The sequence below is a fragment of the Pleurodeles waltl genome, chromosome 1_1, assembly GCF_031143425.1.
Source record: "Pleurodeles waltl isolate 20211129_DDA chromosome 1_1, aPleWal1.hap1.20221129, whole genome shotgun sequence".
In the NCBI taxonomy this organism is placed as follows: Eukaryota; Metazoa; Chordata; class Amphibia; order Caudata; family Salamandridae; genus Pleurodeles; species Pleurodeles waltl.
In genome coordinates, this window is record NC_090436.1 from 274846165 (window position 1) to 274918253 (window position 72089).

The window sequence follows — 72089 nt, forward strand, 5'->3', positions numbered from 1 at the left end:
TAACAAGACCTTCTTCACCTGCATTTAATTTTTTTACAGTATCCCAGCAATCAGCTCAATCATTGCTCAAAGCTTGACCTCCACAAACCTGCTTCCATCTTCAGAGTTGATTCTAATACCCAAAAATTACAACACTGCTGTTGCTCCTGATGTCTTCTCTTCAGCCAACTAAATCCCCAAATCCTCCATGAGCGCTTTGAAACTAGCCAGCATCTGATTACAGTCCACGGAGCCAGGTGTCCCTACAAAGAAAAAGAAATCTACGTAATGCATCACCGTCCTTGTCCCTGCCACCCACGTAAACACCCATTGCAGATATTAGCTAAATTTCTCATACAAGGCTCATGATATTGAACACCTTGTAGACAAGGCCTCATCCATCTACCACTGTCCTCAAAGCTGTATGCTCAATAGTCAACAGTTCTTTGAGTGAACAGGCAGCAAATGGAATGCTGAATTTATATAATTCTTTGCCATCTGTGCTCCTTTTCCAACCTCACACATCAGGTCAAATGCCACATCCGGTGACAAGTACGTTTTCTGGAATGCAATCATTCACCGACTGGACTTCCACCTAAGATGAATGCTATATAAATCATGACTGTTACTCTATACGGAAATAAGCAGCAGGCTACAACTCACCGCGCCTGGCCCCTGTTTCCTATTAAATATCCAAATTCAGACTTCTTATGTGTGCACTCATTACCAACACCTGCTGCCAAAGTGCAATACTCAACAAGTTAAGTATCATATTTTGACACTGGTGAACATGAGCAAAAACAAAAAAGCAAAAATGAGTGTAAACTGAGAAAAGATGACAACAAAATAAAATAAGTTAGCTTTAAAAAAATACTTTGCAATTTTGTTTGTCCTGCTAGGCACGTTTTTGCCAGCCACAAGCCTTCTGTCTGCGGAGCACTGAAAGTTAGAACAAAATAACACCTCCATCACGTCAGGAGTAGCGGATGGGCACTAATTAAGTTTAAATCACTTAGGCCCATATTTATACTTTTTTAGCGCCGCGTTTGCGCCACTTTTTGATGCAAAATCGGTGCAAACTTACAAAATACAATTGTATTTTGTAAGTTTGCGCCGATTTTGCGTCAAAAAACGACGCAAATGCGGTGCTAAAAAAGTATAAATATGGGCCTTAGTGCTTAAACCTTGCTCCAGACAGAGGAATGGAAATGATGCCAGACATGCCTTAACGAATTATGAGGCTGTAAAGAAGAGTACCACGCAAACCAACAAATGGTGTGCAACAGCCAGGTTCCAAGCCCTTTACTGAACACAACAGTGTCTTGCATGAGAGACGCATGCGCAAGCGCATGCACTAGCCGGCTCAACCATAACAAAAAAGGAACTACAAACAAATTGAATAGGAACAGTCCACCACAAATAACAATATGAGTCCCATTATTTCATGTAGATTTATTTGTGTCTTCTTTTGATTCTCTTTACTTAAATTAGCACACATTACCAGCAGAATCAGCCAGCGCATTTTGTCCTTAAACAAGGACTTCGTCAGGGCCCAATGCAGCAATCCAGTATTTCAATTCAACTGAACTCGGTGGGCTGAATCAATGACCATAGATACTGTTTTCACATACATGGGGGTCATTATGAGTTCAGTGGAGGGTTTTTACTGTCTGCCGAGCTTCCGACAGGGAGGTTGCCACCACACAGGCTGCCCTCCATGCCGGCCCCATTAGGAATCTCCTGCTAGGTCGGTGGGTGGAAACCTCAGTTTCCATCCTCCAGCTTAGTGGGAAACAGGCTCCAGCATTGTCACAGACTCGTAATCGAACCGGCAGCAATGCTGTGCCCCACAGGGTGCTCCAGCACTGTTGCAATGTTCACTATCTGCAAAGCCATGTGTTACAGCCATGAAAAGACTGGCGGAGAACAAGGTCATAGTCCCCAGGACAGAGCTGCTTGCACCTCCAGACCGCTGGGATCAAAGATCCTAGCAGTGCTGGCGGTTCTCTGGTGGTCAGACCACCACAATGGCGGCGGTCCAGACTGCCACTGAGAGTATGGTGGTCTATAGACTGCCACACTCGTAATGAGCCCCATAGTCCTTATCCGTTATTAACCCCACATTCAGGCGGTAGTTCAAGTGATGACATATAAATCATACCCTACATTATTCATAACTGTCCTTGCACTTTTTGGGGACTACCCTATGGATGAAACAATTATGCCTAAATTTGAAAAAATTTGTGCTGCATTATATGCAGGGCCACTTTTCTTTTCCCCATCAGTGCCCGCTTAACGCCACCATGTGTGTGCCATAGTAAACATATGGCTCAGCATGACGCAGGTTAGGGACAATAGTGTCAACATTTTTGACACTTTTGTAGTACCTTGCAAGATTAGCCTCAAAAATGTTTGAGCTAATCCTGCAAGGCAAATAGGGCCCATTTAAAATAATGTTGTGCCCCTTCTTAAGACCGGCTCTGTTCAGGCATTGAGAATAGCTGTTAAAAATGGCACAGTGAAATCACATAGATTCCACTGTGCCACTTTTGTGGTCCCCCTAACGGGGGAATGACCGCCTTGCATACATTATGCCTGGAGCACGCATAATGTGGTGCAAGGGGTTACAAAGTGGCGAAATGCATGCATTGTGCCACTTTGTAAATCTGGCGTGGCAAATGTGGCCTCGTTGAGAGATATTGGCTTCATTAAAAATGATGTTAATGTGGTGCAAGAAGGCACTAGGCCCTCTTAAATTTGAGAAGTTAATAAGAAAGGGACTGGGAGAGTTAATGGTCCAGTGTATAGCCTCCCTTTACTAATACTGTAAGACAAAAAATATTGATACACTGTTCCAAAGAAGGAAAAAAGAGAGTAGACAAAGGAAAGTCCTAATTTTAGGAGCAAGAGTCCTCACACACCCAAATGGGTGTCATGCTTTATCATCCGATATGCTCCTCGTCATACCGGCGCTGCAATGTCTGACGAGCACCCCCCGAAGAGGGGCTCTTTGCCAGAGATCTTTTCTCAATGACACCAAGACCCCAAGGGTGGGTTTGGAAGAAAGAAGTAAGGAGAGAAACACAAAAGAAACTAAAATTGGCTCAAGACCCAGACCTCAGGGTAACAATTTTATAAATCCATGGTGGGTAATGGCCAAGATTAAAAAATAATGAGAGTGAGAATGAGGTAATGATCAATCACTCTCTACCAAATTTATAGGAAAATGGGAGGCAAGGAACTACCAGACCATCCCTTGATATTACCAGACCACCCCTTGAGACATACCGGACTAATGTAAGTGACTGGAGATATTAAAACTGACAGTGTCAGATTATTAGAGTCTATTCGTTGTATAAAAGGAGAAGTATTTATCCACTTGGTCCTGAAGAAGCGTCACTGGATCCTGTTGGACCACAGAGACGCGAAACATGTTGACCCTTTTCAAGGGATGGTCTGGTAGTTCCTTGCTTCCCATTTTCCTATAAATTTGGTAGAGAGTGATTGATCATTACCTCATTCTCACTGTCCTTATTATTTTTTAATCTTGGCCATTACCCACTGTGGATTAATAAAATTGTTACCTTGAGGTCTGGGTCTTGAGCCAATTTTAGTTTCATTTGTGTTTCTCTCCTTACTTCTTTCTTCCAAACCCAACCTTGGGGTCTTGGCATCATCAAGAAAAGATCTCCATCAAAGAGCCCCCCTTTGTGGGGTGCCAGTCAGACATTGCAGCGTCGGTCTGACTGGGAGCATATCCGATGATAAAGCATGACACCCAGTTGGGGTATTATATTTTTTGCCTCTTAAATTTGAGCCTTAGCTTTTCCATTGTCCAGTAGGGAAAGTGTCCTGCCATTCTTCCCTCACCAAGTCTTTGTCCAAATTACCTTGAAACACTGCTTCGTGTTCTTTAACAGACACATGTGCTGCCCAGCACTTCTCCCTTGGTCCCATATAACCTAATCCAAACCCATCTCTGAATCTCATCCACAGCAATATTGCCTCCTCTTATCTGTCATATGCCGGAAACAAATGGAACATCCTGTCCAGATTAACCAGAGTATGAGCTTTTCCCCATGGGTCCCTGAGTCCCCCTGTCTCCCCTTGTGGCTGCTGCTGCCTTTGTCCTCCTGCAATTTTGTGTACCCCCTGCATTGGTCTACATTCTGTAAGAGGGTGTTTATCCCCACACTCATGCTTACATTTCCAGTTTTCCACCTGTAGACACCCCTGGTAAATGCCCAACATGCACTGCCCCATGTCCCCTGGCCTCTAACTGCCCCTCCCACACCACTTTGGATAGTACAACCTTGAAATGACTGGTACAGAACTGGTAAGGTCAAACACTAACCTGTTCGTGCCATGGAGACACAGTGCTGACCCAAGTTGATTGTTCCCAACTTCACCTAGACGTTGCTTGCCTCCAACTTACTTGTACAAGATCGGCATTGGAATGTTCTGGGGAAAAGGGGATGGGAGAGAGAGAAACACAGACGTCACCTGGCAGGATCAGGATGGCCAGCAGTGGTTTACGAAGAGCAGATATCTCCTATGATGAATTAAACATTTGTCAAATACTAAAACTACTCTTTGCCAATTCCCACAAACTAGGTGCACCTGTCAGGGTCCCCTTTCCCGCTTTTGATGGGTCTCCCCTCTCACTAGGGATCTTCAAGAAACAGTATGGAACCTGCAACCAGATACAATGTTTATCCTTTGTACTATCTACATGTATTCCCACCTTGTTCCCAAGACAATGTGGCCCCAATGAAAGACCTACCTAAAGTGTTCCAGAAATTCAGTGTACCTCTTGCTCGTTGGGTCTTGATGAGACTTTCTAAAACACAGTCACACTAACAATCATAGACATATAAAAGGCGATAAAGAATGAAAATCAATTCTTAAGTATTTAGATTTCTCAAATGTTCAAGGATTAATCTGCGCATTAGTGTTAGTATTGGAAAGAACACCGTTCAGTGTTTTACTGCATTGAGAGCATAGGGTTAATATTCTAAAGTTCACTTTCTTATGTAAGTGGTATCATCACTGTTACATCACAGTGACAATTGAACATGGAAAAAAACAGATATTAGATTCACATTTTGGAACTAGTCTGTGCCAAGCACTGAGTGTTCTTTATCATAGGCAATGATTAGTATCACAAAAATGCTACATAAAACTCAACTATAATAAACATGTTCATAGTACATTGTTAAAATAACAATTGTCCAACACACACACAAATCTGTACTGTCATTGCAAGCTAACAACAATGAGTGTTACTATTTGGCAGGTGGCAAGTATTCAAGTAACCAAGGACACTGATAACATGCCCTTCTAGTGCGCACTGCCCACCTGAGCATCCGGCAATCAACTATCAAAGGTAACCGGTAAGATGCCTTTCAATCCTGTGCAGCGCGTTTCCTCCTTTTATAATGCTTTTCTTCTTGGTCATTTCTTTTCTAGGATCAGCATCCGTGATAGTGGGCTGTGGAAGCGACGATCCTGGAACAAGATCAGACAAGCAGAGAATCCCACTCAGCAACTGAAGACGTCAGACAGCAAACAATCACCTCAAGACTGTTGTGGCTTTAAATACCTGCTGCACCTGGCCACACCCAGTCTGAGTCACCCTGCCACACCGAGTCTAAATCATGAGGCTGCTGTACCTGGCCACACCCAGTCTGAGTCATGAGGAAGCCACAAGCTCATGCAACAAGTTGACACATGCCCCAGATTCCTACACAAGTTCTAAAACAACATATGGCTCAAGTTAACTTTTCTCAAAGGCAACAACAGTCATTGGACCATGCAAGGGCAGGTGATTTGCTTTAGAGGCACATTCAGGTTTGCAGGCCCAACAGGTAAAGCGCTAGCTGCAAAACAGTTGGACTTGGCCCAATCAGTGCCATTGTTTGCAACCACAAGTCATTGCCTAATTCTACCTACTTTACTTCTGCATCTTCTGCCAGTCTGACCCTGAATTCCTCATCATATCTAATCCCCATGTACTCTTCAAATGTGATGTGTGCACCGTTCAGGATACTTTTCGTAGTATATGCTTATATATATATATATATATATATATATATATATTTATATATATATATATATAGATATGAAAAGCCACTGTTCAGTTTTTTATGATCATTAGTATCCTTGACTGCATGGCATTCTTTTCCTTTAGAACCTTATTTTGCTCTTACCTCTCTATGCAGCAGTTTGAGTACTTCCATTTATTGCCCTTTCCTTATTTACTCCTTCATGCTGGCCATTAAGCGTGCTCTTGTAATGCCTATGTAGGGCAATTTTTCCACCTTTTCTCTCTTTCATCCCCCGTGCCCCATATCCTTCTGCATCCTCTTTTACCTTCTCTCTGCTCTTTCCCTTGGTGTCCAAAACCTTGTTCTATCCACACTAACCCCCATCCCCAGACTTTCTGCTCTCCTTCACAGTTTTCTTTTTTGTGCTGCCTTAAGCCCTTTTCCCAGCTGCGTGGCCCTCTTCCATATTTTAACAACTGTCACTCCATCTCATTCTCTGATACATTTTCCATCCCCACTACCATGTCCACCACATAAGTTCCTTTTTGAAGAGGTACACCAAAGGTTCCTGTGGGAGTTCCCCATCAATTCTCACTCCCATTGATGCTATCACTGGGCCCATCTGTACTACTGTCTTACCTGATTTTAAGGTCTGAGCCTGCACTGAACCCTATCGCCTCACCACCAGTTTCTTATCCTCTGACCGTGTCATGTTCAAAGTTGTCTCCTGGGGTATTCCCTGTAAAGCACCAAACCCCTCTCACCCTTTCACATTCTAAACCCAGCCTCTTCTCTGCTCCCATGTGTTCCTACTACAATTCCAGTTCCTGAATATCCTGCTCTCTCAGAGCCCTGGACATCACATTCTCTCAAAATGTTGTTGTTGCTCCTTACTGTTGCCACTGAGGAAGCCACACCAGACCTTTCCCTGTGCTCTTTTGAAGTGTCTAAGGAGGCCCCACCAGACCTTCCCCATTCATCCCTTGTCATGTCCACCAATATCTTCGGCTGGATGTACCGGGCCTTGCTCTCTCTTACCCTCAGAGTGATGGCACTACACAAGACTCTCCTGAGTCAGGCGCAGCATCTACACTGTGCACTGTGCCTTTCAATTTAAGGCAAAATGTAACCTCTGCTCCTGTTCTTGTCCATCATCAGGCTTCCACATTCACCTACCTTTTGCTGTCCCTACCTCTGTTGCCCCACCTCTCCACACCATTCCCCTACACTATGAAGTATTTCTCCACTCCTCTTCCCCTTGCTTATCCTCTTTCCCCCTACATGCTGCTTGTGCACCAAATTATTTGCCTGTTATTATGCTCCATACACCTTCAGTAGAGACCTGGTTCTTATACCTACCTGTTCCATGTCCTGCTTGCCATCCTGTGCCCTTTTAACCCTACCTGCTCCTTCCTCATCACTGCCATCTTCCCCACTCCTCTCCAACATTGCCACAACAATGGCCAAAGCCCTGACCCTTTTCAACTCCCCAATAAATTCACATTCTGTCTGGGCTCACTACTGCTCCCACACTACCACCCTCTCAATGTCCCTTCTGCAGGTGCTGAATGCCAGTGTGGGGAGTCATCTCGACTCACCAGTGTCTCCTAGTTAATGGTTGCTGCTACCATAGTTAGCTACTGTAGCAATGCTGTGTTTGTCCCCTTGCCCTTCCATCAAATGCTATTTTGTCTGACCCAGTCTGGGGCATGTTGCTCAGCTGCCATCACCTTTCCTGCCTGCATAAATGCATCAGAGGGTAACAGCTCTCAGGTTCCCTCCTTCCTCCTGCCCCCCTCACTCAAGACTTCCAACCACGGATCAGTCCCTTTGAACTGCTCCACTATGCCCAAAGAGACTGGGTGCAGACCTCCCCATTTCGGCTTCCCCAAGCTCCTATTACTAATGCACAACTTTCAGATTCTATCAATTAAAGCCTATACTGGGCCTATACTTTAAACTAGCCAGGATTGCACACATTTGCATTTTCTATCAGGAAAGAGGCATCCTGGAGAAAAGCATCTTTTCTTCTTTAGCTGCCTATCCCTTCTCTCACTTCACGGTAGAAGAATCCCTTTTGCTACGGAAAACTGCTTTTTAAATATAAAGTATGGAAACTGTTTTGTTCAGATTAATAAAGCTTGGGAACGTTGTTCTCCCTTTCCCCTGCCCACTTAGATCTCTGATAAAGTGCATTTTTCATTGACATCTAGTGATGACATCATACCCTTCCACTGTCTACATTGGTTTTACTTTGCTTTTTCTCTTTAGTGCTTACAACTACACATCACATACCATTACATCAATAGTTTTTTTGTGATTGCTTTGATATAATCATTAATGTGTCTCCTACAGACTCCACTCATTTTAGCTGTTTTTTCAGCCAACCCCATTTCCCAAATGAGTTAGATGTGTAGATTTCCAGGCCATAGAAATTTGCCATTTAACCATTGGCAATGCTAGATTCTTGGGGCATCTAGGTTTACTCTCCTAGCTCCACTGGAAAGTTGAGGAACACAATTCCCAGGCATCTGTATATCAGTTTTACTGATGGTAGATCTTGGAGCTCTTTCCAGAAATTGCTCAATGTGTGGCAGTTCTATAACATGAGCATTAAGTGTGGGTCTTTATTAGAGCATCTCAGGAATGTGCCCAATATATCTGAATTCATTTAGTGTAACCTGTGTGGTGTTACTTGAATCCTGTGGAGTATGTTTTATGGAATTAACTTAAACTTCCCATTTCTATTGAATTGTGAGGGATTTTGATCGATGCGCTCTCTCTACTCTTTGTAACTTGCTTTCTTATGTCCTTTACAAACTCACCCATAGCCAATCCAAGTTTGCTATATTTGTTCACGCATGAAGTGGTTTAGCATGGGTGTATTAGCACTAGTTGCAGAGTTATGTGTGTTAATAGTTCTTTGTTACCTCATTTTGAAGTCATTTTTTATAGTTCAGGAAATAGCACCATAGGTCAAGAGCTGTCCCACTGGAAGACATCCATTTTACCGCAATTCATTTAACACTTGGGATTTTTCTTTGGCAAATAGATCTTTAAGGTTATCAGTCTCTGCCTGAACATTATGGTGGTTACTAACACAATCCTTATAAATTCAGGGTACAATCACATAGGGATTTTATGCGGCATAGAACACTATTGTCTTTGTGTGGGACAGGCATTTTTTCAAACAGTGTTTAGTCAAAGTCAAAAGACTGGATTTTTTCTGTTAGGCTTTTGCTTAACACTGCTGATACAAGGTGTACAATTTGATCTTTACTACTTAGAAATGAAGGATCTTCTACTTTGGAGTTGCTGCACCAGTGGGCCACCCACTGCAGTTATAAGGGAGCACAAAAGATCAGAGTATTTCAGAAATTGAGTACTCCTTCTTGCACAGGTGGGTGTATTTGCCAGTGTTATTTCATTTTTACCACATTCCTTATGCTAGCTCTAGCTGAAGTGAGTTCAAAATTAAAAAAAAATGTGTTGAGGTTTTACTACTGGCATATTTGCAAAAAGTATAAGTGTCTGGACAGGGTTATCATTGCAATGCATATTATTTATAGGGCCAGTTTATTCCAGAATGTGTGTAGGTTTTGATTTACCTTTTTATTTTCCCTAAGACACTTCCCACCATATCTTCATCCTCATGAAATATTGGAATCTCTACGTATCTAAAGGTTGTGTCATCCCACTGCAAGGGTAAAACTGGCAAATTATCTGATAATGCCCCATTGTGAAAAAGGAATAAGCAAGATTGTTTTCTGTTGAGTTTAAGTCCTGGGAGCAATACAAAGTGACAAAAGTGTCTATTACAGATACAAGTCACCTTTAGGGTATAAAGGATGCACGAGCACATCATCGGCATAGTGTGAAGTTATGTTTCTATGTCCACATAATTAGATTTCTCTGGCCTTCTGGTTTTAATGGTGGTGGCTAGAGACTTACTGGCAAGTGAGTAAAGCAGACACGGACATATATGCTGGGCTCATTTCATCTCCTACAGCCTATGTCATTTTGCTGTTTCAGACATGCACCAATGGTGCTATATAAAGCAGATGTATCCATGTAATGACCATCCAACTAACAGTATGAAGGCTTCCTCCAGCTCTGCGGAATGCACTCACGGATCATTTTATCTAAGTGAGTAGTTGTTTAAAAGTTGGTAAAACCATCAAATATTTTGTGAGGTGTTTCTGCCCAGCACAAAGTTCGACTATTCTGGTTGAATCTGGACAATAATGGAGATTCTCATAGCGAGGATCGAGGCTAAAAGGTATTGCTAATCTAATGTATCATCTACGTTTACCCAGGACAATACACAGTCTGAGCCTATTTTCAGTGGATCCTTGGTTGGTTTTGGCAGCATGATTATTACAGCTTCCTTCTCTGTCTGGTACAGCTCCAGTAGATGCAGTGCCAGTGGCTGTTCCTTCGCAATGGCGAAGGAGCGTCGCCCCCTGGTTAAGCCAGTAGCTAAAAGATAAAACAATATTTCATTATTTTGTTTATCTTTCAGCTGCTGGCTCAGCCAGCAGCATGTGAAGGGAGAGGTGGGCTGGGCCACAGGAGGTGGGAGGAGGAGAGAGTGTACCTAAGTGCGCGTGTGTTTCACCAGCTGTCTCAGGACGGCCTCACATACACGTGCACTTAGGTTTCTGCAGCCTGGCTGTGTTGAACTTCCAGGCTAGAGAAACTGCGCTGACCCCAGGGTTGTGTCTGAATGGCAGTCCAAGCCACTCAGATCAATCCTGATGCTGCTTTCATGCTAGGTTTAGAATGAAAGCAGCACCAGGATTGCTGGGGCGCTTGTGCTGGTGTCCTGGCACACCACATTGAGGGAAGAGGAGCAAAACGGCAGCTACGGCAAAAGTATTTTTTTTTTTAAAAAAATTATTCCCCCCTCGTCCAATCACTGCCCTCAGTTTTTCATCTTGCTAAGTTACGTATACTTGTTTTCAATTTCTTCCACACTTATAGATGCATTTAATTGTGTCCGTTATTTTCTTAAAATGGACTATTTGGTGCTGTTCTGTGGTGGTGGTTGTGTTCCCAATAAATAATATTTCATAAAACCCCATGAGTGCTGCATTGGCTGCCAGATTAGTGTATATTAACACGCCATTCCTACTTCAAATTGATTTATTTTCTAGTTATTTATGCTTTCCAATTCAATTTTCCAAGCATTTTCTTCCCTATTATTGCTTCATTGCTTGTGTCAATTGTGTGTGACCTTCTATTGAGGTAATTGCTCTTTTTCTATTATTTTTCGTTTTTGATAAAGGTACTGATTGGCATCACACGTGGAAAAGTGAAAACAATTTCATTGGGTACTGTTAACTGTTAAAGCCATGCATTCACGATATTATGCATAGTATAGCACCTACAGTTAACTAGACCACAATAGTAGGCAGCGGAGCAGTGACTATTTACATCACGAGGGTTGCTCAACCATAGGAGTAAAAGTTGCTAACTCTAGCTGTCTACAGATGCCATGCGAAAACCTTGGAAAAAGGGGAAACCCCTCAATAAAAATCTGTCTTTGCGCGAGCGCATGCAAAAAGCGTGGAAATTATGTCTTACTTTGACTCTCTTTTGCACAGCTGATAGAGGATGGGGGTTGACGCAAACAAATGTATGGCGTTAAAATGTCGGTGTAGATGTTCACTGCCATTATATATTCATAAGTCACATTATGTAAATAGGTTTCGAAAGCTATCATTTTGCGGTTGTTTGCCAGTCTGACAAGAAAATGCGCCCTTCATACGAAGAGCACACTGCAGCTGTCCTTTGCTCTTACAATTGCATATGCCCAATGTAATTACTTATGTTCCTATTTTTAATGAAAAAGGTGTAATTCGTTTTGTGTGCTTCCTTAATGCTAATTAGGTGCAATATTAAATATTCAAATATATCATCATGACATGGTAATTTGTTTTCATGAATAGTGCCCTTTGTGGTTTCTTACTATAGATAATTTGCTAACAGTGTAAGTGTCATATCATTATGAATTAATTTGCTATTCATTCATTGCGGTGGCGCTAATCAAAATGAAAACATGTGGCATTAATTTAGTAATGCGCTTTAATGAGACTTTCCTAATAATTCTACATTAGTGAAATCCCTTTTTAAAACAATGGAACTTACCTCCCAGACTGCTCAGCTAGAATGAACAAAACTCAAACTGATGCGGAGTTGTTATATGTGCCATTTACTACCAGTACACCTTTAAAGAATAACCAACAGTTAAGACATCTTGTCATTCATTTTTAGCTTGATTGACCTAACATTCAAAATTACTTTACCTTGCAGGTTGATTCTTCTTTACAAACATATAAGTAATTTTATATTTACAATATTTACATATGTCTCTACATTATTTACGGAGTGTTTTGAAAGTAGACATATCACCAAAGCTATATGCCAGGACAGACAAGATATATTTATATATATTTGGATACATGCCTTTTCTAAACCATGGACATCTTTAGGAGGAGGAGGTTATACGTCCCCGGACCATGTAGTAATGTATATAGATTTGCCATGTGATCAAGGCAGTTTTATGCCTGAAGGGCATCAGGGATTGCTTGTTGAAATAAACACTTCTAACAGTATTGCCTTGAGGGAGCGCCATTTGCGTAAAACTTGTGGAAGTAATTTAGCTATGTGGCTGGAGTGCTCTTCATGCCTGGCAGTACACTTCCACTGGGTGTAAGGAGCTAGGGGTGCATCAGAAATTAGATATATAGACTGAGTACTTCCTTAGTTTCAGTGGAGAGAAGCTCCTTCAAATAGAGCACGCTACACCACCACTTACACTCTGAATCAGCTCACCTTAAATATCTGATTTTCCAGGAGTTCTTAAGCATAGGATTAGCATAGTTCAATTCACCCAGTGACTTATACTGGGTGCTCCCTTGTGTCTGGACAAAGTTATTCCTACCTGCTTAGTTCTAATTTGAGTGAAACACATGCATCAAGGGTTGCTTTTATTCATTCCAGATTGGCTTGGATGATATTTCACCAATCAAAAGCTTTAATACTATGCCTGGAATGGTAAAATACTTTTGTTATTTTTCAGCATGGCCTAATCCTATGTATACAGACTTTGCTGTAAAAAATGGCAAAGGCTTTGTCACTTTCTAGCTTGGCCTGTATCCACCGTGCTAATCATATGCTGTAAAACTCTGCTAAAAACTGACATTTGGGGTGAGCAGATTCAGAGTCTTTGAGTTGTTGTACAATGATCTATATATAGGAACTACTCTACACCTAAACTTGGGAACTACACAGAGTTCCACAATTCTTTTTTTGCACAATTTATGAGGCACTCTAAGCTTCAGAGGGTATTGTCTTGACAACCTCTTCCAAATACTGACACTGACAGCACATTTATTCTACAGATGACACCATCAATAAACTCACTGACTCAATTACTGGTGACATAAAATACAACACTAAAAATTATTTTTTAATGGCTCAGTGAGTATTAGGTCACAATTCACAGTCGCATATTGTTTTAGTGTCTATTGTTTATGACAATTAATTCCTCCCCATGACTTCCTTATTTCAGGTGTGTTTACTTATGGATCATAAACTAACACAAAAAAATCATATGCATTTTGAATAGTTTAACTATAATATAATTCAGTGATAGCACTAGAAAAGGTGAAAAGTTTTTTCAAAATAAATGTAAAATCAATCTTAGTTCTAAACCAATCATATTTTTATTTATTTATGCTACATTTCTCCTTGCCTAGTGCATTTTCTGTATATTATCAAATGTAATTTAAATGTCAATTTTCAGGTGTAATGCATATGTGTTTCTTCACATATTAAGTTAAAATAAACACACTTGTATTAACACTTGAAAACACAAATATCAATTGTATTTTTTGGCATAAGTGTCAATAATCAAGATGAACGTTTGCTCCAAAAATGTATTGTCCATTACATTTTAATTTCTTTCTAATGTTTGGCTGTTACAAAAATGTCATTTTAAAAACGATGTTGTATTTACTGTTCTAAATGTAAGTAAGCAAATGTATCTCACATTTTTATCACTGACATTTTAAAAAATCAATAAATTTGACATGAATAATAATGGTATGAGAAGCTTTGGAAAATTAAAAGAGATACTTACAAATGCACCAGCTTGTGGCTTTGTTGCCCATATCTTGCCTCCTAAACATAGTCCAAGGTTAACCTCCTCAGGACGGGAATCTATTGGGCACAGAACAGGCAACTCAAGGCTCTTCTTCGGAGGGGTGGGTTTAGGTTTGGTAGGGGTCAGGAACTGGTCAAAGAAGAATTTGGAAGGAGGATTGGGGGTTGATAGAGGATTGGCTTGTGGAGGTAGCGGGAGTTGTGTCTGTATGTTTGGCAGCTACATGTGTGTCTGGTGTTTTGTTGGGTATGTTTCAACGTGTGTGTTTTGGATGGAGTGTGATATTATGTTGAGTGTGTGTTTGCTTTTGGATGGTGTTGTTTTGTGTGTAGGTGTGCTTTTGTATGAGTGTGTTCATTTTGGTGGATGTGTTGTTGTGGTGGTTGGTGTCATGCTTGTAGTTGTGGGTGTGGGTGTGGTGGCGGTTGTGATGCTTGTGGTGTTAGTTGCAGTGGTTGTGGTGGTGATTGTGGTGCTTCTGGATGTGATGGTGATTCTGGGTGACCCTGCTTAGCACTTCCAAGATTAGGTTCATTCAGGACTCTGTGGGTCATGGAACTCCGCGGAATTCCATGGAGGTCTTAATCAACTCAGCGGAATTCCTGTGGAACTCCATGAACTCTACCCAATCTAGTCTTGGGGCACAGGGAGGAGGAACTGCCAGTTCTTCTACTGATTGAACATCCAGATCTTGAGGTCCTTCCTGGACTGCTGGAATGATGGTGAGGCTCCGAGGTGCATATGGAGGTCATTCCAGGTCTTAGCTGCCAGGTGGGAGAAGGAGCAGCCGCCCCTCCTCACCCTCCATGCCACTGTGTCCTTCTGTGTCTGATGTCTTACCACCAAAACACACTGGGCAGCTGCTTCCCTACCTTCTTGGGCAATGTCTCCTTCGCCTACCCTTGAAGAGGCTGTAAAAAGACGTATACAGGAGTTTTATTGTGTCTGTGTAAATATAACTGATCATGACTTTTTTCAAAAAACATGTTCTAAATTGTTATATGACACTTTCTTCAAGGCTTTTAAACTTTGTTTTATGTTTATTTCTATCTCATGCTTGTAGGGAACATCTTCAGAAACCATTTAGTCACAATTTTGTAATTTTCTATTATTGGTCCTAATTCACTTTGGCAATTTTTCTTATCTACTTTCAATTGTCTCCAGGAACTGTTTTACACTTCTGAATGTTTCTGATTTGTTGTTTTGAACTTTTGTTTTTTGGGCATTTCACAATGGTAAAACATACTGTAATTAACAAGTATTTTTTAAACGTTAAAATTATTTTTTTAATTCAGTACTTAAGTTGCTGATGTGTCAGCCCCTACGCACTTACTTATGCTGTAGAAATCCAAAATGTTTTGGTTTAGTTTGAAATTACTTCTGCAGCCTAAGTAAATAAACAGGGCTTGATACATTTGTAATCCATTTTAGTGCAAAAAATGCACTCAAAAGTATCTTAATTTAATTTTCTTTTGTTTTACCGTTGTGATGATGAATAAACCTGGCTTTATGGTTAGTCAAATACTGGTACAACATTGCAGTACATTTTAAAACTCATTGATTCATAAGATATTTTAAAACTCAAAATCAAATTGCAGCATACAAATTTATGATTTTTAACTTTGATGCATTTCAAATATTTTGAAATGAGTCACTTGTTATGCCTGATTTTGAGTTTTGCAAATTGGATATCCCAACATGTACTTTACAGAATTTCCATCCATCAAATTCCAAGTGCATTATAAAATATTTCCCTTGGAATGGGTTGGACAAATTATCTGTTTTGTTTGTGACAGAACATTCCATCTGCAAAAGTGCATTTAAGGAATCTATTGTTTTCAATATTGATTTTTCATGTTGACAGAACAAACAACATAAAATTATTGTGTTTCTGGTATGTTTCACCCTGTCAATAATGTATTCACATTCGTGTCTGTTTTTATTTAAAAAATAGGTCTATAGAATCCTTTTTTCAATAAACAGACTGACTTACATACACATTTGTGAATAGGTAAGACATCATTCAATAATGTCATTGTTTATTAAAACATATTTTTTTATTCTTACTTAATCAAACTTTTATGCATTTAATCATATGTTTTTAGCCATTTGGGTCAAATGTTTAATATTGATTGTTTATAATACTAACTCACAAATGTGAGTTCAGGAATATCCTCTGCATTATAAGTGCATTTTATGTTCTGCCAATTTTAATAGGGTGAATGTAATCACCTTCACAATTGTGATGGAGTGTCACACCTGAAACAAGTCAAAAGTTTTGCCTGTTTGGTACAACTGTCAATTATTAAATCTAACAAAATGATGTTTAATTTATTTTACACAGGTATGTATCTGCTCAAAACAGTCCTTTGTAAGTGATCAAATGATCAAAAACATAATTGTATAATTTTTAACAAATTGGTTAAAAAATAAATGATACAACTTGTGCAAAAATGTACACCCAGGATTAAATCTGGATTAAATCTGGATGAAGAATTATCAGAACATTTAGGTTGAATTTCATTGCATTAAGAAATTTCAGGTGCTAAATAATAGGTATTCTCAGATAGTTTACGTATTAGGTTTTAGTAGATATTAGATGTGACATTTAAATTTGAATTTTAATTTTTGTAATTTTTGTTTTATGTTTACATTCATTAGGGTGAAGATGAAGATAGAATGGAGATACTGGAATACAGGAGAGCTATTATAGCTGAACTTTTTTGGCCATGTGGAGTTTTAAGAGATAGGATTCAAGAAAGTGATTTTGAAGTAGGAAATTGCTTTCTTTCACCATATCGCGAAAGGGAATCATAATTTTGAAATAGAGTAATTAACGTGATTAGGGACGATTAAGTTAGAAATGAGAATAATGTATCAGTACGTTTGTTTATTTTTATTTTATTTTCATATTTAATTTTTTTTATTGTTATTTTTAATTTTTAGTACTTTAAAAAGATTTGCATTATATATGATTTGATTTAATTTATTTTGTGAGAGAATTTATAGTGAAGTTAAGTATTTTTATACTTTACACTTTATAAATTGCTGTGTTAGTTGAATCTGTAGAGAATTAGAAACGTTCCAATATGGCCGACATGCCTTTTGAAATTGTAGGAGTATGTGTTTGTCCGTCATTTATGTTTGTTATTACATTCAAAATTTCTTTACAAATGTCACTGAATTGTAAATGAATTGTATGTATCTGAACCAGTGAGCATGGTGTGGAGTCTCCGAAATGCGTCAGGTAATTTGCTGCTATATGCTGCGGAAATAAATACGCTGTCTGATATTGAGCCGCAGTATGTTGCCTTTGTGATGCCTGTACTGTTCGTTAACAGTTGTGTTGGATTTTTCAGGGTTCTCTACCCTACTGCAGGCTCGCTGCAGGAAAGCGGCTGGAATGCGCCTGGAACCTAGAGAACATTGTATAGACATAGATCGTGGTCGCTACTGAGTAGTTATTGCTAGGGCCATGTTTCCATAGAAAAAGCATTTGATTTTTTGATGTGCTTATTTCTTTGACACTGTTAGATGAATCTTCGCGTAACTAAAAAAAAAAAAAGGTGTGCCAGTAATTATTTTTGTGCATTGAATGTTTCAGGGTGATCCATCAAGTGGGGGGTCGTGGAAAAGGGGAGTCAAAAAAGTTGTGTTTCCCCTGTTAATTCCCATAGGACCTTTGGACACGACTACAGCCCGATCCATTGGATGGAATTACATAAATTTTGGCAGAAAGCTAGCTTTAAGAATGCATATTATAATTTCACTTATTTGGTGTAAATCCTTCCAGTAGTTTTGGAGATATTTAAGGGAAATAACTTTATATATCTCTGGCTGTAACGACTTTGCGAAGATTAAGAGCGCGTGCATGGCAAATGACAGCTCTAATTGGCTGCCAATACTTCAAACCAGGAAGTGTTAGCAGCCATCTTTGGGACTCGGCTTCAGCAGAGTCCCAGAAAATAATGGCAAAAAACCCAAAAGGGGCCAGGTTAAGGACACCATGACCCCTTAGCTCTGGTGCTGGGGTCCCAAAGGGACCTCCCTGAGTTAAAAAGCATTTTTTTTTTTAAATGTCCCTGAGATTCGCAGTGGATCTGTGGATCTGGTGAAAATTAAAAAAACAAAAAACAAGCACTTGTTTTCCATCGAGCCCCCTGGTGGCCCAGGTCCCAGGGACATTGATTTATATATGGGGGATGCCTGCCCCTCCAACAGCCTGGGGACCACCACATCCTTGGGGCTTTGGTCAAAATTAATGGGGGGACATTTGCCCCCCTGCAGCCCCAGAGTCCACCACCTCCCTGGAGCACTAAAGAAATCTGATGCGGGGCCACCTGCCCCCCCACAGCCTCAGGGACCGCCACCTCCCTAGGACACAATACAAATATGTAGCAGGGGGTCATGTGGCCCACTCTGCAGCCTTGGGGACCGTCACTCTCCATGGCACTAGACAAATGTGGTGCTGGGATCCGCTTGGCCCCCTGCAGCCCTGGGGACCACCACCTCCTTGGGACACTAAACAAATATGGTGCAGGGGGCTGCGCAGCACCCCAGCATCCCCGGGGACCAACACCTCCATGAGGCTATAAAAAAAAAGTGAAGCGGGGCTGTTTTGGACTCCCGGGTTCCAGAGACCACCACCTCCCCGGGGCTGCTTCACATTGGAGGACGGCCATGCAGCCCCCTTGTGGAGCCATACATGGCCCTGGGTACCGGCAGCTCCCAGGGCCGGCTCCTGCTGTGTCCTGGGGCGACAGCTACCACCAAGCAAAAACTAAAAAAACTCCAGTTTCTGACCGCTACCACTGTCAGAAAACAGTGTTTTCACCTGTTTTCACTGCACACAAATACGCATGCAGGGAAGACAGATGAAAACATTGCTCTGGCGAGCAGGGAGCTACTATTAAAAGCAGCTACCTGCTTGTGGGATCAATGCTGGCTCCTGCAGAATTCAGGAGGCGGATAGGTCTCGGGGGGGCTTGAGGCTCCCCCGTTCCTGTCACCCTCTCTCTCTTTTCCATATCGTAATGGGATAGAAGAGAGAGAGAAAGATTGGCATTGCAATGTTCTCTCCAAACAATGACTTGAAAGTGTAACACCAGCAAACATTTTCAGCAACATTGAGTCAGTTCTAGTCTACTGCTAAATCTCTTGGACTATTATCCAGTGGGATGAAGGTTCAAATCCTGGTAGCTCATGGCAGTGTGTCATTTATTTACACATGTTTCAAATGTTAAACATGCCTAGTAGTGGAACATTTACATGTTTTCCCCATCCACATCTGTGCCTTGACTGCCATCATTGTATCTGAAGACTGTGCAAACAGGAGTCTCCTTTGGCCTAATGGTTACTCTCTCAAACTGTCACATTGAAGGTTGTAGATTTGAGTCTAGGTGTGTCTGTGGTCATTTTCCTACTTAAATGTATTTTCAACTTCAAATATTTAATGTACATATAAAAAGGTCATCTCACTCTTCTTATTTGACAAAAGCATTTTCTTTTTAAATTGTCTGAAAATATCTCATTCTAAGTATAGCATACACAAAACTCTCTATTTCTCTCCCTCTCAATCTCTTTCTCTCAATTTCTGTTTTTTAATCTCTTTCTCCCACTCACACACCACTCAGACCTTTACCAACCCACTCACATACTCACTTAGGCACATACATATACTCACAGACACAGTCAGACCCTCATGCACCTACTCAGTCCCTCACTCACTCAGTCACCGACCCACTCAGACACTCACGTACCCACTCACAGACCAAATCAGACTCTCACACACCCACTCACAGACCCTCTGAAACACTCATGCACCCACTCACAGACCCACACAGACACTCGCTGACCCACTCACAGATCCACTAAGACAGTGAGGCACCCATTCTGACACCCAGACAGACACTCACACAGACACTCTCACACCCAGATACACCCTCTCACACCTAGAGAGACAGACTTCAGCCAACATCCACTTCGAATGGCCAAAGGGCATGCACAGTGTGAGGTTGGGTGATGCAGTCGCCAGTAGGTAGTTATACTTAGGACCATGTTTCCATAGAAAAGTGTTTTTGGCCAATATTCACGAAATGTTCCAAAAAAAGTGTCCCAGTGATTCTTGTTGTGCTTATACATTCACATAGGTAGCTGTAAACCTAGATGGTGCAGGTCTCCATGTCAGTGGAGGAGGTCTCTATCCCATGGCCCTGGTCCCCCTCTCTGTGACAGAGGCTTTGCCTATGTGGCAGACTATCTGTAAAATAGATCAACTATAAAATATGGTAATAAATGTACTTGCAGTACCTCTACAGTTGTACATATGTTTGTAGGAAGCTCTCAGTTCCCTCATTTGAAGAGACAGAGATATACAAATCTACACATAGCTGTGAATCTACACCCGGAAATAGTGAATAATAAAAAAAAAAGTAAATTTACAACTAAGTGTAGTAGTAATTATACACATGAGCAAATATATGGGTTTATATTTACATTTGGGAATTCGCCCCTAATGTGCTATTCACAGTGCAAGTGCGAGCTCTGGTTTGCACTGGGAACAGCACATTAGTGAAAGGAGGACCATCTGTTTGTAACTACCAATCATTCTTTCACTGCACACAGTGACACACTTTGAAGGGGGCTTGTGGGGAGTGCCTCAGAGATTCCGAGGATGCCTCTGACATCTTCCAAATGGACTCCCTTAGGTGGCAGACTGATTGTGCACCACCACTAAGTTGCGCACAGTCAGTGTGGGTCTTAACAGATTCTTAGCCCTTCTGTTTGCATTTGCCATGCAGTGCTTTTTAAAGGTAGGGTTAGGATTTCCTCATTTGCATAGGGGTCTGGTCCCATGCAAATGAGGAAACCCTTATAATGGCTCTGATGTACATACAAAGCTGGAGCAACACCCACTAGAGAAAAGACCATGAAATCACCTGCAGTCACTTCTCTAATACCAACGTGCCCGGGAATGAAAAATCATCTAAACATGCCCATTGTGAACCAGAATTCAGGTCTTGCGTGTGTCTCCATACTATTGCATATTATAATGCATGGGAATGTTTGTTATTTACTGCTTTGATATGCACTTTGAGCACGTCTGCAATGAGCACCGACTCTGAGATTTATAACATTTTTGCTTGTTTGCATTTTATTTTTACATTAAATTACTATTTGGCTTTGATTATAGTTTGCTTGAATTATTCTGTTAGGGACCATTGTTCATGCACCAACCTAACACACACCAGGTCCATAGTGACTCTAGGGTTTCCCTAGTATGCTTGTAACTGCACAGGGTGATGGCAAAATTATATTTATTTAAAGATGGAATCTTTTTCTAATGGAAGACAATTCAGCAGCACCAAATAGCAAAGAATGAATGCCAATGACTAAGCCTTAAAATATGTCAGGCTACCAGTTTCGCACAAGTAGAAAACATTATCCCAGATATTTGTGAGGCCTAAGTACAACACATTTATTTTCGTAATCAGGGAGGAATGAAACAGTGGCTTGGACAGCCATCTTTTGGCAAAGTAAAAAAATAATTGCAAATAGTTTTCTTATAGATTTTCAAAGAGAAGGGCTTTGGTTCACAAGTCGAAGATGAAGCACTGGTTGTATGCTGTAGCTGCAGGGTGAAAGGTTTGCCCATTTTGACGCAACACCATCCCACACACTAAAGGAGGTCGACCACCCACCATGAGTACCTTAGTTGTATTTGCCTAATGTTTCAGATAATTAGCACACATCCTGCTAATAAATGACACCAGACAGTCCTTAAAAAAGGTTCTCTGAATATACGCTTACTTTCTACAAAGTGGTGATGATTTATCATATGTTCCAAAAGACCAGCTGGAAAATGCAGGATGAGTATCAGTGGAACATTTTCCAAAAGAAGGATCGGCATAGTTTTTTTTTCTTTTAACTGACAATACTGTTGCCTGCTTCCAGTTTCAAGGAAGTAATCTGAAAGCTGTGGATGTTTGAGAAAAAGTGGTGGTAACTGGAATCACTGCCCCCTGGCCTTTTTGGAATGCAGAAGGTCCGAAGAGATGCCCAATTTACTATTCATCAACTTCAAGCGTATTACACTGTCAGTCAAATTAAAGAGGGCAGAAAGTGAAATAAAGAATATCTGAAGGTAAAACCAGGCGATAAACTGTTCAGGCAGAGTCAACAATCACCAAATACTGCAAAAGAGAAAATGTACTTCATTTGCTAGAGCAAGTATTAACTGTTACAGAGTTCTTCCAAAATCTGCATAGGTTAAATATTTAACAATAATAGAGACAAAATAAGCAATCTGACACCGAAGGGTAGAAGTGCAGACCAATTAACAAAGTATAAATATAGAAAACGTATCCACTCCACAGTTAACTTTGGGGTTTCAGAGCGCTTTGAGGATAAAATGGAACATTGCAAAAATCATTTGATCTCAGCTTCCAATCAGGCGAATAGAGGTTAGTCAGAATCATCATAATCCATCCATGTATGTATGCTTTCCCATACTGGTATGTCGATTTACCATTCTATTTTTTAAGCTTTCATTTAGTTTTGTTGTTCTAATGAATTAGGTGAAACGACTTTAAAATTGGATTTAAAACACATATTTTGGTAGTAAGAAAATCGCAAAATATAAGACAAAAATGTTATCTGAATTAAAAGTTATTACAATTGAAAAAAAAAACATAGACATACTTTCTTCAGGATAAAAGAGCTACTTAAACAGGGGCCTTACCTGTTGCTTCCCAGAATTACTGCCATATACCACCAGACAGCTTTACTCCAGAGCACTACCAGCGGCTCCCCCAGCAATATCTTATGGATTGGAAGAAGTAAGACTAGCTCCTAGGTGCTCTTGAGGAAATCTCCACTTTAACTTGACTCCTTAGGGCTTTGGAGTCAACATGAAATGGACCTTTCTCGTAAACATGAGGTCATGAGCCTGGATCCTCATCAACATCACCATCAGCCAGGAAGTGCTGTAAGTTTTCTGAGATCGAATGAGCTTCTGCCTGGTAAGTAGTGACCTGAAAGAACTTGGGGGTTTATTTACAAGCCGCTTGTCCCACTGTTGCATCATTTTTTTTAGGCAGCGGTGGTGCAAAGCAGTCCCCTACAGTGTGCCACATTTACAAACTGACTCAACTGGAGCATTGTGCCAGTTTGTAAAGGCTTGTGCTACATTATACCTGCGCCAGGTATCATGTATGCAAGGTAGGCGTTCCCCCATTAAAAGCCACGCAGAACTGGCGCAGTGAAAGTTACAAGATTTACAAGACTTTACTGCTCGATTCTGCACCATTCCAGGGTCAATTTTCAACGTCTGATCAGAGCAGTTGTTAAAGTAAAGCTGGGCTTTTTAACGTTAGACCTCCCTCGCACTGCTGGATTAGAGTCATTTTTTACGCCAGTCCAGCAATGCGTCAGTTTAGGGCCACAGATGAGTCCACATTTCTGATGCATCCTTGGCAACATGTGTCATGGAGCACTGTATCATCAATAGAGTGCTACCATGGCATCGTTAGGGGGTCCTGGACTGGTGCAAGAAAACTGGTGCACCATTCTGATGTACCTGTTTTTTGTAAATTAGGCCCTTGGTTTGAAAAGCGAAGCCAACATGGGTTAAGCATGGGTATTCTTTTGCGATCTGCCTTTCTCAAAGACATTTATTTATTTGGGGTCAAATTGACTTATTTCTGTTTTATTTCACCTGATTCTTTTACTGAAACTACTTTCTATAATTATCAAATACTACTTCATTGCATTATTTATTTCAAGAAAATAATCTTTAGGTTTGGACTACAAGAATTATCTGCAAACAATGACCATGCCTATAATATTTATTTTACTTTATTGTGACATAAAAAATGTTCCCAGCAAATGATGCTTATTATGACTTACTAGCAAATGGACACTCTGAGTAGCCAAAATTATTTATATTATTATTAGGTTTTATTGACTTACTTACCATTAAGAAGTGAATTGATGATTTAGTAAGAAAGACATTAGGTGAGCTGGTTTGACTAAAATAATGTTGTAAAGAAAAACAGTATTCAAAAGAATTATTTTTTGTTTTACTGGTGTTTTGGTGTTTTTATCTATTAAACGTATTTCATGGCACTTACCCATAGCAATTCATGTTTTATCCTCTTCATTCATGACTTTTCAATTTTATATATAATATGGGCATTCAAATAAAGTTAATATAACCTTGGATTAAGACAAACTGTGGAAGCATCATCCTATGCAGCAGTGACATATTTCCAGGTACCCTGCTTATTGGCTCAGCTACTTCTGCACAGTCTGTCTGAGCTACAGCTTAATCCACATTCTACCCCTAAATATGTGAGTATTCTCCTGAAGTGACTCTACTTTCCACACTGCTCCTCATTCCTGTTACGGGTGGCCACAAGTATCTGCTCCAGGCTGTATCTATGTCTTTGGGTGTCAGAAGCTGATAATGTTTTTCACTGCCTACGCATGGTTTTGTGCAATGCCAGGTACCCCGGCTCAGGCTGTACCCTGCTTGATATGGTGCTCACTCTCAGCCCACACATGCACCAGAGCTTTGCTGACTGACTGGAGTATCTCAACATTAGCTGTGTCTCCTTCGATCTTCTCCTGTTTCTTTATAAGTGACATCCACTAAAGAAAAACTGAAGCTCATCAAAACTTCGTAGAAAGAAGGATATGAGATACTCCGTGATTCTTTCTTTCTTGGACTTGTAGCTCTTACTTTGGATTTTGAAAATTCGGTGTTTGTGCTACTTTTAAAGGTCAATTATATCTTAGTGTTTGTGTTTAGAACACAGAACTCAAAGTATACATGGCCAAGTATGGGTGTAAATATTTATGCCAAAGACATGAAAAATAACTAGGTACTAAACATAAACCCAATGAAAAATAATGTGTTTAAAGGTCTTGTTTTTATTGGGAGGAGTGCACAGAGATTCAGGAAATGATCTCATAAAAAGTAGAGCTATTAACTGATTTCAAACACCAAATTAGATAGAAGCTCAACACTGTCTAGAAGGCACGCACAGTCCATGCCATACCCTATTTCATGAAGGAACCTCTTAAAGAGAAATTAACAAGGCTATGGATATGGACATAATTGATCTAATATAGATTTCAAGGTGAGTTGATCCTATTGTACCGGTTTTAGAGTAGGAATAAATGATGTCAGATGATGTGTTGACCCAAGAGATCTCAATTCAAGTATCTTGGTGGAACATTATTCTTTTCTGAGAATCCACAAAATGCTTAGTCTAGAGAAGGAGGCTTGTTGTTACAGTGTCACAAATATATAGGCATCATACCACCAGATAGAGTTACATTCTGATTTGAGTTCTCTTACTTCCTGTAGAACCCTGTTTGGGGTGTACAAATTCTATAAAATGCCATTTAGATTGCCTTCTGTGTCATCTGTCTTCCAGAGGAATGCAGCTCATATTGGCTGATATTCAACAGGTTCTTTTGTCCAAGATACCATTTTAATCTATGGGTCATAATCTTCCCAGATAGAGAGGTGTTATCGAGAGGGAAGGCGGTGTAGCACTGAAATAAAGTACCAAATTGGTGTGGGTTTAGGACACTATTTGATTCATACCTGATCACTTGATGATAAAAACATCTGAATTTGATCTGTTTGAAAAAGGTCCTTGACCCGGGACGTTGGGATGAACTTAGATCCTTCCTTGGCCTTTCTGAGCATTATTCTCAATTAACAAAATGTTTTGCTAACAAGGTGGAGCACATGTGAGTTTTGCTAAAAAATTTATTAAACAATCTCATTTAGGGTCAGCCATATCATTCATAACATTTAAGTCAGAAATATATGATGCACTTTCCTTAGGCAGTTTTGATGTTGGCAGGAACTCCATCTCCCTTCTGATATCAGCACCAAGAGTCTTGAGCCACTTTAACTTAAGTGGTGGAGGGAAAGAGCTTTACTGTCAAATATACTAAGGGAATTGGAGTCTGAATATTCAGGGGACGAAAAGGAGACCTTGACCTGTTAGTGGGCTGCAAGACACTTTCAGTTCTTCTTTTTGTGGTGTATACTTTTGTATTAAGAACAGCAAACAAATCTCTCACCCACACTTTAATCAATAAGGGGTTAGTCACAAGAGCTCCCAAAGTTGTGTGTTGGCTATTTTGCCACAAAGCATATAATGTTAGGGTAGAGTACCTATCTGAGGTATGAAATGTGGCAGCTGACTGCCTTTCTCATAAGCCATTGAGTGAGATGGAACAGATGAAGATCTAATGTGTAGATCTAGTTTTGTCTGTCGACATTTCAGGTCTGAAGAAGGATGAATTGAGGAATGCATGATGTGCTGATACAAGAACTACGGAAATTAATATTGCAGGGTTGACCACATATGATTAGGGATTTACCAGATTATGCAACTTGTTTAGGGAAGTCAGTAGAAATGATTGTGGAATATGACAAAAGATTTGCAGAACATAAACTTGTACCCCTACTAATGTTGTATGGGACAATTTGTGATTTTACCCATGAAGGTCATTGTTGAAGGAGTCTGACAAACAGCAACATATGAGATAGTATTAGTGGCCACATTTGGACTCCTAGGTGAAACAAAAAGTAAACCTTTGATATAGCGTGCATCATATAACAAGACAAAAGTAGTAAAGAGTGCTTCCCTTTCCCCCCTTAAAATTCTGGAATGAATTGCCATAGAATGTAATTAGACAATTTAACAGTGGCAGATTGCTCAGAAAATATGTTCTGGAACTTGATTATCATACTTGTGGATTATCTCTCTCAGTGGATTGCATCTAGGATTGTATAGTGTCACAATGAGTGTTCTTGTCAACCTTGTTCCAGGGCGTATTTGAAACTCTGATCACCAATAATGGTGTGCAATTTGCTTTTGATTGCATAAATATCTTTTGCATGAGGAATCAGTAAGCCATCAGAAGACTACCCTCTACCGTCTCAAAGTAAATCACTTAGTAGGAAGGATGAATTGTGTGATCAAGGAATGCATTCAGAAGACTTGAGTGAAATTATTTCTAGTGGCGAAAGTCTTCCAGGATATGTTGCAGGCTTACTATATCACCTCAGCCAGTATCACTGGGGTTTATCATTTTGTGCCTCCTAGAGGTAGGCTGCCCCAAACAAAACTTTCACCTATTTGGCTTGGTAGTAAAAGCCCTGTGTAGGTAAATATAGCTGATGTACTGGATAAAGGCATTTCACTTCAAGCTAACCATGAGTAAAAAACACATAGAAACATGTAGTTAAAGAATAAATGTAGTTTGTTGAATATTGAGTCCAGATTAAGATACTAGAACACTGTGGCAATAAAGGTAGTTTGTTTTCTCACTTGTTGAGTATTGTTCTAGTAAACATTAATGCTTTGGTGCCAAAACAAAGGCCAAATACAAGTGTGGAGAGGCTTTCATGCTGATAATGCCTCCTCACCAAGCTATATCCATTATAAATACATATCGGAAAAGGGTCAGCTACCCTCTCTATGAAAAATCTGTTCAGTTCTCCATAACTTGAATCATTTACTTTTTATTGATATTGTTTTGTGGTTGTGATTGTGTGATCATCACTATGATAATATGTTGTGGTTGGTATTGTGTGACTATCACTGGAAGCCTAGTGCTTGCTCTGCAGTTGATAGCTCCATGTGTTCACAGTCACTGCACCATAAGATGAAATAGTTTCTCCCAGCTGACATTGTCTTGGCTGACATGACAACATGCATGCAGCCACTCATATTGAAACACTGTAGTACATTTGGAGGGAATACTAGGCAAGGAGAGCAGGCTATAATAAGAGACTGTCTGAGAAGAGTTTGGCTGCCTTGAGAGTTTGTCGTCATATATGTTGAACAATAGATCCGTCACATTTGGCTGGCATGTGCCTGCCCCAGTCAATATAATGTTGACTGGTTGTTACCTTTGCCCTCGTCTTGAACTGGAATCTGATCACCAAGGGAGAAACTCTGCTTAGCCTGTCTAGATTGTGTCCCTCCAGTACACATCAGCTTGACTATTTTTATTCTTCTTCACAATCGAGTATAGGAACCCTGAGAATATTCCTGAAAAGCATCCATGCTCTGGTTGACTTCTTATATGACATCTTACAGTGTCATAGCTTCTGACTCACAATGCATACTCCTGACCTGGAAGGGAATTGCTCCCTCCAAAACAAATAATTGTGTTCATCTCGCTTCATAGTCATCCTTTGCAGTAACAGCTCAGAGGAGATATCTGAGCAGAAATAAAACTTAATCACACTGCTTCCCCAAGGCTAGAACTAATCACATTTCACTAAAAATGTCTTACTGGTGTGATATGTCCAAAAAAGAGCTGATGAATTTCTCTTTGAGCCGCGGAGCTGCTCTGAGCAGGATGAGAAGCAAAAAGGTCCAACTCACTGATATATGCATGGATGACAGCTTAAGGATGATAGTCCTCCTGGGAGGAACATTGATCTGCTGCTTTGCTGGCATAACTATTTCCAGAAGGAAAAACACATCACCAACTGCAATGCAGAAGTATTGAGGATGCATCAAATTCACTGAATGTTGAACTTACCCAGCCCCTCAACTTCCTACATTTTGGGAACGCGGACATTCATTCCTAAGTCTAAAAAGAAAACATGATACACAGTATTATCAATTAATTATATTGAGTTTGATGACTGCCATTTTAATGCAGTTCAAGCCCACGGCCACCTCCTGCATTAAGCTTTGAGTGCACAACCAAGATACTGTAGGTGATACAGGAGTACATAGTGATTATTGGGTTGCCCAACATGATAAATTAGTGATAAATATCAGCCCATCACAGATAATGCCAACTATTTTGTGACCCAGAGAAATGGCCTCATATATCCCTGGCGGAAATGTTATTCCAATTATTTGTAGCATAAGTATTTTGATCGAGTCATGGAAAAAGCAAGAAAAGTGCCTCTTATTAAGAGAAGAAAATAGAACTAATCAACCAATTCGAACATGCAACTAGAATCACTCATAATGTCTTCATGGCCCTATGTTTCGTACATTTGGTCTTCAACTCAACACAAAAGTCATCACAGAAAAACTGTGGTCCTCGAGCCAGACTGGTCCTCGACCTACCCCAACACTGCCACACCTCTCAACACCTGCGACACTTCACTGGCTTCCAATAGAAAAAAGAATCACCTTCAAGATCCTCATCCACACACAGAAAGCCCCCCATGACACCGGACCAGACTACCGGAACAGACGACTCAACTTCCATTTACCCCACAGGACACTTCGATCAGCCCAGCTCTGTCTTGCTGAAGTACCCTGCATCAGGAAAACAAGACCAGTGGGACGCTCCTTCTCTCACATCGCAGCCACAGCCTGGAATGCCCTCCCGCTCCACCTCAGATAGACTACCCCCCTCCTCAACTTCATGAAGGAGCTGAAGACATGGCCTCTTGAAGAACCACCTCACTAATGGACGCTACACGACCCACCTCTCTCTCCAGTGCCTTGAGACCCTTGCGGGTGAGTAGACGCGCTCAATAAACCCTGATTGATTTGATTAATTTTTCGTTAATCTGCATGCTTACTCTGACTTACTTATTTAAACGTAAAAGCCTTTAGAAGCCATTTTATCCCACATAAACAACAACTCAATAAAAACACAATTAAATGTAATAATAGCAGGAGTGTAATGTTTTAATTTTCAGGAAGGGATGGAATTTGCAACTAAAGTATGTGTAAATGACCATCAATCATTCAGGGGACCATTACTCTATTTTAATTTAGTTGTATGCACCTGTTATTATTCGTTTCAGGGATATCTAATCCAAGCCTCAAAAGGAATAACTTTTGAGGGACTACTCTAATATAAACATGGCCTCCTTGGAGATTCGGGACTAGTCTTTAAAAGAATACGATAAATGCACACAGGGCTTTCTATAATATATTTACAAGATATTTAGAAAAAAATGTGTCCCCTTTCCCTTTTCAATACAGTCAATAGAATCGCTAAAATGGCTAACATAGAAGATAAGTCAACTACAATTAATCGATTTCTGCATTTAAAGGCGTTCCATAATTGCAAATGAGCAGTAAACTGCATCGGGTAATAAATGGTGCACCGGTCTGAAGAATTTTCTTATAGGAGACAGCACTCCACTCAGCATGGGGAGCAGCCCTGCTGCACAGATGTTCTCTCTGTACTCTGATGTATTTTTAAATAGCCACAACATATAATTTCTTTGATTTATCCATGCTGACTTGAAGTGTTTTTCAGACAATCGTATTATATTTAAAGATAAAAAATTCCATCAAGAAATTATACAAAGGAAAATGGACACACCAGCTGGGTAAATCTATCATACACTGGCAAAAAGCAACAAGCACTTTTAATTAGCTGAGTGAATGTACTTTGCTGAATGCAGAAAGCACTGGCTCGCTGATATTAAAATGTGCCTAATTTTCTGTGAAAAAAGTCCCATCTGAACAGCCCTGACCACAGTCAATCATACTAAAAGCCACTGGTGCTTAATTTGATTTACCAATATAAAATGCAAATTAGGTGATTAAGTAGAGTGGCAGAGAGAGCACAGTCTTTTTCCAACCATCAAGTTAAATGCAAGCAGACAGCAAACTGGCTGTGCAAAGAAAATTTTAGCATATTCGCTTGATTAGTGCTACAAAAATTTAATTAGGTTGGCTAATTACTTGACAAATTGCTCTACACTAGAGAAAAGGCAGAGCATGTTTTATCCCCGCAAAAGGCCTCTATGTGTTTTGGCCCAAATGCTATTTGGCAATTTGCAAAAGCATTATTAAATGAATAGAAGACGGTAAACAGTCCCCAACAATGGCAAACGCTCTAATTAATATAATTAGCGAGTGAAGCAGATATGTCCACATAGAATATACTTTTGTACAAAAATATCGAAACAGACTTCGATAAAAAATGTTATTGCGGGACAGTCAGACTGTATTTAGAAACCTTTTGAGGAAAACATTTTCTGGCCCACAGTAAAGTAGTTATTTGCAATGTATTCACTATACCAACACTCCAATGGCGTTTAAGCAAATGGAGTGTTAGATTTAAGAAATCCAACTACATGAAGTTATGGAGCCCTACTCAAAAATTTAATTGTGTACCAAGAAACACTCAGGAGTATAAAAGTTATAATTTAGGATTTACAAATTCAGGCATCAACCTTTATCGTGAAAATAAACAAAGCCAGGGCCTGACACACGGTAAGTCTGTACGTGGGAGCATTTTGTTTTCCCATTATAGGACCACAATGCCTTGCTTGGCAGACCCAGGCAGTGAAAAAATGTCGCGGGAGGACTGCCCCATAGAGGGTGGAACGCAAGATGCGTAAAAGGCAGGGACAAAGTGGTAGGCAATTCATTAACTCTCATTGTCCTACTGCGGGAAATGCCATTAGTAACGGTGGGAATGGGCAGGGAACATTGCCAAAGTTGGTAGAATTGTACTTTCCCCCATTTATTAAACTAAACTATCTAAAATAATTGTTCACTTAGATGTCAATTCTATAGCTGTATATGTAGACTTGCAATATTTTTTAAATGCACATTTCTTTCACGTGATTGATCCCATAATCTTAAAACGTCACAGAATGCTAGAAATATTACTGGTGCGCTTTGTGAATTGTAGGAAAGTCAGCCTACATCCATAAGTGAACATTTCCGACCCAAACCCCTTGAGGATGGGCTTTTTGATAACATAGGCCCTCATTACTAGTGTGGCGGTCTTACGACCGCTACACTCACGGTGGCGGTCTTGACCGCTATCAATGAGCGGTCTGACCGCCACATTAAAACCCCAGAGGTCAGACCACCAGGGAACTACCAGCTCTGCCAGAATCTTGGATCTATGTGGCTTGGAGGTGGCGGAGATCCTAATCTGCAATGCTGCCCTGGGGATTACAGCCTTGTTCTCCGGCAGCATTTTCATGGCGGTGTTGCTGGCAGAGAACAGGTGTAGAGGGGCACAGTGGGGCACCTGCACTGCCCATGCACTTGGCATGGCCCCCCCTGCCGAGCACCATCACAATGTTCACTGTCTGCTTTGCAAACATTGAACACTGTAAGGGTGCTGGTGCACCCCGCGGGCTACAGCATTGCCACTTGCTCGTTTACGTGCCTTAGACAGTGCTGTGGCCTATTTCCCACTAGGCTGAAGGGCAGAAACCAAGATTTCCGCCTGCCAGACTAGCAAGAAACTCTTAATGTAGCCGGTTGGGAGGTAGCCTGTGTAGCTGCAACCTCCCCCTCGGACGTTCGACAGATGGTGAAAAGCATCTGCCAAACTTGTAATAACCCCCATAGTTTTTATGTAAATGACAATGAGATTTTATTTGATTGGATAAATTATGATAGCTAAAAACATTTTAAACATTCCCGTTGGTTAACTAGGGATCCAATATTACTAAATGTGCTATGGTAGCTGTCTTCTCAGTTGTTAATTTATAATTCTCTCTGGTGAGTTTTCAGGACCATGAATTGGTGCATTCATTTGACCCATCACAGAAATACAAATAGAACCCCTCTTTATTAGCTCACGTAGAAACATTTCCTTCACATTATTCTAACATGAAAACGTCCAGTTTGGAATGAAATGCTAAATTTAGCTATAGCACGATTCTCGTATGAAATAAATCAGACGCCATGGAAAGAGCAAATTTTTGTCTCTTCATACATTGTTTTTCTCCTTAGTGATAATTTTACATTTTCAGGCTATTATTACATATGAATTACTCTGGTGGCGATACTGCTAGAATAGTTATAGTTAGGTCAGACTTTCCACAGGAAATTCAGGGGCATATTTAAGAGCCCCTAGCGCCTCCTTGCGCAACATTAGCATCTTTTTTACACTAGTGTGGCCCAACGTGGCCAAAATCCCCACGCCATATATACAAAGTGGTGCAATGTGTGCACCAGGCATAATGTTTGCAAAGGGGGCATTCCCCCTTTAGGGGGGCAGAAAAAATTGAAAAAATGGAGCAAAGCAATCTAACAGATTTCTTTGCATCACTGTTTTCAGCACTTACAACACCTGCTCAGAACAGGTGTTAAAAGAAGGCACACCATTGATTACACTCCTGCAAAGCTCCGGACTAGTGTCCAAAATTCAGATGCTAGTCCCCTAACTACCGCCATGGTACACCGTATTTTAAATATGGTGCTCTATGGTGGTGTTAGGGGGGCGCTTAGGGGCGCAAGAAGAGTGGCACGGCATGACTTAAATATGCCCCTTAGTGTTTTATTTTCCTAATTATTTTGGTGTTGTTCATGAATCTGCAAGAAACTCTCTAAAATAAAACAAATCATTCATTTTGCCTCCTTCATTAAAAGTTTTGCGCTGATCCTTCGACCAAGGATCCAAAAAAAAAAAGAGAGGCTCGATTTATTTTCCATAAAAAAATTGCTTTCCAGTACATTAAAAACAGCTGAGCAGAATTACACATTACCACCAGAAAAGGTTAAAAATATCGAGATCATTGGTGTCCAGATATGCTCTTATCAGTCAGTTTATAGGGAATGAGCCAATCTTGATTGGATGTCCACAAAATGTCATGCTGTGGCAGCTAATATGGGACTCAATGATATCATCCCTGCATCCTATCCTGAAAATTAATTTAAAATAAATATAGGGGCAGGGAGAGCACACACTGACCTCTAAGGCCTGGGCCCCTCCATTGATTGGCTGGTCACAACATGGACAATATTTTGTGGAAGCTTTTATAGGACTCATGGACATGGTCCCCATAGCAATGGACTGTAGTGAAATCCTGGCTTTGATGTCAAAAAAAGGAATACATATAAGGGGGAATAACCGGTATTAGACACAATGTAAGATGTTTCTTGGTGGTACCATAATTATGTTAGGAATTGTTGGGTGTGCTAATGGGTTTTTACTCTGTGAAAAATGCTAATTCTCTGGTTTTCTCATTAAGATAATAGAAAGTGCTAAAGAAGATAAAATAGAACACATTTTCTATTAGTTCACAATATTTTCCTCCACTATGTGAGAACAAAGTCTGATATTATGATTAAGACATATAGGGCCAGATATAGGTAGGGAAAAATTAGCGACTTGCAATTTGCGAGTCTGACTGACTCGCAAATTGCAACTCGCAAAAGTGCATGCAGAAAGGTGTCTCAGACACCTTCTGTGACTCGCTATGGGGTCGCAAAGACCCACCTCATGAATATTAATGAGATGGGTCGCATTTTGCGACCCCATAGCGAGTCCATGCACACACAGGGATGGGGCCTGCTGGAGACAGCAGACCTCCATGTCTGTGACTGCTTTATTAATGAAGCAGTTTTTTTTTTCTTTTTGCAGCCCGTTTTCCTTAAAGGAAAACGAGTTGCAAAAAGAAAAACTTCCGAAACCATTTGGTTTCGGTTTTTTCAGAGCAGGCAGTGGTCCACAGGACCACTGCCTGCTCTGAAAAAACATTTTTTTTGTCATGGGTCATGGGGACCCCTTCCCTTTTGCGAATGAGTTACCACCCACTTCAAGTGGGTGGTAACTGCGAGTTGGTTTGCGACCGCATTCGCGGTCACAAAGCAACTCAGCATGGCGATGCGGTCGCAAATAGGAAGGGAACACGCCTTCCTATTTGCGAGTCGCAGCCTCAAATTGCGAGTCGGAACTGACTCGCAATTTGAGGTTGTGCATCGCGTTAGGCCTTTTGCACGTCGCAAACTGCGTTTTTCCCAGTTTGCGATGTGCAAAAGGCTTTCTACATCTGGCCCATACTTCCAACAGCAGCAGCAACCTGTCTATTGATTCCTCAGAGTTCTACTGTAGCTTTGCTAAGGTCATCTAACGATCTAATGAACAACTAAAGTGCTAGCCATTTTGTTGGAATCAAAGCTGTAAAAATTAAAGCATTTAATCACAAATGAATATCCTATCCTCTGATGTCTGAGTCTATGTCTGAGTCCATGCATCAGACCCCTCCCTCCTGCCCTGCATGGTCAGATGGGCTGCCATTGCCCTCCATTTAGCTCCATTTTGCTTGATATCTGTTCCCACCTTCTGTTTCCCAATTCCATGGCCCATCATTCCCCTTCTGCTTAGGCTCTGTGCAAAGCTTGTTTCCCCTACCTTCCTTTCTCCCTGCCCTGTGATGTTTGTGTGCATGCCCCTGCTCTCTCCTTTTTAACCACTATGTTACATGGACCTGCCACTGTCCCTCCTATCTACTCTGAGTATTCTGTTGAGCTGCCCTCTCACCTGCATAGCATGGTCAGATGGCTGCTGCCTGTCCCTGCCTGCTCGGGTTCCATACCCCTAGCACCTCTCTCCTGTCCACCATGATCCATTTTGCTGCCACTCCCTTCATCCCTCCTTGCTCTGCTGTGCTGCAATTGCTCCTCCTGCCAGCCCAGCATGGTTTGTTATGAAGCCCCTTCCCCTGCCCTCTCTTGTATGAATCAAGCCCTTACCCCTCTCTTCTGTCCCTTTTTGCATGCCCCTCCCACCTCCCTCCTGCCCACCATGACTGTTGTGCTTCCACTAACCCCCTGCCCTGTGTGGTCAGACTTCTGCTCCTGACCCCCACCCACCTTCCCTCCGTTGTCTTTTTGTATGTCATAATAGTCTCACTGTTACCTTCCAAGGTGTGCTGCGCTTCTAGTGCCATCCATCTGCCTTCCATGGTGAGCTTGCTGCTGCTGCCCTGCCCTCTTACCTCATGACTTCTGTTTTCCATGTGCAGGCCCCCATTCCCTCCTTCCTGCCTTGTCTTGTCCATTGTCATGCCCCTGAACACTTCCTGCTGCCCTTCATGGTCTGTTATGCTTCAACTGTCTCCCATCCGGTATGTTCAGCTTGCTGCCCTTGCCTCATTACCCTCTGCTCTCTGTTGTCCATGTGCATGGCCCTGTCCCCTTCCTATTGCTTTCCATGATCCTTTGTGGTGCACTGCCATCCCCCTTGCCTTGTGTGGTGTTTGTGCTGCTGCAACCCACGATACTCACCCTGTTAGGTCAATTTGGTGCCCCTGCCCATCTCCCTTCTGCCCTCTGTTATCAAAGACCATGTCCCTATCCCATTCCTCATGCCCTCTGTGAACCAATGTACCATACCTGCCAACATTGTGAACTTGGTAAGAGGAAGAGTTTAAAAAAAAAACCTGAGGAATTGATATCCATTGACTTGCACTGAAAAAGATGAGACTTTAGGCAAGAGAAGGATAAAATCCAGCCCTTTTCATCATCAAAACATCAGGCTTCTCCTGTCTGAATCAGGTCTGTTGAGATGTGTGGTCGTACTGCCACTGCCTTTGCATTCTGCCTTCAATTCCTTCAATTGTCCGTTATATTGCCATAGCCTCTCTTGTCTGTCCTGAATGGTTGGTTCATTGCCCCTCTTCCCCATTGTGCTGCCCCTGCCCCTCCCACCTGCCCAGCATGGTCAACTTGTTGCATCTGCACCCTCATCCTGCCCTCAAGTATCTAAGTCCATGACCTCTGACTCTTCACAGTAACATAATGAACAACTGGTTTAACATCATCTTGATGTAATCAAAACTGTAATATCTAAAGAATTTCCTCTAGAAAATATAAAAAATGAGGGTCTGATTCCCTTAGACATTATGGTTAGTGCTCTAAAAAACTAAAATGAGGACATATTTTCTGAGTTATCAAATAGCGACAGAGCACTTTTAAATAATTTGCTAAGCTGATCACTTGTATACATGTTACACTTAGGGGAGATGTTGTTGCGCTATGGCCAGAGCTGGAGAGTTTGCATCTGGAGAACCAGGTTCATGTTCTGGCATCAGCTCGACATCCTGTGATTCTGGGCAAATCACTTAATCTGCCCATGCCTAAAACCAAAATCAGTGTGCCTTTGCGTAATATAACTGATGATTATGTAAAGCACTCCAATACATGCGCCATACAAAACTGCAAAAAATAAAATTAAAATAATAATGGCTTGATTTAGATCCTAGCTGAGGTGGTTACTCCATCAAAGAAGCGACAGATATCCCATCCACCATATTACAATCCCATTATAGGCTATGGGTATTTTAATACAACAGACAGGGCAGCCGTCACATTTGTAACAGAGTATTTCCTCCGCCAGTATCCAAGTCAGTCCCTAAGCGTTTCGCACACTTTTATCATTAGGTTATACTTGGGCTACATTTGGGTGATATTTGTACTAAATTTGGGCTCTTGTTTTCTCTGGTGGCCATCTTGGGAGACTTATTTGTTACAAAACTCCCTAATTTTCTCATTTACTGTAGTAGCCTTAGCAGAAAATGCTTACAGTTTTCCACTTTTATTCCATCAAGATGGTGGTCAGATGTGCCACACTTTGGCATAAATTCAAAATATTAGCACTCTAGTTCCTCATTAAAACACTCTTGTAAGCTGCTGATCGCAAGGGAGTTAACTAGCAGTCTGCTGCTAGTTTTTAAAGTGTATTTTTCAGTCTGCATGTCAGAATGTTTTAATGAAATAGAAGAGAAAGATATTTGAGAACTCACTTAAACCAACCTAATCTTTCTTCTATAACACAATCATAATTTTTATGACGAAAGGAACCACCCTAATTTTGTTCCTTTCTAAATTAAGGGGCAAATTTACAAGCCGCTTGCACCACCTTAGCACCGCCATAGTGACATTTTTTTATGCTATGGCAGGACTGAGGTGGCTTTTCTGCCACACCATATTAACAAAATGGCACAATGCTTCCATTGCATCACTTTGTAAATCCTTGCGCCACATTATGCCTGTTTCAGGCATAATATATGCAAGGGGGCGTTCCGGCACAGGGAGGCCTGAAAAAATGGTTCAGTGAATTTTACAAGATTTCACTGCGCCAATTTTCTATCATTTTTAATGCCTGCTCAGGGCAGGCACTAAAATGATGCTCCCATTATATTTAGTGGGCCTCCCGATGCTTTGCTGCACTAGCATCAACATTTTCAATGTTAGTGCAGCAAAGCGCCACAATAGCATCAAAAATGTTGATGCTATTGTGCTAACGACCACCATGTTTCAACCGTGTTGTAAATACGGTTTAACCATGGTGTCGTTCGGTTCTGGTTGCAAGAAAACCACTTTCTTATAAACATGCCCCTAAATGTTTTATGTTTTACCAGTTTGATTCAATCAAGATGACTTCAGGGGTGCCACACTTTCGTCATCAGTAAGACTGTCATAACTTTAGTTGTTTTGCTAAAGCTGCTACCTCTCTGTGAGACAGTTTCCTCTGTGTGCCTGCCTGCCTCCCCATGGCAGGCAGATAGAAAAACCTCCCCTCGGATGAAGGGAGAGCTGTTAGACAGCTCTCCCTTCATCAGACTGGAGTGTTTGCTGGGCAAGCCACAGCAAACAACTATGTCCTGGGGGTGAGCACACAGGGACATAGCAGGAGCCGTTCCTGGGAGGTGGCGGTTCCCAAGGCCATAATTGCCTCCTGAAAGGGGGCAGTGTAGCCCCCCCACACATGAAAATAGCCCAAGTTAGGTGATGGTCCCCAGGGCTGTGGGGCGTTAGCTCCCCACATTATACGAGCAATGCCCCTATTTTTATTTTAAATTGGAGACAAATAACTAATTCTAAGTATATCAGTCACCAAAGCCTATAAAACTCTATCACTCCCCCTCTCACATTCTTTCTCTCTCTCCGTCTCTCTTTCAATCAATTCTCCCACTCACACACCCACTGAGACCTCACGCACCAACTCACAGACCCAATTAGACACTCACACATCCACTCACAGACCCACTCAGACACTTACGTAGCCAATCACAGACCCACTCAGACTCTCATGCACTCACTCACAGCCCCAGTCAGATCCTCATGCACCCACTCAGACCCACTCAGACAGTTACACACTCACACACCCACTCAGACCATCACACACCCACTGACACCCTGATGCACCCACTCACAGACCTGCGCACATACTGACACACTAAAACACTGATGTACTCACTCTCACACCCAGAAAGACACTTTGACAGCCATTCTTATCCCCAGATACAACCTCTCACATCTATTTTCACATCCACAGAGGCCGCAGCTAACTTCCGCTGTGCATACACAAAAGGCCATGAACAACATGGGGTTCGGTGGTGAGTGAGGTTAGATGCAGGGACTGGCTGCAGGCCAGCCCTCGCAGGCAACCCCTACTGCGCACGGGAGAAGGCAGTGCACAGTACAAAGTTGGGTACTTATAGGGGCTTGGTCTCTGCACCAGGCCGCAGGCAAAGCCCTATGGCCAATTGCCGCCATTCACGGCCAAAGGCCGTGCACGACGGTGGTTGGATTCACATATACCAATTAAAATTACTATATGTTAAAAAAAACATAGAAAGTCACTGAAAAAAACAAAGGTTACAGGGATGTTTTAGTTAGGTTATCAATTTACTTGTACAAAATCATAGAAATTCAGCAGTTATAGTTACAGTTCTTTCAATTAACTAAAACTTGAGCCCTAAATTAACTATAACTCACACCTCCACCATACACAGCTAATTACTCCACATATTATATAATTGATGACATATTCTATGGCATCTTTCATACTCTTACTGCAACTTTTGCAATAAACTTGTTGATGAGATGACTGTGCATGGCGAGGGCGAGAGTTATAATTACCTTAGGGCGCAAGTTTTAGTTACTTGAAAGAACTCTAACTATAACTGATGAATTTCTATGGTTTTGTATGAGTGTGTATATATATATATATATATATGTATCTTGTTCGAACTTGCGATCTCAAGTTGGCAGGGGTATACACCCTGTCCAAATAGGAACCAAGATTCTAATCAAGGGATGTCACAACACAAAACTCATTTATCCTGTGCTCACCCTTGGGTAGCTGAGCACAGGGCAGGCAGGCAGGCCTAACTTAGAAAGCAATGTGTAAAGTATTTGTGCAATAACTCATACAGCAACACAATGAAATGTTACAAAAACAAATCCACACAAAGGTAGGAAAATATAGAAGTTATTTATCTGAAGGAATTAAGACTAAAACAATATGGTTCCACTAAGAACAAGAAAATCTTTGACAAACTAGCCCTGCAGTGCTTTGCAAATCGGGTGCACTCCCTTTAGGATTGTTATGGCAAAGTCAGCGTATGGGCTCAGAGACTATATATAGGTGCCCGGAAGAGGACACAAAGGCCTAAGTGAGTCAGTACCCGTGTGGAAAGTGCGGCTGTACCCTGCACTCAGCTCCAGACATGACCAGCAAGCAAATACACTCCTCATGAGATGCTTGTCATACTAGGTGGGGTCCCAGCTGTAGAATGGTTCAGAGAGTGTGGGTGGCACAGTGCTTGTGAGATGGGACTCAGGGTCAGTAGCCCCACAGCTGTAGAGTGGAGTGGCAAAAAGAGGCACCGTCTTGCTAGCAGGAAGCCACAGTAGGAAACACAACTCTTGGGCAAGCGGCCCATGGGCCTGTACTCGATGATGATAATCCGGGGCAGTAGGCACAACTTCAGAAGTAGGGGGCAGCAGAGGGGCTACATTCTTGTTAGCGGTAATCCATGACAACAGACACAAGTTCAGGAGAGCAGCGCAGGGGCTGTAGAAAAGCAGTGCATTAGTTAGCAATGGTCCGTGACAACGTTTCACCTGGTCAGAGTGGCACTGGGGCTGATGAACCACTGATCAAAAGATGTTTTATCTCCCTGAGACTTCAGGGAAAACAGGGGCAAGCCAGCAAATTCTTGGAGATCACTTCTGGTACCTTAAAGCCAGAGTCCTCCTTACAGGGTCAAAGAACAGCAGACAGCAGGGCAACAAGCAGCAGAGCAGTCCTTCCAGGTTAGCATTTTTTGGCTGTCTGGATGGAATGCACAAGGGGTGCTGTCACCCTGCCCAGACCACACATGGTTTGGAGGCAGGCTCAAAAACACATAGAGCAGTAAGAGCTTAGAAACACCTACTTTCTAGGTTTTTAAGTGCTATTTTTTATGGTAGTTTGATACCTAACTATAACCTCCCTTTAACCTCTGGTCTTTCAGGGAAAAATGTAATATATATTATATTATATATATATATAAATACATATAGTGAGAGAGAGAGAGATGCATCGTCACCACTGCACCATCAAAATCAACACATTGTCCCTTTGATGCCGACACAGTGGCTGTTTGACCAAAGCAGACCCACAGCTGTGCGGCTCAATGACGATGCATTGCATTAATTTCAATGGAGTTTAACGCCAATGTTAGACCTGACAGTGCAGCTGGATGATGATGCATAACATTCATCTCAATGGAGTTCAACCTCGACACAGGACCCCACTGTGAGGTTCGAAGATGACGCTTCGACCCACCTGCACGGCATAGAACCATTCCATTGCGTTTGCATTTTCTCATCGACATCAACGCTTGTTCCAGCCAAGGTACTTTTTCAGTAGACCCTGAGTGGGTTCTGTAGCCGGCCAATTTTGTCATTGTGGTCTTGTTTTACTCAGATAAATATTCTCTATTCTTCTAAACCTGTGTGGAGTCTTTTTGTGGTATTTTCATTATCTTACTTTGTGTGTGTGTTGCACAGATACTGTACACATTGCCTCTTTAGCTAAACCTGCCTGCTCTATGTCAAGCAACCCGAGGGTGGACACAGGTAATCTCTAAGTGTATATCTAGCTTAACCTGACTAGAAGTGGTGGTTCCTGCTTTTACAGGATGTATACTCTGACAACCAGACACCCCATTTCTAACATTGGTATCAGGGTGTGATACAGCACAACCATATAGTAACTCAGTGTTCACTACAACTCCACATTACGACCAATACCATGTCATTCTCCTTAATTAGAATTTTTGCTCTGTCCTTTACTAATTGACATTTTTTTCTTTTTCTATTCTTACTGATTTGTATTTGTTTCTGTTACCTAAAATCATGTCTCTCAATGGTGAGCCAACAGCTATGCCTGCACCTTCATCGGTACCTGCACCTGCACAAATGGAGTTGAGGCTAGCCAAACTGAAAAGTTACAAAGTGTCCCAGCTCAAGTTTTTCTGCTGGGAGTTTCAGGTCTCTATGAAGGGCTTCGCCAGAAAGGTTGCAAAAGTTGCTGAGGGCCTACATGTAGGAAAGGGATTTTTTTTATAAGCAAGGGATGCAGGATCTGTGGTCCCAAAGAAGGAGCGTTAGATTCTGGATGACAATGAGGAACAAGACCAGGAGGATCTGAGACTGCCTGTGGGCCAGGAGGCCAACATCCTGTCAAGAGGAGTGGGTTCCACCAAAGGCAGGGAGCATTGTCTCATCCAGGAGTCTGACCTCAGAGGACCTTTAGGCCATGAGGGAGGAGAGAAACTAAACTAGAGCTGGGCCAGATGCAATTGGAGAAAGAGTAGGCTTTAGAGGAGAAGAGGTTTGCTCTAGAGTAAAGGAAACTAACCCATGAGCTCAACCTCGGAGAGCTGGACATCAGAGCCCTACAACTGGGGTCCAGCAACAGCAATGGTGGCAGCATACCTACAGTGTCCTCACAGGAGTCCAGGTTTCCTATTCCAAAAGATATGATGCACAGTTATAACATGGGGGATTACATAGATAAATGGTTGGCAGCCTATGAGGTGTCTTTAAAAGTGTGCAGGGTCCCAGAAGAGTTCTGGGGAGAGGGGGTCTATGGTGGTACATGCCCACAGTAGGGAGGGATAGACTTACATTAGAGGTGGAGGACCAGACCAACTACACTGCCATGAAAACTATTCTAGTCAGAAATCTTGAGTTGACACCTGAGAAGTACAGATAACTGTTCAGGGATAGTCACAAACTCTATACACAAACATGGGTGGATTTGCTGAACTATGCTGGTAAGGAACCAAAGGGCTGGGGGAGGGGCAGAAAAGTTGGTGATTTTGAGGGGTTGTGCAACTTATTTTTGTAGGAGCACATTCTTTTTATTTGTTTTCCAGAGCTGTGTCAACATGTTGTGGATCACTAGCTGACTGACTCTAAGAAGTTTGACAAGGTGGAGGACATCTGGGTCAGAACCCGAGTGTCCAAGAAGGTATCTGGGGGAACCCCCAAAAAGGTGGTGAGAGTTCCCAACAGAATAAAGAGTGAGAAGTCAATTTTTGATTCTCAATCTGACCACCCGAAGCAAACCTACTCTGACAAAAGTCAGCAGCCTGAAACTCCCATGTGCTGTGAATGTGTTGAGTATGGACACTACAAGGGGGATCTCAAATGTTCAAAAAGAGCACATCCTCCCTCTAGAGGTAGGAATATAGGGATGGTTAGTATAGGGCTGGTGGAGGAGTCTGATGTGGGTGAGAGTGAGATGGTTCCTAAGATCTATGTGCCTTCAAATACTACTAAGCATAAGCTATGGGTCACCATCAATGGGCATGGTGTTGAGGCTCTGAGGGACACAGGTGCCAGCATGACTATGGAATGGAGTCAGCTAGTGTCCCCAGAGCTAATAATTCCCAATGGATTCCACCAGGTTGTGGTGGCTGACAACAGAGAGGATCAATATACTGTGGCCCTTGTTCCATTTTAGTGGGAGGCGGGTTCAGAACATTTGAAGGTTGCTGTGAGCCATGCCTGTAAACTGTTTGTTGGGCAATGTCCTCGAGTCTACTATCTGGAAGGAAGTGGAACTCAAGGCTCATGTATAGATGATGGGGTTAACCGATTGGATATGTGCAACAACAAGGTCCATTATTGGAAGAGACTCAAATAGGGCTGGAACCTGGAATAATGGCCCAGCCAGCTGCTATAAAGGGGAAAGCCATAGAGCATGGGAAACCAGCCTTTGAATGTACCCCAGTAAGATGGATGGGGCACCTGCAGTTGTGTGCCCCAGAGTCCACTGAGGAGGACATTGATCCCCTTGATGACCTGCCTATAGCTGATGGTTGGCATGTAGACAGAGCACCCACCAATGAGGAGTTCTGTAGGGCATAGAGTGAATGCTCAACCCTTCAGGGCATGAAGAAACAGTCCAAATGCCCAAGCAGCAGATGATGTCAATGGGAGCCATCCCATTTAATAGGAGGATAACCTCCTTTACAGTGAGCCTACGTTTCCTGTGCATGGAACAACATGGGCCTTGGTGGTCCCCCAATGCTACAGGGCCTTCCTACTGGAACTTGATCACAAAAGTCCCCTGGCAGGACACTTGGGTCAAGACAAGACCTTTGCAATGCTTGTCCACCATTTTTATTGGCCTAAGATTAGGACTTCCTCAGATGCGCTCTGTATGTCCTGTGTGACTTGCCAGGCCAGTGGGAAGACAGGGAAGAAACTGAAAGCCCCCCTTACTCCCTTGCCTGTCATTAGCACCCCCTTTGTAGGGTGGGTATCAACATTGTTGGGCCTATTGATCCCAAGACTGCTTCAGGCAACAGGTTTATCCTGCTTCTGGTGGATCATATCACTTTGTACCCAGAGGCCACCCCTCTGAGGACCACAACTGCACCTGCAGTGGCAAAGGCCCTGATGGGGATTTTTACTTGAGTATGGGTCCCCAAGGAAGTGGTGTCTGACAGGGGCACAAGAATCATATATAAATGTGAGCAGTCCATGTGGAAAGAGTGTGGATTAGCTTGCAAGTTCTCCCCCTTACCACCTCCAAACCAATGGGGTTGTTTAGAAATGTAACAAGGCCCTGAAAGGCAAGCTCAGAAGTCTGCCTGAGGGCCTGAGGAAAAAGTGGGATATCCTCTTCCCCTGCCTGTCATTTTCCTACAGGAAAGTACCCCAGAAGAGAGTGGGTTTCAGCCCTTTTGAGCTTCTATACAGGCACCCTGTCAGGGGACCTCTCAGTTTGGTAAAGGAGGGGTGGGAGCAAGCTCTCAAGAAAGTTTCCTAGGATTTAGTGAGTTACATTTTGGCCTTCCAAAGCCAAGTGGCTAAGTTGTGAAAGCAAGCTAGTCAGGCTGTGATGAGGGACTGTTATTACCAAAATTCTGCCACTGTGGAGTTACAGCCTGGACGGAAAGTGTGGCTCATGGAACCTGTGGATCCCAGTGCCCTTCAAGACTGATGGGCTGGGCCTATGCGGTAATTGAGAAGACACATAAGGCCATCTATGTGCTGGACCTTAAGACCTACAGGCAACCCCACAGGGTGCTTCACATCACTCACCTCAAACCACACTTTGAGAGGACTGAACTCACCATGCTTTTGGTGACAGATGGAGTAGAGGAGGAGGAGGAGAGTGAACCTCTCTCTGACCTCTTAGCCTCCAAAGAGAAGGATAGGTATTTGGAGGGAGTAATCCTTTCTCCCACTCTGACTCCTGAACAGCAGAGGGGCTGTCGCAAAGTGTTGGGGCAGTATTCCTCTATTTTCTCCCTTACTCCTGGGATCACACAATTATGTACCCATGATGTGGACACAGGAGACAACCTCCCTGTCACAAATAAATCTTACAGGTTGTTGGATAAGGTGATGGCCAACATCAAGAGCAAAGGTGGTCATTCTGACCTCGGCGGTAAAAGGCGCCTACCGCCGGTCAGAAATCCTCCATAATCCCGCCGCGGTCGCGGAAACCCGCCACGGTCATTCTGACCCGCAGAAGGCAAACCTCCGAAAATCCGACCGCCACAACAGACCGCCAGACCAGCGGTCGGCGGAAAGGTGGAGGTGACAAAACCTCCACCGTCACGGCAACAGAAATACACCCATGCCATTACGACCCACGAATCCACGCGGCGGTCATTCAAACGCGGTATTCCATTGGCGGGACACACGGCCGCGGTCAGAATACACACAAACGAACAAAACCCAGCCACATTGGACGATTTGAATCCCACACACCTGATACACATACACACACCACTCCCACACACACAATACAATATAAAACACCCACCCACATCACCCACAAACCCCTACGCTAAAAAATTCGTAAAGAAGGCAAGAGCGAGACACCAGCATCCAAAAAATAACAGCCACAGCCACTCAACACCATCACCCACACACTATCCACACACAAAACAACACACACCACCACACTCAACTCACTTAAAAATCACATACTCCACCCCACACATCATACACACCACCCCATGGCACCCCAAAGACAACCCCGCTTCACAGACGAAGAACTCAGGGTCATGGTGGAGGAAATCGTTCGGGTAGAGCCCCAGCTGTTCGGCACACAGATACAATACACCAGCATTGCCCGGAGGACGGAGCTATGGCAGAGGATTGTCGACAGGGTGAACGCAGTGGGACAGCACCCCAGAAATCGGGAAGACATCAGGAAGCGATGGAACGACCTACGGGGGAAGGTGCGTTCCATGGTATCCAGGCACAACATCGCCGTGCAGAAGACTGGCGGAGGACCCCCACCTCCACCCCCACAATTCACATCATGGGAGGAGGAAGTCTTGAACATCCTGCATCCTGACGGCCTCGCAGGAGTCGGCGGAGGAATGGATACTGGTAAGTTGAAGCTTCAATACTGCTTCCCCCCCACCTGCATGCCAAATCAGACCCCAACCCTCACCCCCATCCTCGAACCCCACCCTCACCCCCACCACCATCCTCACCCCCACCACCATCCTCACCCCCACCACCAGCACACCTATTCCCCGCCAATGTCTCACCATCACAACCCACACATCCCAAAACCTAGGCCTGCATGCGTCCACTAAGCATGGACACCCATCACCAAAGCATGCCCAATGCATATACACATCCCCCCCACAAGCCACCCTCACCAAAGCCCCCACACACGAATGCCAGCACTTGGGGACACGAGAACCCACAGATACACCCATATGCCACACATTGAAACTATAACCATACCTCTATACCCCTGCAGGACCCGACCGTCAACACACCGCGGCGGAGGGGCCAGAATTATCCACACCCCCCACCCAAGAGGCCGTCAGCGATGACAGCAGCTCTGTCGACCTGGACACCGATGACCAGCCCGGACCATCGGGGACCTCTGGACAGTCGGTTCCCCTCACACAGGCCCAGGCCACTACAGACCCTAACCCCTCTGGGAACACCAGCACAGCTCCCACCCAGCGGGCCCATGCCTCTGTCTCCAGGGCGCGTCAATCTGCGGTGTGTCTACCACTACAGGGCACCCAGGATAACCCACCACCCCAACAACAACAGGGACCTGGGGGCAGTGGTAGTGGGCACACCGGCCAGGGGGCAGAGGCCCAGGGAAACAGGGGAACTCGGAGGGCAGCTGTGCGACAGGGGGGGGAGGAGAGGCCCAGGGAACCCACTCTCCACGAGGTCCTCACCACCATCATGGGAGCATACAACCGCTCCCAGGAGACGATGGCGACGGTACTGGCCCGGTTCCAGGAGATCCAGGCACTGCAGGAGGAACACTATCGGGGGTACAGGGAGGACATCAGAGCCATCAACACCACCCTGGTTACCATGGTAGGGCTGCTGCAGGACCTCGTAAACACCAGGGCGGACACTGAACAACACCCAAGGGCCCCTGCCACTAGCCTGGACCAAGAACAGCCAACCACCTCCGCCGGCGCTAGTGGACAGGAGGCCCCCGCACAGCAGCAGCCCACCAGACCCCCACCTCCTGCAGGAGAAGAACCACCCTGCAAGAAGGCCCTGAGATCTCGCAAGAAGACAGAGTAGGATGTCAAGACCCCCGCCAGCAATGGATACCACCTGATGTCATCCCACTGTCCCACATTGTCACCCTGTCCATCCTTGAACTGCCCATGCTCCATCTCTCCACAGGCCTCTGGACAATGCACCTGTGTGACTGTTACTCTGGACTCTGCCATGGACATTCCTTCACCATAGCCCCCACCCACTTGAAACCACCCATCCCATTTTGAGCACTTCAATAAACACCTATTTTGCACCAAAATATCTGGAGTCTGGCTGTGATTTCAATAGATTGTAATTGACATGACAGTGCAAATATGTTCTTGTACATGGTGAAGTCAACAAACAGCTGCCACAAAGCTGTAGTCCATGGGGAAACGAAGCACAGGACTCGTAGTGGGGACCCCAGATCTGAAATAGGGAGGGAAAAGCCAAAACTCAGTCATCATACACTGGGGCAAATAGACAGGCAGCAGAGATGCTGGAGAGTAGTTAACATTTACTAAATTATCTTTGAAATGTTACCTGTGTCCTATTGGAAGTACTGTTCAATGATTCTGTCCCTGTTGTCTGTTTCAGCCCCGTCGTCTTCCTCCTCGTCACTCTCCTCAGGTTCCACCGCTGCCACAACACCACCGTCTCGACCATCCTCCTGCAGGAAAGGCACCTGGCGGCGCAAAGCCAGGTTGTGAAGCATGCAGCAGGCCACGATGATGTGACACACCTTCTTAGGTGAGTACATTAGGGATCCACCTGTCATATGCAGGCACCTAAACCTGGCCTTTAGGAGGCCAAAGGTGCGTTCGATCACCCTCCTAGTACGCCCATGGGCCTCATTGTACCGTTCCTCTGCCCTGGTCCGGGGATTCCTTACTGGGGTCAGTAGCCACGACAGGTTGGGGTACCCAGAGTCCCCCACTAGCCATACACGGTGTCTCTGTAGCTGTTCCATCACGTAAGGGATGCTGCTATTCCTTAGGATGTAGGCGTCATGCACTGACCCTGGGAATTTGGCATTTACATGCGAGATGTACTGGTCAGCCAAACACACCACCTGGATGTTCATTGAATGGTAACTTTTTCTGTTCCTGTACACCTGCTCCCTGTCTCTTGGGGGAACCAAAGCCACATGGGTCCCATCAATGGCACCAATTACGTTGGGAATATGTCCAAGGGTGTAGAAATCACCCTTCACTGTAGCCAATTCGCCCACCTCAGGGAAAATGATGTAGCTCCTCACGGATTTCATCAGGGCAGACAACACTCTGGATAACACCTTCGAAAACATGGGCTGAGACATCCCAGAAGCAATTCCCACGGTTGTCTGAAATGACCCACTTGCCAAGAAATGGAGTACTGACATGACCTGCACCAGAGGGGGAATCCCTGTGGGTTGGCGGATGGGGGACATCAGGTCGGGCTCCAGCTGGGCACACAGTTCATGGATAGTGGCACGGTTAAGACGGTAGGTCAGGATAATGTGGCGTTCTTCCATTGTCGACAGGTCCACCAGCGGTCGGTACACGGGAGGATTCATCCGTCTCCTCGCCCAACCCAGCGGACGGTGCCTAGGAAGGACAACATGGAGCACACAGTCAAGCAACCCACAGGTACGTACTCACAGCTAGCACAGTATACGATTCTCTATGCAGTGAATGGCGTGTCTGAGTGGCTATGCAAGGCCTAGGCCTGTGTGACGCAGTTGAAATTGAGCCATGTGGGCCCTGGAAATGGCGGCTGCCTGACCTGTGAAGTGTGACAATGGGATGTGAGGTCAATGCGCTGGCGTGGCACACCGCGGCGGGCGGCGGACGAAGACCGCGGCGCAAAGCCGCATTGGTTAACATTGAAGCCTATGGGTTTCAGGAGCCAATGGCGAAGGGCGCCGGCGGTGGCGGGACGCACCGCCGCGGTACGCACCGCCGCGGACGTGACCGCCATTTTCTATCTACTTATCCACTTGCGACTTGAACTTTCACAGGAGAGGACCTATACTGCAAGTGTTGCTGTGACCTCGGTCTGGAAGGGACAATGGCTGCTGCACCTGGGGAAAGGGCCCCTGCCTTCACTGGAGAGGAGTTGGAGAAACTCGTGGATGGGGTCCTCCCCCAGTATGCGCTACTCTACGGTCCTCCAGACCAACAAGTGAGTTTAATTCAATCTGGATTTGGGGACACTGGCTGGCTTGGGGGCCTGGCGGGGGGCCTGGCGGGGATGGGGGGCGTTGGGCCACTGGCAAGGAAAATGCTGACAAACTTGAACGTGGTATTTCTCCCTCCCTGTACGTGTCACATAGGTCCGCGCCCATGAGAAGATCGGGATTTGGCGTGCCATCGCCAAGGAAGTCCGGACCCTGGGGGTCCACCATCGACGGGGCACCCACTGCCGCAAGAGGTGGGAGGACATCCGCCGCGGGACCAAGAAGACCGCCGAGTCTCTGCTGGGGATGGCCTCCCAACGTAGGCGGGGTGCCTGCCGTCAACTGAGCCCCCTGATGTTCCGGATCCTGGCGGTGGCCTACCCTGAATTGGATGGGCGCGTGAGGGCAGCACAGCAGACACAAGGGGGTGAGTACAAGCATTATCTACTCTGTTGTCGCGCAGTGGAGGTGTCTGGTTGGGGGAGGATGGCTGGGGGTCCCCCTAGGCCAGGGCGATATCTGTAGGCTGGGCACCCCCGTAAACCCCTGTGTCCCCAGCCACCACCCTCAGTAGTTTGTCAGTACAGCCATCCCTGGGCCGTGTCATCCATGGGTGCAGTTGTCAACTCTAGGCGTGTAGGGCATGTTCCACGGAATGCGTAGCGGACCCCAAGTGCGCAACTTAGTGCAGGGGGCATCTGTGTCTGTCATGTCCGCTAACTGTACCGGAGATCCATGTACTCAATATCCCTTTATTTCTCTCTCCCCCCCCTTTTTGTTTGTCTTTCTGTGCTTGTGTGCATCAGCATCATCAGGCGGAGGAGAAGTGGCATCGGGGCAGGAGGGAGCTGCATCTCACATGGCCCAGGAGGGCCATGCCACAGAGTCAGACTGGACCAGTGAGACGGAGGGCGAGGGGAGCTCCACGACGGGGACGACTGGAGCCTGCAGCGACACGGACACGTCCTCGGAAGGGGGCTCCCTTGCGGGGGTGGCACCATCCGTGCCCCCCGCCATTACAGGTACAGCCGCCACCCAGCGCACCATCTCCGCCCTCCCAGCAGCCCCTCAGCGTTCGCCCCGTGCCCGCTCTGCCAGGAAGCCGGGCATCTCCTTCGCCCCAGGCACCTCAGGCCCTGCCCCTGTTACCCCCGCTGCCCTCAGTGAGGAGGTCATTGACCTCCTCCGAACGCTCATTGTTGGGCAGACTACCCTTTTGAATGCCATCCAGGGGGTGGAGAGGGAGGTTCATCGCAGCAATGCGAACCTGGAGGGCATTCATTCGGGTCAGGCTGCCCATCAGCGATCGTTCCAGGCTCTGGCCTCAGCACTGACGGCAGCCATTGTCCCTGTCTCCTGCCTGCCTCTACTAACTCCCTACTCCCAGTCTCCTGTTCCTCTGCCTGTCCCACCCACACCATCAGACCAGCCTGCACACACCTCAACACCCAAGAGAAGCTCATCCAAACATAAGCACCACAGATCACGCAGACATTCACACACGCAACATTCCGATGCAGACATGCCAACAGTCACTACCACCTCTGTGACCCCCACCTCCTCGTCTCCCTCCTCCCTCCCTGTGACGTCTACACTCACACCTCCATTCACCTCACCATCAGCCAGTGTTTCCATCACCAGCACACCCTCCACTCCAGTCCGCACACGTGCAGTCACCACCCCCACTGCCATTTACACGTCCCCTGTGTCCTCTCCCACTGTGTCTGTCACCCCCTCTTCCACACCACACAAACGCAGCCACCCACCCACCCAACAGCCATCCACCTCACGACAGCCTATCCCTCCTGCACCTGCACCCAAAGACAGCAAACGTGACTCACCTACAACCACATCCTCTCCCTCCACTCCCATTCCCACTGTACCTACCACTCTCCATTGTCCCAAGAAGCTCTTCCTCGCCACTACTAACTTCTTTCCTGACCCTGAGCCCCCCCCTCCTTCTCGTCGGGGTAAGAAGAGCACCTCAGCCACCACCAGCCCTGCAGCCCCCTTGACAAGGGTGCAGGGGTATTGGAGCCCGCCAGCCCGCATGTCTGGATCTTCGCCCAGCAGCAAGGGGACAGGCAGCCCACCCCCTGGGAAGAGGAGCAGAAGGCGGAAGGGGCGCCGCAGGAGCCCGCCTTCTACATCCCCCCGGACACCACCCAGAGACAGTCACCAGCCACAGCTCCAAAGGGAGGAAAGGGCCACAGGCCCACGACTAAGGAGGGCAAGGGCAGCAAGTCGGAGAGGTCAGGCAGCAGGCCTGCTGCCCAGGAGGAGCCCACAACCCCCATAGCCGCTGCCCCGGGAGGAACCGGCACAGCTGCCCCGGGAGAGCCCACCACCCCCATAGCCGCTGCCCAGGGAGGACCCAGCCCAGCTGGCCAGGAGGGCCCCACCACCCACAGCCCAGGTGGGCATTGAAGGAGCACCATCCCCGCTGCCCAGGAGGGCACCACCAGGCAATTAGCAGTTGGCCATAGACCGGCCGACGTCTCAAGAACCGCTGAACTGGGCCCCGCCGTCTCAAGAACCGCTGAACTGGGCCCCGCCGTCTCAAGAACCGCTGAACTGGGCCCTTCAAGGCAAGTAGCGCTGACCTGGGCCCCGCCGTCTCAAGAACCGCTGAACTGGGCCCCGCCGTCTCAAGAATCGCTGAACTGGGCCCTTCAAGGCAAGGAGCGCTGAACTGGGCCCTTCAAGGCAAGGAGCGCTGACCTGGGCCCCGTCGTCTCAAGAACCGCTGAACTGGGCCCCGCCGTCTCAAGAACCGCTGAACTGGGCCCCGCCGTCTCAAGAACCGCTGAACTGGGCCCCGCCGTCTCAAGAACCGCTGAACTGGGCCCCGCCGTCTCAAGAACCGCTGAACTGGGCCCCGCCGTCTCAAGAACCGCTGAACTGGGCCCCGCCGTCTCAAGAACCGCTGAACTGGGCCCCGCCGTCTCAAGAACCGCTGAACTGGGCCCCACTGTCTCAAGAACAGCTGAACTGGGCCCCGCCGTCTCAAGAACCGCTGAACTGGGCCCTTCAGGGCAAGGACCGCTGAACTGGGCCCCGCCGTCTCAAGAACCGCTGAACTGGGCCCTTCAAGGCAAGTAGCGCTGACCTGGGCCCCACCGTCTCAAGAACCGCTGAACTGGGCCCCGCCGTCTCATGAACCGCTGAACTGGGCCCTTCAGGGCAAGGACCGCTGAACTGGGCCCCGCCGTCTCAAGAACCGCTGAACTGGGCCCCGCCGTCTCAAGAACCGCTGAACTGGGCCCCGCCGTCTCAAGAACCGCTGAACTGGGCCCCGCCGTCTCAAGAACCGCTGAACTGGGCCCCACCGTCTCAAGAACCGCTGAACTGGGCCCCGCCGTCTCAAGAACCGCTGAACTGGGCCCCACCGTCTCAAGAACCGCTGAACTGGGCCCCGCCGTCTCAAGAACCGCTGAACTGGGCCCTTCAGGGCAAGGACCGCTGAACTGGGCCCCGCCGTCTCAAGAACCGCTGAACTGGGCCCTTCAAGGCAAGTAGCGCTGACCTGGGCCCCACCGTCTCAAGAACCGCTGAACTGGGCCCCGCCGTCTCATGAACCGCTGAACTGGGCCCTTCAGGGCAAGGACCGCTGAACTGGGCCCCGCCGTCTCAAGCACCGCTCCGCTGGGCCCCGCCGTCTCAAGAACCGCTGAACTGGGCCCTTCAAGGCAAGAACCGCTGGCCCTTTGGCAGACGTGGCAGGGCAGGATCTATCTCGGGCAGGGCTGCAGGATGTCCTCTGGCCAACTTGCCTCCTCCAGTGGCAGTGGGGTCTGTTATGGACTGTATGGACTGTGGCTTTGCTCTCCCCAGGATGGCCCAGTGGGCAGGCCACCCACTGTATGGACTGTTTGGACTGTGGCTTTGCTCTCCCCAGGATGGCCCAGTGGGCAGGCCACCCACTGTATGGACTGTTTGGACTGTGGCTTTGCTCTCCCCAGGATGGCCCAGTGGGCAGGCCACCCACTGTATGGACTGTTTGGACTGTGGCTTTGCTCTCCCCAGGATGGCCCAGTGGGAAGGCCACCCACTGTATGGACTGTTTGGACTGTGGCTTTGCTCTCCCCAGGATGGCCCAGTGGTCATGGAGTCCCCTCGTGGATCTGGCGTCGTGTACTCAAGTGGCTGAGGTGCCCCCCCTTCCCTTCCCCCTGAGGTGCCTGTCCGATTTTCTTTCTGATGCCCCTGCAGTGTTCTCTCCGTGGAGTTCTTGTCGTGGGACTGGGCCTTGCCCCTTTGCACAGGAACCCTGTGATCCACGGACAGTGGTTGGACTACATTTAGTAGATGTATATATTTTGTATATAGTTTATTTATTTATTGGGATTACTGGTGTCCATATTTCAATATATCTGCCCGTTTATGATCTCTTCTTTTGGTCTTTGCATTATTTCGGAGGGGGGTGGTTTGTTGGTTGTGACAGTGATCTGTGGGAATGCATTGATGTGTGTGTTGTAGTGGGTGTGGGTGGGTGGGTGTGTGCCGGTAATCTTTTCCCTCCCCTGTGTCGTAGGTGCAGTACTCACCGATGTCTTCCGCGCCGCCGGGCGTGCTCCTGGTATATGAGCAGGAATAGGAGTGCGGGGATGACCTGCAACTCTGGTTCCATGCTGCCGAAATCTCGCGTGGAGTGCGTAGAGGTGAGCGTTTTCCCGTTCGTAGTCTGTTTCCGCCGTGTTCTTATCGGCGGTGCTCCCGCCCCGGAAAAGGTGGCAGATTGGTGGGTCATAATAGGGTGGGCGGTACATTGTCTGCCGCCTGGCTGTTGGCGGGAACCGCCGCGCTGTTTGTTTGTACCGCTGTGGCGGGCGGAGTGTTAAGTTGGCGGGCTGTGTTGGCGGTTCCCGCCAGGGTCAGAATTGCATATTTTAGACCGCCGGCCTGTTGGCGGCTTGGCCGCCGCTTTATCACCGACCGCCAGGGTCAGAATGAGGGCCAAAGTTTCTAAGATGCTGGTTTTGGGGGATATGTTCCCTCTGAAGTGTGCACCTGAGTGGCCACGCAGCTCTTCTTGCTCCACCATGCATTTCAATTTCAGGAGCCCACACAATTCTAATTAAATTAGGAATGCACATAACACTCTGTCAGGGTCTGTGTCATGTTCCCCCTTTTAAGTGTGGGATAAAGCAACCTTTTCACCCTCCCAAACATGAGGGCAGGGTGCACCAAGGGCATCTTTAACAGGCATTTACACTGATAACTTTGTAATCAACCCCTGCAGAGAAACTCTTTGGGCCATATTTATACTTTTTGACGCAAAACTGCGCTAACGCAGTTTTGCGTCAAAAACATTAGCGCCGGCTAACGCCATTCTGAAGCGCCATGCGGGCGCCGTGTTTATTCAATGACGTTAGCCGGCGTTAGCCGCCGGCGCTGCCTGGTGTGCGTGAAAAAAAATGACGTACACCAGGCAGCGCCGGCGTAGGGGAATATGGAGCTTGGGCGCCCAAAAATGGGGCAAGTCAGGCTGAGGCAAATTTTTCGCCTCAACCCGATTTGCGCCATTTTGTTTCGACTCCCAACCCCCATTGAAATGACTCCTGTCTTAGCAAAGACAGGAGTCATGCCCCCTTGCCCAATGGCCATGCCCAGGGGACTTCTGTCCCCTGGGCATGGTCATTGGGCATAGTGGCATGTAGGGGGGCACAAATCAGGCCCCCCTATGCCACAATTTTTTTTTTAATTATTACTTACCTGAACTTACCTTATGTTCCCTGGGATGGGTCCCTCCATCCTTGGGTGTCCCCCTGGGGTGGGCAAGGGTGACAGGGGGGGTCCCTGGGGGCATGGGAGGGCACCTCTGGGCTCCTTCCGAGCCCACAGGTCCCTTAACACCTGCCCTGACCAGGCGCAAAAAAATGACGCAAAAGCGGCTGGACGTCATTTTTTTTTACCCACCCACTGCCGGGCGTGAGTTTTGCCCAGGAGTGTAAATACGGCGCACATTCCTCGGAGTCAATTTTTTAGACGGGAACGCCTAGCCTGCATATCATTAACGCAAAGTAGGTGTCCACGCAAAAAAATTACGCAAACTCCATGGACTTTGGCGCTAGACGCGTCTAACGCCAAAGTATAAATATGGAGTTAGTTTTGCGTCGGAATTGCGTAAAAAAAAAACGACGCAATTCCGGCGCAAACAGAGTATAAATATGCCCCTTCATGTTTAAAACAGTGCTTTTCACCTTTCTGCTCTGGGAATCAGATGCTCACATTGGGGCCCAGGGACAATTTAAAACTATCTTTGCTATTATGTGTTGGCAGAGAGCAGTGGTAATATGTGTGTCCTCCTGTTTAGCAGTTCTTCTGTTTTCTGGAAGAGAGACAGAGGCGTGGACTAATAGCTGTACAGTTGCACACAAGTGTATCTAGAAAACCTCAACATCACACAGCATGTAAACCTTTCCATGCATCCACAGTCCAATTGTTCTTTGAGCTTGCATGCATTTGAGCTTTCTGCGGTGACCTTGATTATGAGCCCCCTGGAGGTCAGCAAAGCTGTGACAGTGAGCTATAGAGACAGTAAAGTCATGGAATCAAAGCACATTGAAAGAGTTGCTAGTGGGAAGAGAGGGTAGGGTGTGAGGTGTGGAATATGATAGAAGGCAAATAAATGATTTTGTGTTTGTTGTGTATTGTGTGCTTTCATCATGCTTATCTGGGTCCCTTTAGTTTAATTTATTCACAAAGTGGTCTACAGCAGTGGTTCCCAACCTTTTGACTTCTGTGGACCCCAACTTTATCATTACTGAAACCCGGGGACCTCTACTGAATCATTATTTGAATCTGGGGAACGCCCCCATTGAATCATTACTGAAAGCTGGGGACCTAATCTGCATATTATTTAATTTTCTATGCAGTCACAGACCTCCTGAGGAGGTTTTGCGGAACCCCAGGGGTCCTCTGACAACAGGTTGGGAACCACTGGTCTACAGGGAATGAGGAAGAAATCATCCATTTGCTGTGCCTTAGAGTTAGCCAGGCTGGTCAGAATATCCACAAACCCTCTCTCTCAAAGCCCTTTCAGCCCTCTAACACTAGTGTTCAGTCACACACAAACCACAGGCTGTAATGTCAGGAGTAGATATATCCATGAAAGATGTTCAGTTTTGGCTTCAGTGCTGTTGATAAAGTTGTAGAGGTGTGAAAGCCAACAAATTAAGGCCCCGATTTACAAGAAACTGGCTCATCAGTACTGATTCACCAGATTTCTTGTGCCACCCCACCGCCACCTAATGACACCATGTGTGCGCCGTATTGGCAATCCGGCACACCATGGCTCACGTTAGGTCAAAACCATCAACATTTTTGATGCTATTGTGGCGCTTTGCTGCACTAGCATCAAAACTTGTGATGCTAGTGCAGCAAAGTGCGAGGAGGCATCCTTTGAGCATTGAGCAACCGTTAAAAATGCAGATTTCATTGCACCATTTTTGCAGGCCTCCTAATGCTGGAATGCCCCCTTGAACATATTATCCTTGGTGCAGGCATAATGTGGAGCAAGGGGTCGCAAAGTGACACAGTGCATGCAATGCTCCACTTTGTAAATATGGCTCTGTAATCTTTGCCTTGTTGAGCCACATTAGCGTAAAAAAAGATATGTTAATGTAGCACTAGGGCCTTGCAAATCTGGCCCTAAGGATCTTGGACCTCGTGCATGAACCAAGTCCTGAAAATATTGGTATGTAAATCACCCAACAAACATTCTGTACAATATGGTAATGCATTTTCAAAATTCAGTTATTTCTTTAACATTAATATGGCACTAAATAGCACTGCACTAAAAAGTCCTTTAAAAAAAAAAAGTTTTTGGCAACTGGTAGTCAGAACTCACAGATTCAAAAATGCAATTATACGTAATAATTAAGAAAAAAATAGTTTTGATGAAATAAATCATTTACTTAAGAACACACAATTTGAAGCATGGAAAGAGCAATAGCAATTTATCTAGGTTGTCTGATTCCACTTTGTACAAATCAGCCAAGAAATTGGCATCCATTTGTCCTTCCTTATATTAAGGCTTTGTTTTTACCTCTTAGTTTATTTTCTGCAGTTTTAAATACAGTAAACACTCGACCTGAAGAGTAAGTGCCTTATATTAGCACCAGTTTGCAGTACACAAGATCCCATGCATTGTTTCTAGGCATGGGGAACTTAAGTGGTGTGCCCAAAATCAGGATGATGAGAAGACATCGCAACTGGAACCTGGTTCTCGCGTTCCACAGATGGCAGCTCTGACAGAAATGGCACATCCAAGGTAGAGGGAGAAAGGCAAGCAGGCAGAAGCCACATGAAAGCTTGTCTCGTTATAGACTCGAGGTTCCAACAGACCCCCGAGTTGAACCAGAGCCAGGCTTAAGGCTCAAGCCTGGCTTGAGCTTTCAGTGGCTCGCCCACCTCTATAAACTTGGGAGCACTGCCTTACATAAGAGAGCAGCCTCACAAAGGCAATAAATTGGAAAATTATAATATCTGTTATTTTCAGCATGCATTCTACAAGTGTGCTGTTTACACTATATAACAGATGAATAACAAAAGGAAGAAGACATGAGGGAATGAGAAATTATCGGAGTTGGGGTAAAAGCGGGAAAAGGGCAGTTCTGATTTTTTTTCTTATCTCATTCCAGCCATAGAATGAATCGGTCCTCACTAGGCCAGTCCTGCTTCACTCTTCTCCCCTTCCACACAGTTTAATAGTTCTATCAAGAATAGCTGTGCTTCACTCTTCTACCCCTCCACTGACTTTAGCAGCTCGACCCAGACCAGTTACTATTTTCTCTTTCCACAGTCTATAGGTCCTACAATTGATAGTGCTGGTTTACTGTTCTCCCTTTCTATAAAGTTTACCAGTACCTTAATGTTCATATTTTCTATGATTTAGTAGTTATATTCTGGTAAAGAGATTTAGAAACACAATTTGCATTCATATGTAAATTGTTGTTTAACCAAGAACATTGTTAAATTCAATTAGAGATGTGATATTTCTGCACCTAGTCTCCAAGTTATAGTGCTTTCCTAAATCCCTCTACCAGAAGGTAAAAACATCCTTATATAATACGTAACTATCAATGCAAGAGATATTAAAGACCATAGCATGTGAATTTGCTCTGCTAATCTTTCATGAAATATGTCTATAGCACCTCTATGGAGGGTATGACACTTGTGTCTACAGGTGATCCAGTTCATAGCATGCACTCTAGAAAATATATTTTACTACTTAAGGGCTTATTTACAATATATTAGTGCAGGGCAGCCCCACAAGGCTTCTTGCTGCACTTTCCTGTACCAAAAGAAAAGGGCAAGAATGTGCCATATCTACGAGAAACGGCACATTCCTGTCCTCTTCCACGGTGCTGACACACAATTGGCTGCCATGCGCCAATTGAGGCACCCTTGTACCATGATGCATGGGTGTCTGCGTTGTAGGAATTATTGTTTTTGTGCAGGAAGGTATACCTTCCTTCACAAAAACAATCAATGGAGGCACGTTCCTCCTTACATGTGAACTGCAGAATGCAGCGTACATAGATACAGGAAAAAACAGAGAGAAATATTTATTTCTCCTTGTTGCGCCTCCCCTGGGGAGGCGTAGGCATTTGACGCATTTCCAGGTTTACAAATTTGAAAACCCACTGCAACGTCCATGGAATGCCTCTTTGACGCAGAGTAAGGCAATGCAGTGACTTGTGCTGCATAGCCTTATCCTATATTTACAAGGCCACGAAAAGCCACACAAAGTGGCTTTGTGTGCCTTGTGGATATGGGCCAGCAGCCTGCGCTGCTGGTGCATCAAAAACAAGTAATGTACCGGAGGCACAAGCCCCTGGTTCTGAATTTACTGTGTTTTTCTGGTGCACTGCATAACTTAGTGGAGTGTGCTAGCTGTTGTTAATAGAACTTGAGCTATGAAAAAAAAAAATGATGTTATTGTTGTTGACCTAAAAAATGTTTGGGAATCAGAAAGGCATGCTTTTTGGAACTGTGCTTTTTTAGCGTGTCAAGCTATTTGTATACAAGATATTGTTTTGACTGAGCATATGTAACAAAATGCTTTAAAATTGCATGATTTTATTTTGCACAAAGTAGAAGATTAATGATTGAGGATACCTCTTACATTTCCCCAACCTAATACACATCCCATTCAGAGATGGATAGGCCATAGATACAGTGACATAAGAAGTGACTCAGGGCCTGATTTAGAGTTTGGCGGCCATGTTACTCTGTCAAATGTGACAGATATCCCGTCTGCCATATAATGATTCCTGTAGGATATAATGGGATGATAATACAGCTGGCAGGATATCCATCAAGCTTATGACGGAGTAACCCATCTGGCAAACTTTAAATCATGCCCTCAGTTTTGCAAATGGCTGAAGAAAGTGCATACACAAATGGTCAATAAATTCATATGGAGAGTAAAATTAGAGGAATCATTGCCTCTGTAACAATTGTGCTTTTAAAGATCCTGAAATCCCCTAGGTCACTTTCCTCCAAATCTCCCAGGCCTAAGTCACTGCTACTGGAAACTATTTCAGAGTAGGTACCTGCAGTTAAACAAGAAAGTTGAATCTCTACTTATTGAATCACATTGTGCATTTGAGGCTTGGATAAATGCTCTTGAAACTGTGGTGCAAAGTAGCAGGCATGTAAATGATGAAAGATGTAGGGTTCTGGATCGTATGTGTGAAGACCAAGAGAATCTTCAACCTCCAAATTGCATGTATCTCTGAAGGAATAGAGTGCAGGGAGATACTAATCAGTTGGATAGCATAATTGATTAGAAAATGTCACCGGGTTTACCAGAACTGACCAGCTCAGCTCCTCCATACCTATTGAATCATGGAGTCCGATATATATCAATGTTGTTTATTTTGAGGATTTGCTGCTGACAGAAAAAAACTGATTGAAGTTCAAAAATAGCTTGCTTGTGACAGCCGGATGGTGTATGCTTTCAATTGTCTGTAAGTGAACACATAGTTAAATGTGTTGATGTGACCATTTATGTTTGGTATGCAATAACATTAAATCAGTTACCTTAAAATTGATGTTAACATGTTAGCAAACTGAATCAAAAAGAACCATTTTGCATTAATTTTCAAACAAACCTTCATTGGAGTGAGCACAAATAATTTTGAGATCACAGTGCACACTCACTTGCATAGAGAATATTCAGTAGTCCTCCACACACACAGCCTTGGCTACAGTGCATCGACGCCATTTATTGTAGCACACAGAGAAAAATATTTAGAATGAACATTGGATGAGGGAATATTTAGAGGGAAAGTTGCCCCTGGTCCAGTCCTGTGGTTCTGGTACCCATAGCAATCCCACCGGACACCACACCTGAAATGAGGTTCTGTGTGACTTATAGAGGGCTAAACTCTGTGACAAAGTATAATGCTTATCCCATTTCCCAGGAGGATGAGCTCATTGACAGGCTAGGGGCTGCCCACTACTAAAGTACCTTTGACCTTACATCTGGCAGACTGCCCTAACATAGGAAGTCAAGGAGAGGTGAGCCTTCTCCACTCCAGAGGGCCACTATCATTTTAGGGTGATGCCCTTTGGATTACAGAATGCTCCTGCCACCTTCCAGAGGTTAGTGAACCAGGTCCTTCCTGGGTTGGAAGCCCTCTCAGTTGCCTACCTGGATAACATAGCTGTCTTCAGTAGTAGGTGAGAGGAGCACTTATTTCACCTACGGGAATGGCTTCAGACCCTGCAACAGGACAATCTTGGCCAGTAATTTCCAGATAGGGTTTCAAGATAGGGTAGAGGCCAGTGGTGCACTTGGGACACTTGGAGGGCTGGGTCAAGGTGCATCCCCTCCAGGCCAAGATTGAAACTTTCATTTCCTGGGAACCCCCCAAAATCCTGACCGAGGTCAGCGCATCTTGGGCCTCACTGGGCACAATAGGTGGTTGGTCAAGGGATATGACTCCATTGTTACCTCCTAGAATGAGCTAACTTTTAAGAAACAGAATTTGATGGAGCTCTGCCATAAAACATTTGACTCCCTGAAGCAAGCCATGTGCCTATTCCCTGTGCTCAAAGCCCCTGAAGTCTCCGAGGAGGTTGTCATTCAGACAGATGCCTCAGAGCATGGGAGAGGGACAGTTTTCTGACAGCTCAGTGAAAAAGAACTGGACCAACTTGTAGTCTACATCTCTAGGATTTTTCTTTCCTGGGAACAGAGGTGGAGTGCTATAGAAAGAGAAGCTTCTGCTGTGGTTTGGGCCCTGAAGAGGTTGAGGCTATGCTTGTTTGGCACTCACTTCCTGATTCAAACTGACCAAAGGCACCTCAGGTGGCACATGCAAATAAGGGGTGAAAATCCAAAATTGTTGAGCTGTTTTATTTCCGTACAGGGTGGAGCACAGACCAGGGACAGACCACATCTGTGCTGATTGTCCATCCAGGTGTTTCCACCTTAATGATGAGAAATTCCTAGAGTTTGTGTAGCTCTCCCCACCTTCAGCTGGGGGTGCACGTGTTAGACCTGAAAGACTTAGGGTGGTCTTCTCCCAATCTTTTTGCCTGTTTAACTCACATGTTTGCTGTATTTTATTGTTGGCATTATGACTCTGAGAATTGTACCACTGCTGACCAGAACTAAAGTATATGTGCTTCTCCCCTAAACATGGTAATTCTGGTTTATTCACAAATGGCATATTTAATTTACTTGCAGGTCCCTTGTAACGTGGTATAACATATACTCAGGGCCTGTAAATTAAACATTGCTAGTGGGCCTGCAGAACTAATTGTGCCGCCCACTTAAGTAGTCCTTTAAACATGTCTCAGGCATTGCCATTGGGAGGCCTGTGTGGGCAGTTTCGCTGCCACTTCGACTTAGCATTTGAAACCTCTTGTCAAGCCTGAAACTCCCGTTATTATATATGTCGCCCTTAAGGTAGGTCCTAGGCAGCCCATAGGGCAGGGTTCCATGTAAGTAAAAGGCAGGGTGTGCTTTTAAGAATTACATGTCCTGGGAGTGAAAAACTCCCATAGCCATTTTTACTACTGTGAGGTCTACTCCTCTCATGGGCCAGCATTGAGAATTCCTTAATATACTTTTAAGCTGTAATTCCTGGTCAGAAAGGAGTATACATCATGTTTCATATCATTGGGAGGGTAGTGATACATCCTCTATAATTATACAATCGGATTTAACATTACTATTTTAGAAATGCCTCTTTTTGATAGTGTCATTACACAACAATGGGGTGACCCAAGAATAATCTGAAGAACCTGGGTAATTAGTGATAGGTAATGACAGTGGTCCTCTCATTGAGATTCACTCCACAGATAAGGTTTTAATCAATAAACCTTTCCTAATAATTTTTCACATATCCCACCCATATAACTCAAAGATGGGGCTAGGTGCTATTACTGCCTGTAAGAGAGAGTTTCTAATATTACTGGAAACTTAACATCACACACCAAGACAACACATTTAAATGTATACATTTTTCTTTATTCCAAAGAACACCAAATATAAATACACTATATACACATCTGGCTGCTCCAAAGAAGTTCATGAAGGGGTGCTCAGAAAAGAAGTGATCGTGTGTAAAGTATTTTAGACAAAAAAGAAAGAGTAAATAGACCAATTACATATTTTAGCCTGGTTGTGTATACTTATTATCCAGCTTAAGTATAATCTAATCAGAGGTAACCATATTATTCATATTCACCCCTTTATGGAAACAATCTACAATCCAGGTTGTATGGAATGTTGATGTTTTGATTTAGCAGGTTGTGGGGGAGCGGGGCTAATCTAAGCCATAAATGTGAATCTTCATCACGACTAGATACACTTTTGGGATGGGGAGCAACCTGGAAAACTCTTCCGGTGTCTGGACTGTCGACTGGAATATTGAAATTATGACCCGGCAGGTTGCGGGGAAAGGAGCCAATCTAAGCCTCAAATGTAGATCTTCATCAGTGCTGGAGGCCCTTTTGGTATGGGGAGCAACCTGGGAAACTCTTCCAGTATCACAACTGTGAATTTAATCAAATAAATGAGGGACAGCTGGCTCCTAGTCCAGCCCTTAAATCAATTGAATGCTGCCAGCCTTGCAGTAAACAAAATACATTTATCCATGAAGCAAGAGTCAGTTGATGTCCTTGTGAAACAGAGGGAGGCCTCCTATTCATTTAATTTCTTTCAGGCTCTCTTTCAGTAACAAAGTGGTCAGGTTAAACTGCTCCCGTCACGGCTCTGTGAGGTCTGGCTCTAAAACCGACGCATCGTCACCACTGCACCGGTAAGAACTGATGCATCGCCCCTTGGAAGCTGACGCAGAAGCTGTTCAGTGACAGAGGATCTAGAGACTGCATGGCTCAATGACGAACCATTGCATTCATATCTACATAGTTTGGCACAGGATCCTACTGCGCTGCTTGTCAATGACGCATTGCATTAATCTCAATGGAGTTTGACTCAGGATCCAACTGCGAAGCTTGACAATGATGCTTCAACCCTACTGTGTGGATTGGAACCGATTCATGGCCTTTGCATTTGTTCCTCGACATTGCCGCTTACTCAAGCCAAGGTACTTTTTCATGGACCCTGCCTGGGTTCTGTAGCCAGCTTACCCTTCATCATGGTCAGCCTGAACTTTGGATTTACACCAGTCCCTGGCATCCTTAGGTAACCTTTTGACCTATTTCTTTGAACCTGTGTGGAGTCTTTTTGTGACGTTTTCAATGTGTTACTTTGTGTGTGTGTTGCACAAATACTTTAAAGAATGACTCTTTAGATACGCCTACCTGCTCTCTGCCAAGCTACCAGAGGGTGACCACAGGTTATCACTGAGTGTGTATCTAGCATACCCTGACTAAAAGTGGTGGTTCCTGATAGTACAGGGTGCATACTTTAACAACCATAAACCCCAGTTCTAACACCTGTAAAGAACATTGCATATCGAATTGTGTAATGTCATTCTTACAGTAAACGACACACGTTTCATTGTTTTGGAACATTTCAGGGTCCTACTACAAATATGAAGATATGTCCGCCTTCACTATGCTTGGAGTTTGACATTCGCTACATTTAATATTAAAATACAATTAACACACTGCTAACATAAAAAACATTTGCATACCAACCACACAAAACCCAAAACTCAATGGGGCCATGCCCTCCTTGTGTACACCAAAAGATGAGTCCAGAACAAATTGAAAAATGCTAAACCACTTGTGGAGTCAAATCTAAGACCCAGAGAGACTTAGGCTATAGGTGATCTTTGAGAGAGTCTACTGCAACTTCAGGCATCCACCATATATCCAATCAGTTCTTTTTGGTCTCAACCACAAGCACAAATATGAAAATCTATAAATGCCTACACAAGGGCTTATGTGGTTTTCTGTATGACCTATGGTGTTTCCTCTGATGCAGCTGTAGGCTTGGTTTTCTCCTTTTCCATCCTTTTTTAAAAAATGGTTTGAAGCACCCACTGACACTGGTATACATAGATTCCCTACTGTCCCTTGGGGCCCAAAGCGAAAGAGAGCAATTACCATGAGATTGCTCTCGAGACTGTGTGGTCTGTGACAGCTTCTGTGCCCTCCCCAGCACTGTTGCCTGGTGCTGGGCTGTGAAATCAGTACCTCTTCTACTCTCTAAGCTCCATACTTCCTGACACGCCATGGGCCCACTACTCATGGGTCTGAGGGCTCACTTTTTGTAAAGATTACTTCTGGGGTCTGTGGCCTTTACCAGGATTCATTTTTAGAATCTAACCAACCAGTGTTTAAGGATCCCTGGTGATACATTGGCAAGAAATCCCCAGATGGTTTCTAAGATCCCACCTGGAATTGAATGACATGGCAGATGCTGCTGAGTTCTAGGACAGGCATTGTGGCACATTTATGCCATGCACGAGAAAAAATATATTTTTAGAGGTAAATTTGGCCCTCTTGTTCCAGCCACTAGGAGTAGTCTTCCATTGCCTTCTGGACCTTAAATGTTTAGTGATAAATCTCTTAATGGTTTTTGATCCTTATACAGCTATGCAGATTCCTCCACTTAGTGACGATGGGGTGAAACATGCTTGGAACCTCTCAGTCTGCTTGTCCTTGATAGTATGCTGACCTGTGGTCCTGCTAAAAAAGTACTGAATGGGCAGGGACTTCTTTGAGAATCATCCATTGGTCTACAAGGCATACCATTCTCTCGGTCTGCTCTTTCCAGGCAGATAGGCATTCAGCCTGTTTCAGGTTGCCTTTGTGCTAAGCAGTAGAATGTAGCATTCACTCCTATGGATGCTATGACAAGGACCATACCATAGAAGTCTATTGGATCCCCTTTCATCAGTGTACCAGAAACACCATCCTCCACTGGCACTAGGAGAGAGCTCTAGAGGGCAGAGTCTAACTAAAGCCCATGAAATGAAAGTTCAGAAACTTTCCACATCCACACTATGGGTATGTCCTTCTTTTTCTGTTTCTTCTCTGCTTCTCAGAGATTCATCCTCTGCAGGGGTTTAAAAGTAAGGCAGGAAGTTCTAGAAGGTGAGAATCCTGTCCAATCTATAGATGCTGCATTACAGTTCCTGGGAGCAATCCACTGGCTGTCCAATAACCATGCACAACATTATAGTAAGTTTCATAATGGAAGCTTCAAGGGGTATTCAAAATCACCTATTTCCTGAGCTAGAGTTCTCTGTTTCCCTTTGAGGTCTGACTTCTTCCCTCTAAGCCTTCAACAAAACCCCCTTTTGGTGACTGTTTCCTGCTCTCACTGAATAATGTGTAAGAACATCAAAGACGCAGTCAATTATGTCATGTAAAACATCTCATTTGCCTCCTTCCTCCCCTAGGAGATGACTAAATACTTAGGATGGGAACATCTAAAAAAACTAAATATTGTATACTTCAGCCTCATAAAAAGGAACATTTCACTTTGGATTTCTATTTTAAATACATAAGCCGCTGCAATCTATAATTAATTTACTCTGGATCCCATACGCTACTTTGAGACCTGTGTGCAGATGTTAGCCTGAGTCAGATAACATTCTTCCTCACTTGTTTACACATTTATTAATGCTTAAGCTTCAGAGGGCCTCTTACCCAAGCTGTGCAGTAGCAGACCTATTGTTAAAGTTGGACAGTGGTGTGGTACTGCTGAGAACCGTTTTAAGCAGAAGCTTACAGTGAGTGAGGCTTCATTAGGGAGACTTAGGGCCTGATTTAGAACTTGGCAGAGGAGACTACTCATCACAAACGTGACAGACATCTCGTCCGCCATACTATGAACCCATTCTATCCTATGAGGAACGTAATATGGCAGATGGGATATCTGTCCCATATGTGGCAAGTATTCCCTCCACCAAGTTCTAAAACAGACCCTTAATCACAGCCAGGGTACAAAACTCAGAGGGACAAAAATGAAAAAAAAATGGGCGGGGAGGTTTGAGGGTTAGAACTTACTTCTTCCTAACCGCGATTTGCCTATATAAAACACTCTGCTGTCCAATCAGCAGAGTGTTACAGCAAATCCACTATTTTGGGACTGAATTACTAATAATGACCTCCACTTCATCATGCCATGAAGTTAGACCTCCTCATGCAGTAGGTGAAGATTCCTGGCATGTGTAAGTTACTGCAACGCTATCCTTGGTTCACCTTTTGGTATCGCTGGCACTGCTCTTACTATCACTGGTATCAGGTATCATACATCACACAATAAACAGAGATAGAGAAGCCCAGTTTTCTGCCTGTGGTTTCCACTCTGTGCTAGTTCCCAGTCCCCCAGCAGCAAGTAGGAGAGTGTTGATTTGCTATAACAGAGGTCACTTGGCAGAAAAGGTATTTAACATAACTCCCAGTATCCCCGGCATTTGTGTGAATTGATATCCATGGTTACTACTTTTAACAGGAATAGGAGTCACTTACTCAAAGTAAAAAGCTTATTGAATGAAGCCAGTTAGAATGGAGACAGTAATCGCTATGCCAGCATGCATGAACAGTTGTCATCATGCCAACATCCAGGGTAATGCAAGCTGTGTAAAATGCTTAAAAATTAATATTAATATTAAATACCTTCAATGGCATTGCTAATAAAGAAGTTGGAATGTTGCCAACTGTCATTGTCAGCGTAAAATAAACATAAATGCATCAAGGACTTCATCACTCACTCAAACACAAGCAGGAACTAAGTCTATTTTCATTGAGAGACACTGTTTTAACAACTATTTGTCTGTGCTATACTTCCAAATAATGTCATACTCTAAAGCAGAGGTCTTCAATCTGTGGGTCGCGACCCCCAGGGGGCCCGTGGAGCCCTCGAAAGGGGGTCGCGCATTCCCCAGCAGTTTGTTAACTTTCATTGATTGAGTCTCCTGTGCTGTGAAAGTAAGCTGCACAGACAGCTAAAGAAGCCATTGAGCCTGCTTCCTGAATGAAATGTAAATGTGAGTTAGGAGTTGATCTGCAAATGTAAATGGTAAAATAAACAAATGTAAACGATGCTTTGGAGCAGGTTCTGGTTTTAATTGATCGAATCAGTCAAAGCTATGCAATGGCAAATATGTGTTCTCTTTGAGTGGTAGTGCGAAGAGTTAACAACTGGGCAGTGAAGTGTGTGCCTTTAATTGTGATTGTATATACATAGAGCCAGATTTATGCTGGCCTTGCACCGTTCCAATGCCACATTAGCGTCATTTTTTTAATGCTAATGTGGCATTGGAAGGGAAAAAAAGCTGTGTCATATTTACAAAGTGGCACAATGCTTGTATTGCGCCACTTTGTAAACCCTTGTGCCTAATTATGCCTGCGCCTGGCATAATGTATGCAAGGGGGCAAGGGGGCATTCCGGCGCTAGGAGGGGCCGTAAAAATGGCGCAAATGAATCTATAAGCTTCCTTTGCGCCATTTTTATCGGCATTAAACGCCTGCTAAGTGCAGGCATTAAAAAGAGGCTTCCATTGATTACAATGGGCCTCTGGGTGCTTTGCAGGATTAGTGTCATAATTTTTTACGCTAAACCTGCAAAGCGCCAGACTAGCATAAAAAATTATGACGCTAGTCACCCTAACTGGTAACCGATATTTTAAATATGTCGCTACGCTGTGGCTTTAGGGGGGGGGGCGCAAGGAAAGTGGAGTTGCACTAAGTGCAGCACCACTTATCATAAATCTGCCCTGTAGTGCTTACTACCCCTGAGGAGGTGTTGAAGGGACAGCTATAAAAAGAAATATTACATATGGTCTGGTATTACTTAAATCTACAATTTGGAAATTTTATCTTGAACCTTTTTGTGCATTTTTAGTGCCCTATCTTATACCTTGTGTAATAGAAATATAAAATAATGACTTACATCTTCACAGTGCTTTCTGTCACAGCTGTGACCTAGTTGCACTGAAAATACACAAGTCACTATTCTCCGCTGCACCAACCAAGATTTAATTCTGTGACTGTCTGATTACACAGAGAGCTCTGCAGTGCATTAACTACCTGACAGTGAAAGACTTAAAAAAAACGTACAGAATATTTTGGGGCATATCTGAGAGTCTTGCACCACCAGAGCATCACTTTTATTGATTCTCCGGCAGCACAATCCTCTCATTCATTCCTATGAGGTGACGCACAGCCACCCTACGTGGCTTTGCATGGCCTCATAGATATGCAGTACATCAAAGCAGCGCAAGCCATTGTGTTGCCTTATTCTGTGTCAAGGAGGCGTTCCATGGGTGTTGCAGTGGGTGTTCCCACACAACACCCTGGGATTTTGACGCTGCCCAGATTTACAAAATCACAAACTGGAGCAGTGCCAAAACCTTACGCAGGCGTAATGAGGAGAAATGTTTTCATTTCTCCTAATTTTTTCCTCTTTCCATGTGTGTTGCACTCTGCTGCACACATGGAACAAGAAAAATACCTTTCAGGATTGTTTTTGTTCAGGAAGGTGCCACTTCCTCCACAAAAACAATCCTGCCTACATTGACGCTAGGCAGCAATTTGTGCGCCAGCGCAGGGGGAAAGGGCATGAATGCACTGTATTTCATAAATACTGTGCATTCCTGCCCTTTTATATTGGCGTAGGGCAGTGTAGCCAGAAGACTTGCGGCGCTGCCCCACTCCAATTCCTCATAAATGAGGACCTTTGTTTATAGCCACACCCTTGACCACCCCCCCACACTCACTGACCTTTGGTTTGCTAAACACTGTTTCATATTATTTCCTCACCATAAAAATGATTTGCTGTGGGAATTGGGGATGTTTATGATTGTCGATGATGAGGAGTACCAAGTTCTAGAAATTTTTGTAAGGAGCGGGTCCTTATGCCTAAAAACTTTTGAGGGGGGTCCCGGCATCAAAACGTTTGAAGACGTCTGCTCTAAAGGGAATGTCACCTTAAACACGAGGCATTTTTTGGATGTCCGGAAAACTCAGGTTCAGTATGTAACTACACTAACTACCTAAAAGAAAACGTATTTGAACAATTGTCGCCTGCAACTGGTAGTCTGCCCTTAGCAAAACATATGTAATTAATGTCATGAAATTATATTGTTAATAGTATGTAAATATTCTTACATAAAGCGCTCTGACACACATTCGATCAATTTTGTGCTTCAAATCTAAAAGAAAATCAAATAAACTAAAAATACATTTAGCTTATTTTTGAAGTAGCATTTAATGTCACAGTGTTACTGTTTCTATGTCCCACAAATTAAAGGTTCAATTATTAACTAAAGTAATAGCACTACATTTATGATCATTGGGAAGTTGAAAGTCCGAGTGAGATTTATCATGACTGAAACTTGTTACTTGTAGGTCACACGCCAAAAACAAACACGAGCAGGCATGCACAGACACTAACGGAAATATACACACACCACACACACAAACAAACACACACACACAACAGCAGTAAACACTTATCTCATTGAACCTCATATAGTCATCTTACAAACTTTCACCTTGGACTCAGTTTACAAGAGCGACTGTACAATTCTAGGCATTGGTATTCTTGCTCTTTAGATCTTAATCTATAATGATATAACATTAATTTCCCAACGTCAATGTGGCAGTGACACTTGTATTCTGACTGGCATCTGGTTCGACACGTAAAAGAGATTCCTTGCAAACTGTACACATTCGAGTGGTTAGCAAAAATGCTACACGATCTGTAGAGATAATCAGTATTTAGGTGTATCATTTGAAAGATAGTTTGTTAATAACAATTCCTATACCCGTCACGTTCAGAGCTATGAAACTCAAATCATGAATGCTAAAATGGGATATTTTTCAGCAGAATCTGACAAGCCCTAAATCTCTACTAGTACCTATACTGAATTAATTTGAACCTTCAGTCCAGTCAGCAGCTAAAACTACTCTTTGCCACTCTGACGCCTCCTGAAAGGATCATTTAACCATCTTTGAAGACAAAGTGCAGAATTTAAGAACAATGGTGCTGCATCCAATGCAGCAGCACTTCTTGTGCCCCCCGCGCTGCCTTAACGCCACCATGTGTGCGCCCTATTTATGATACGGCACATCATGGTGGTATTAGGAACATGGAGCTTTGGCCCACTAGCATCAAAAATGTTGATGCTAGTGGAGCAAAGTGTGTTAACAATGAGGCCAGAAATGGTGCAATGAAATCTTGTAGATTTCATTGTGCCATTTTTGTGGACATCCTTGCGCCGGAACGCCCCTCTTTGCATACATTATGTATGGCGCATGCATAATGTGGCACATTCATTGTGCCACTTTGTAGATATGGTGTGGTGATTTTGTAAACCTATCACCACATTAGCGTAAAAAAAAAAAAAGCTAATGTTGCCCTAGGCCTTCTTAAATTTGTCCCAAAATCACCGCTATTCTCTGTCACATTCCTTTAGAATGGATTCCGCTGGCCACCAATATACCTTTAGCATTTAGTATTTAGTAAGAGCCATAAGTCCAACTCACCATTTTCAGTTGGTCACTGCAGAAATGCTGTCAATCCCTTTGCAAGACAGCTGTGCACTAAACCTTCCAGCTGACACCTGTCCAGCTACAATTATGACACTATTCTGTCCTTTCCTACATTCTAATCTTCTTGGGCCTTTGAATGCTTGCTGAACACTGGCGGCCTAGCCTCTCTTGCCTGGAAATCAGCTATTCTTAAACGTTTCTTTTAGAAACATTCTTGTCATCAAATGAAATGG